Here is a 72,089-nt window from a genome sequence, read left to right as displayed (position 1 = left end):
CCGTTTGGCATCGGTCGACACTAGTCTTATCCGAGACTTGTTTTTCTGGTTTGATGGATTGTTGTGTGTTGTTTGTTTTGCTTGAACTTGAGGGTCTCATCTGCTTGTGTGTATAACCCAGTAGATGGGAGGATGGCCTCACTAAGTATTTATGATAATACTTACGCATCTCAATTGTTGTTTGTGGTGTGCAGGTAAAGGAAAAGTGTGATCGTGGAATCAAGGGCTATGAGGAGGAGGATGTTCTAGAGACTTGATTGATTGTGGTCTAGCTGTTGTTAGGTTGCTAGATTAAGTCAAAGGAACATTGTAGGATGTTAGTTGTTGGTTATCTCTTTATTTGATTGATGTTATTGGTTATTGGATTTGAATGTTGGAATTCTTTTGGTTTAATGGAATTTGTTTCATTTGATTATCCGCGGTTATTGATTGATGTTAGGATGTTAGTGGGTATGGGACCACTAGTAAATTAAGGTATTAAAAAAAAAAAAAATGGGAAGGGTTGTTTCATTTTGGTATCAGAGCCCTTACGGTTCTAGGCCTAGGTTTCATTGTGCTTTTGTTGTTGATGTTTAGGATTCCATGCTATAATTGAGTGTGTGATTGGCAATTGTGTGTGGCATGAAGTCCTAGAACATCCTCTTCGAGCCTGTGTTGTGATTCCACGGTAAGTTGTGTTTCTTGTGTATTAGAATTATTGTTTGCTTAGCCTTCTGTTCTTGGATGATACAGATGGTTAGGGGTGAGGATGCTGTTGGTCGCGGTCGTGGTCGTGGGCGTGGTCGTGGTCGGGGTCGGGGACGAGGTCAGGTTCCTGAGGCCAGTGTGAGTGTGACCCAGAGCATGGCCAGTGAGGAGGTGGCGGAGTCACAGGTTCATCCTAGTGTGTCTGGAGACCAGGCTGGTTTGGGTGACGGCAGGGCGGATGGGCCCGGTGTCGGTCACGGTGTTGCCCCGGGTGTGGGGGTTGCAGCGGGAGGTGCTCCAGGCAGGGAGGATGTCTTGATGGACTTGCTAGCTCAGGTAGCTCAGCCTTGCAGCGATTTCCAGCAGTTGTGCCGCCTGTGGTTGGTGGGCAGGATACGGTAGTGCCGCCCGTGGGTGGTGGGCAGGGTCCAGCGGTGCAGCCTGTGGCGGGTTTGCAGGCAGGTGTGCAGCCGGGGGCCGAGGTAGTGGATGCTCAGTATGTTCGGATGATGGAGCAGCTGCGGCATGTGGGAGCAGGGTATTTCTCAGGAAGTACCGATCCGAGTGTAGCGGATGAGTGGAGAGAGCGGATGGAGGATATTTTCCTTTCGCTTAGGTGTCCCGACCGGTACAGGGTGGATCTGGCAGTGTTTTACTTGTCAGGAGATGCTCGTGTGTGGTGGAGGTCGGTGACAGCACGGAGGGTGCAGAGGGGTATGCCTTGGGGAGATTTTGTGGGGGAGTTTAACTCCAAGTATTTTCCTCAGGAGGCTCTTGATCGTATGGAGGCACGGTTCTTGGGTCTGACTCAGGGGAACCGTACAGTGCGGGAGCTGGATGCAGAGTTCAGTCGGCTTGTAGGGTATGCAGGCAGGGCATGGGAGCCAGAGGCGGCTCAGGTGCGGAGGTTTTTGTTGGCTCTGCGGGATGATTTGAGGACTCGGTGTAGAGTGAGAGTTATGCTTCGAGAGCGGAGTTGGTTGAGGTTGCAGCTGGGATAGAGGATGACTTGAGGTCACAGGTGGTTGTGGTCGGTTCTTCAGTGCAGCCACAGCAGTCTCAGCCGTCTTCTGTTCCTAGCAAGGGCGGCAAGCCTGCGCAAGGGCAGAAGCGGAAGTTTGATGCTATGCAGAGGTCGAGGCACGGGGGTGCGAGATGCTTTGGGTGTGGTAGTAGGGACCACAAGGTGACTAGCTGTCCACAGAGAGGTGAGCAGCGGGCAGTGACAGAGCAGCGGGCGGTGACGGAGCCGCGGACCGATACTCGAGTGTGTTACTACTGCAGAGAGACGGGGCATATCAAGCCTCGTTGTCCCAAGTTGCAGCAGAGGGCAGTAGCAGTGTTGCAGGCTGGAGCTCAGCCAGGGGTGCAGCAGGGTGTGCAGCACGGTGTGCAGCCGGTGGGTTGGATTGAGCCGACGACTCAGGTGTACTCGACCCAGGAGCCCGGTGGCACTAGTGCAGGATCGATCACAGGTATAACTTCTGAGATTCGAACTTAGTCAATTCAATAGTTCAGATTATATTTGTTTTTGCTTGTGGTCAAGTGTTAGGTTCTCAACACATGAGATTTGTGTAGGGACCTTGTTGGTGGGCGGGTTTAAGTCCCATGTTATGTTTGATTCTGGAGCTTCTCATAGCTTCATTACTCCGGAGTGTGCCGTGAGTGCGGGGATCAGAGGGGATTCTGGAGAATGTTCAGGAGTTGTCAGAGTTGCTGGAGGCAAGTTTCTGAGGGTTATTGGACGAGCTGGAGGAGTTGATATTCAGATCGCAGGAGAGTCGTGGCCAGCGGATTTGCTTATCAGTCCAGTGGAGTTGTATGACGTCATTCTTGGTATGGATTGGTTGCATCGGTATAAGGTGCATTTGGATTGCTATCGGGGTAGAGTGGAGTTTGAGCGTCCAGGAGGGAAGTTGGTTTTTCAGGGTATTAGACCGACTTCGGGGAGTCTCGTGATCTCAGCCGTTCAGGCAGGGAAGATGATCGAGAAGGGCCGTGAGGCCTATCTGGTTACTATATCTATGCCAGAGTCAGTGGGGAAGTCTACGGTTAGCGGTATTCCGGTTGTGGAGGACTTTGAGGATGTGTTCCAGTCATTGCAGGGATTACCACCATCTCGGTCGGATCCTTTTACCATTGAGCTGGAACCGGGGACGATGCCGTTATCCAAGGCTCCTTACAGGATGGCTCCAGCAGAGATGGCAGAGCTGAAGAAGCAGCTGGAGGATTTGTTGGGCAAGGGTTTTATCCGTCCTAGTTGTTCACCGTGGGGAGCTCCGGTGTTGTTTGTTAAGAAGAAGGATGGGAGTTTTCGGTTGTGTATTGACTACCGGGGTTTGAACCGAGTTACTGTGAAGAACAAGTACCCTCTCCCGAGGATTGATGAGTTGTTGGATCAGTTGAGGGGTGCTACTTGGTTTTCCAAGATCGACTTGGCTTCAGGTTATCATCAGATCCCTATTCATGAGGCAGATGTGAGGAAGACAGCCTTCAGGACGAGATATGGGCACTATGAGTTTGTGGTGATGCCGTTTGGGTTGACAAACGCGCCAGCTGCGTTTATGAGATTGATTAACAGCGTGTTCCAGGAGTTTCTGGACGTGTCAGTCATCATTTTCATCGACGACATCCTGGTATATTCTAAGAGTCCTGAGGAGCATGCAGTACATCTGAGAGCAGTGTTGGAGAAGCTGCGGGAGCAGAAGTTGTTTGCTAAGCTGAGAAAGTGCAGTTTCTGGCAGCGTGAGATGGGGTTGTTGGGTCATATTGTTTCAGCTGAGGGAGTTTCAGTGGATCCAGAGAAGATTCAGTCCATCAGGGAGTGGCCGAGGCCGCAGAGTGCCACTGAGATTCGGAGTTTCCTGGGGTTAGCAGGTTACTACAGGAGGTTTGTTCGGGGTTTTGCGAGTATGGCTCAGCAGATGACTAAGCTTACAGGGAAGGATGTCCCGTTTGTGTGGTCACCAGAGTGTGAGGCAAGTTTTGGAAGTCTCAAGCAGATGTTGACTACCACGCCGGTGTTAGCATTGCCTGAGCAGGACGAGCCTTATGTTGTGTATACAGATGCTTCTAGAGTGGGGTTGGGTTGTGTACTTATGCAGCAGGGGAAGGTTATAGCTTATGCTTCGCGGCAGTTGCGGAAGCATGAAGCTAATTATCCTACTCATGATTTGGAGATGGCAGCAGTGATCTTTGCTCTTAAGATTTGGAGATCCTATCTGTATGGTGGGAAGGTACAGGTATTTACAGATCACAAGAGTCTGAAGTATATTTTTACTCAGCCTGAGCTGAATTTGAGGCAGAGGCGTTGGATGGAGTTAGTAGCGGATTATGATTTGGACATAGCTTACCATCCTGGTAAAGCTAATCTGGTTGCAGATGCCTTGAGTCGGAAGCGGGTGGCTTCGGCTCAGGAGCAGGATATGGAGGTGTTGGTAGGTGAGATTAGTGCATTGAGTTTGTGTGCTATCTCACAAGAACCTTTGGGTTTGGAGGCAGTTGATAGAGCAGATTTATTGAGCAGAGTGAGGTTAGCTCAGGAGAGTGATAAGGGGCTGGTGAATGCCTCTAAGGCTGCGGGTGCAGAGTATCAGGTTTCTGCTAATGGTACTATCCTTGTGCATGGTCGGATCTGTGTGCCCAAGGGTGAGGATTTGAGGCAGGAGATACTGAGAGAGGCTCATTCGAGCAAGTTCTCTATTCATCCAGGGGCGACCAAGATGTACCGTGATCTCAAGCGGTATTATCACTGGGTCGGGATGAAGAAGGACGTAGCTGACTGGGTGGCGAAGTGTGATACTTGCCAGCTGGTGAAGGCGGAGCATCAGGTTCCTGGTGGTTTGTTACAGAGTTTACCCATTCCAGAGTGGAAGTGGGATTTGATCACGATGGACTTCGTGGTAGGTTTACCTGTGTCGAGGACGTTTGATGCTATTTGGGTCATTGTGGACCGTTTGACTAAGTCTGCACATTTTCTGGCCATCAAGAAAACTGCTGGAGCAGCGGTTTTGGCCAAGAAGTATGTGAGGGAGATAGTCAGATTGCATGGTGTACCTGCTAGTATTGTGTCTGATAGAGATTCCAAGTTCACTTCGGTGTTCTGGAGGGCGTTTCAGGCAGAGATGGGCACGAAAGTGCATATGAGTACAGCCTACCATCCTCAGACAGACGGTCAGTCAGAGAGGACGATCCAGATTTTGGGGGATTTATTGAGGATGTGTGTGCTGGATTGGGGTGGTCATTGGGCAGATCACTTGAGTTTGGTGGAGTTTGCTTATAACAACAGCTACCAGGCTAGTATTGGGATGGCTCCTTATGAGGCCTTGTATGGGAGGCCGTGTCGTACACCATTATGTTGGACTCAGGTGGGGGAGAGGAGCATATTTGGTGCAGATTTTGTTCAGGAGACCTCGGAGAAGATTCGGGTTTTGAGGCTGAACATGAAGGAGGCTCAGGATCGGCAGAAGAGTTATGCTGATAAGAGGAGAAAGGATCTTGAGTTTCAGGTTGGTGATAGAGTGTACCTCAAGATGGCCATGTTGCGGGGTCCGAACAGGTCATTGACAGAGACTAAGTTGAGTCCGAGGTACATGGGACCGTTCAGAGTGGTTGAGCGGGTGGGACCAGTGGCATACCGGCTGGAGTTGCTTGAGGTTATGCGTGCGTTCCACAAGGTATTTCATGTGTCGATGCTGAGGAAGTGTCTTCACGAAGGTGATCAGTTGTTGGCTAAGATTCCTGAGGATCTTCAGCCTAACATGACTTTGGAGGCGAGACCAGTGAGGGTGCTCGAGAGGAGAGTCAAGGAACTTCGGAAGAAGAAGATTCCTTTGATGAGAGTCCTGTGGGACTGTGACGGAGTAGAGGAGCAGACTTGGGAGCCCGAGGCCAGGATGAAGGCAAGGTTTAAGAAGTGGTTCGAGAAGCAGACCGCGACTTGAGCTTGTCTAGCCGGGTCCGAGTTGTAGTCCGTGGCTGGAGCGGGTACGGAGTATTCCAGCCCATCTCTCTTGATATTTGGTCGCTTAGGGGTGATTGGTTGTGCGACTAAGTATCAAGATGAGGTGGTGCTCGGGATGCGGGTTGTTGGCTCCGGTTGTTGTATTTTTGGTTTTTCTGATGTAATTTCGTTGAGATTGTAACGATTATGACATTTTGAGATTAATAAGATGAGTATTTTTCTTTATGTTTGACTGTTGTTGTCATGGGAAAAGAGAAATAGCTCGGGTTTCTATTTTTGGAAAGTTTCCATAAATAGAAAGTTTCCACAAAAGGAAGGTTTCCATAAATAGGAAGTTTCTAAAATGGGAATGTTTTGTGGAAATGTGAGGTAGATCTAGCCGGAAGATACTCGTTAGCATCAGTATTTGTTTTGCTCTAGGCCGTGTGGGCCCAACTCACGTGATACCGATAGCTCGATGGACTTTGTGGCCAGAGAGTGGGAGTGGTATGTTGCTTCGGATGACGATCCGAGAGCGCGCTTGAGGGTGACGACCCAAGAGCGGGATATGTGAGGCTCCCTGGATACCGTAGTTGTGAGCCGAGGCTCGGCAGTGAGCCGGTATGTCTCGAGGGTTGCGACCCGAGAGCGGGGGGAGTGTGTGTGTGTGACTTCCTGGATGCTGTAGCTTAAGGCGGTTGGCCTGATAGCGAGCCGGCATGATTCGTTGGTTGCGACCACGGACGGGGGAAGCACTGAGTTGTGAGCAGATAGTGTTATGATGCGAGTATATTGGCTAGAGGGAGACCTCGAGGGTCAGTCGGAGGTGTGCGGGCTGTTGCGACAGTGGCACGGGAAACCTTGACTGATGGTGTTTAGTCCGGTCTGGGGACGTGCGGGCCGTGATGACGGTGGCACGGAGGTCCTTGGCAGATGGACGGTATTGCGAGATTCGGGGACGAATCCGTATTGGTGGGGGAGAATTGTAACATCCGCGAACCAGAATTTGGGATTTTGGAAGGAGTGTCGATCGACACCCTAGTGGCATCGATCGACACCACTAATTTCTGGGTTCGACCGGTTTGATTTAATTGCCGAATTGGTTCGGTTTGGTTCAATTAAAATCCCTAAGTCGAGTTATAAATGTCTTAGGACGAATTTTAGGGTTTCAGAGTCTCATTTTGTCGCCGTTGAGTGAAAAAAAAGAGAGAAAAGAGAGAAAAACGTTTTCTGAGATTTGTGGGCTTGTTCTTGGTGATTTTGGAGAGATCTGAGGCTGTAGGAGGGTTAGCTGTTGCTGGAATCGAAGGGGAAGCTTCTGGAGGTGTTGTTTTCCACGTTTCTCAATCCAAACTTCTTGTTCTTGAGGTGAGTGCTTGACCATGGTTGATCTAAGCATGAGATCTCTCTTGTTTGAGTGTTTTCCTTGCTGTTTGTGTTGTTTTGTTGCTTGGGTTCGTTGTTTGTGTGATTTCTAGTGAATTCCGAGATGGTTAGACTTGATTAGAGACGATTTTGGGTTGATTGGAGTCGGAGTTCGTCGCTGGGTTTCGCGCAGATCGTGTCTGCAGAGGAGGCATCGATCGACACTCAGGAGCATCGGTCGACACCAATTTGATGGGCATCGGTCGACACTGTTTGGCATCGGTCGACACCTTGTTGTAGCATCGATCGACACCGTTTGGCATCGGTCGACACTAGTCTTATCCGAGACTTGTTTTTCTGGTTTGATGGATTGTTGTGTGTTGTTTGTTTTGCTTGAACTTGAGGGTCTCATCTGCTTGTGTGTATAACCCAGTAGATGGGAGGATGGCCTCACTAAGTATTTATGATAATACTTACGCATCTCAATTGTTGTTTGTGGTGTGCAGGTAAAGGAAAAGTGTGATCGTGGAATCAAGGGCTATGAGGAGGAGGATGTTCTAGAGACTTGATTGATTGTGGTCTAGCTGTTGTTAGGTTGCTAGATTAAGTCAAAGGAACATTGTAGGATGTTAGTTGTTGGTTATCTCTTTATTTGATTGATGTTATTGGTTATTGGATTTGAATGTTGGAATTCTTTTGGTTTAATGGAATTTGTTTCATTTGATTATCCGCGGTTATTGATTGATGTTAGGATGTTAGTGGGTATGGGACCACTAGTAAATTAAGGTATTAAAAAAAAAAAAAAAACGGGAAGGGTTGTTTCAGGGCTAGTCAAAGTAATTCTTAAATGTATTTGCTATATACTCTTCCAATCTAATATAGAATTTCGTGGAACAATCTCTCTTCCAAATTAAAGTAAGAAGTCAAGAGAAACACTTACCTTCTGAATCAACACCGGTGATGAAAGAGGGATCGAAACTAGTCGCCTTTTTCTGATTTCCCCCTGACCTCTGTAATCTCTTCTTCCTTAAATGTTCCGTCGCTGACTTCTATTCTCGCTCCTCTTGTAGAACTTATCCCAGATCTAAACACCTTAATTCACACACTCGGGATGGAAAACAACCCTATCAGACATCCGAATGCGCCGTCGCAACTGAGGCCTCAGTAATCCGTCTATTAGCAAGAACGAAGTTTTTGCCTCTACTACTAAACAATTTTGAAAATAATTTTTTATTTTAAACTGTGCCCCGGCTGAGCTTTTCTTTAATATTTTTATTCAAATTATACAGTTCTTCAACATCATTGGTTCATTTACACTATATATCAGCCTTGATTTGTGAGGTTAACCCATCATTCACTATTCCTTGATGTTTTATAAAGTTTGACATTGAATTGGTTTGTTAAATGAACCAATATATTTTCCGCCAATATATAAGATCGACTATAGGGTAATAATTAAGTGGTGCATGCGATGTATCGTCTTCGCTTAACCGGCAGTTACACGTGTTAATTACCTAAATGCGATGTATCTGTATGGAATGCAGTCACGACGTTTCGAAAAGCCACAATATGGATAATCCATTTGTGTTTGTTCGCTGCTTATATAAGAAGACAAATACACACCCGGTGAAGTATGAATTCGTCTCTCAAAAACCAAAATATCACATCACAAATTAAACATAAGTGCAACAAAGTCATGGTGCATTTCGACAGGCTATCCGATCTCCAGACGTGGCGTTCTGATTGGAAGGTTTCTGTTAAAATCATCCGCAAGTGGAGAAAGAGAGAAGCGAACCTCGTCACCTTTGAAATGGTTGTTTCGGATGTATTCGTAAGTGACTCGTCTCATCATCATATTATATGCACTTAATATTAAATAATTCATCTACATCATGGTTAAACTTTTTCCTGCACCGTAGGGAGATAAGATGCAGGCAACAATCAGCGAGGACCTGTTGCCCCAGTTCTGTACGGGGATTGAGGAGGGTTTGTGGAAAACCTTCTCAAATTTCGTCATCACTGACGACACATCCGCTGTGAAGGTCGTGGCTTCCAACTACCGGATCAAATTCACTGCTGACACGGTTGTGGACAACATTCGTTGCTTGTCGACCAATCACTACATCGACTACGTCCCCTTCGACCAAATTTACGAACGGTGGTCTCCTTGGACCCAGAACTGCTGCTTAGGTAACGTTGCATTGTGTTGTTCCGTTTTTTAATATCATATCCAGTACCATAATTCTAATGACATGACACCATAGACACGATGGGGCAAGTTACTCACGTCGAACGAAGAATATTGGTGAACGATCCAACTGCTCCACGGTTTGCCGAGAGAGCCCGGTTTATACAGTTTTCATTGACGAATCTTGAGTGAGTCGATTTCGCAATTATTAGCTTTCACAAACTTTAAAGATATAACGGGCTATTAAGCAAACGTATTTAAAACAATTCAGTCACCTTTAAATATAAGAGTGCTGCATAAAACTAATTTTGGTTACCCTTTTTCCTTATTTTCCACACCGCAGGAGGGATGGAAGTGCTTAGTCAACCGGGTGTCTCTAAAGTGATATTTGAACCACCCTTCCCTGAGGTTAGAGTTTTCAAACTCCGGTTGGAGTACTTCGACCAGCGCGAGCGGACTGAAGATGATTCGTAGCCTATGTTTCCATTTGTCAATGTTGCTTACATTCCAAACTTCTAAACCACGTTGCTGAACTCTTTATATTATTTTCATTACCTACATCCCAACAATCTATCTTACGTGGATAGGAATAATTTGATGTAAAATGTTTGTGTGTATTACGCATGGTTAATTATATATTATTATTTTTATTTTTATTTGGTTAATTATATATTTTTATCTTTATATTATCTTCATTACGAATAATTCCGGTTGTGACTAAACCAAATATAACGTTTAAAAGTTGATGTTAAACAATTAAACCACAACCCAAAGTACTACTAATAAAACGACCAAACTACTTGAAAAAATAGGTCATTGTTGCTAGTATAACCAAAGTCGCAACAAACACATTGGTCAGTTTTAATTCCATAGTTAATCCATCACTCTTGTACGCAATCAATGCCTTCATCCTTTCCAACTCCATCTGATTTTCCTTGTGCATATTTAAGATGTTAGCAATCTCCTCTTTTTGTCCCTGAAGCGCTTCACGCATTTGATTCAAACTAGTTAACTTTAGAAGATCTTCCTTCACTGTGTTCAGTTCCTCAATCATAGCTTCATCCCACCATTTAAAAATGTGATAGTCCCCATCCTGCAATTTTTTTTTAATTTTTTAAACGAAAACCTCAAGTTATGCAAATAAATCTGATCTTCATTCAACCTCGGGGAAACTGTACGTCACTTACCTCTCTATTTCTACAAGTGTAGTGGAGCCTCCCTGGGTTTGTCCTTGTAAAAGAAGGTTGTAGGTTTGGCCATTCACCACAGTAACAAACAGCCGGGATCCCATACTCCGCGTCGTCATACTTGACTGAACTGGTGTTTGCCAAATCAGACATTAAGAACGAAACTGATAACGTAATTGAAGGAGGGAAAATAAAGAAAAGAGGAACGTTAAACTATTAACCGAATATCCAACTCTTTAAATCTAATCCAACATCTATGGCAGCGCCTCTCTCTATTTCCTCCAAATCAGTTCAATGAACCCTAATTTCCCTGAATCTTATAAGATATCGATTATATTCGGTTTGTTTTATAGAACATTCTGTTTTCTGTCGTTTTTTGTATTGTAAAACAAAATGAACTTTTCCAAGTTGTGTCGTTTTCCAATAGATAGAAACGGCGTCGTTAGCTTGATAGTCAGTGCCGGCCCTGACCTAAAGCCCGTAAAGCAAGGGCTTTAGGCTACATATTATATTAGCGATTTTAGGGGAATCAATATCAAAAACGGTGCGTTGGTACAGTGGTAGGATTGGCCTTTACTGTCCTTTAGTGTCACGAGTTCGAGCCCTTGTATAGTTTTTTTTGTAATTTTTTTTCTAATGTTTGTTAATGGGCAAAATTGGTTGGGCCGGCACTGTTGATAGTTTTGTGTGTTTGCCCGGTGAAACTAAGTACACGTCGTCTATACGATGGGTTCGAAGCTAGGGAATTGCCATTTTAGACTTTTTTCGGAATATAAGGAGCAAAACGACATCTATTAGACATTTTCGGAATAAAAGGAGCAAAACGACCAAAACGACAGATATTGGCATACACGTTAATTAACATCTTCATTACATAGTAGTTTAATTATCTAATGAAACATCCGTGGAACTGAAACGCAACACAGAAGGGAACCGACGATACACCTAAAGGATTTCACATATAGATTTGGCCACCCACCACACTCCGCAATTTACACAGATGATGTCATAATAACGTGTGGTTGTCGATAACCTGCCCCATTTCAAACAACTACTCATGGCACAGTCCGGGAAAGGGATCAACAAACTGGAGGGATATACAAAAGAATCTGCGTACGTGTTTTTACGCGCCGTCTTAAACATACACAACCGTTGGAACAGATCTTCCCCTATTGGAGTGGATAGTGATGTGCATCAAATTGGTGAAGAAAACGAACCGCCATCTGCTCGTCCCCATATAACATAGAGAAAATTCCACATGCAAGAGTGGACTCGGCTTCTTCGGGAACGTTTTTTTTTAGTAGTGCGATACCGCGCTGAATGTCTCGCTCCTCGGCAACGATCCGTAGCCCCTCGTTGTAGATTGCTATTATGTTCCCTGCGTCTAAGCATTTTTCGAAAATACGCCTGTGAATCCCTTCTTCCTGGCGTTCACCATTTAGCGTCCTTGTTGTTTGAAATGAAGAAGGATGTTCACAGATGTGGTAGATGCTGGCAACCTTCAGAACTTCGGGGGCAAGCACCGCTTCCACTCCTCGCCGACCAGCCTTTAATAATGGGGCAAGGAACCACAACCCATCAATTACGAGATGCTGGGCTATTTTTATCAAGATCTCGTCTGGCAGATCAGTCTTCTTACGCCTAGAAGTCACCATTTTTTTGGAGTTAAGAAAACTAATAGCAATATGTGCAGATACAAATAGACGGAAACTGCAGCCTGCCCACTAATAAAACCTACGATGTGAGAGGTGGTTGGGGAGTTTGGCGAAAATCCTGGGAATTTATACTAGTTTCTATATGACGTCGTTTTAAATTAGCCTATTGTTAACTACTTAATTACGAAGGAACCCATTTTAGGTTTATGAGCTCTCATGCACGCCTACTCAATTAGAATTACTAAAACAAATAAGTAGTGCGAACCACGTGTCAGTTTCGTGTTATCGGATTTCAAATTCATTATATTCGAATTCGTTAAATATCGGCTGTAACTCACCCATCAGCTAACCCTAAGCTTAGACTATGACATTTGTAGGTTCTCTGATGTGACAACTTCGAAGTGAGTCGTATTTCTTGTTGCTTAGATATGATAGTTTTCTCATCATTATGTTTATTTGATGTGTATCCAGTTACGTAATTATCATCACTTCCTCTCAACGAGATCAATCCAAAGGGTTGCTATTCAATTGTTTTGATTGTATGATTATTTAAGCTTCTGTACGTAGACGACTACCACAATATATTATTACTCCCAACGTACATCAACTATGGTGTGGGGAATAAATTATCCTTCTGATAAAACAATACAACATTAAAGATTCTACTTATTATTAGGAGATAGTACAAGCATTCGGTCATTTCTTTTACTTTATAAATAGAAACTTAGTTCATTTTATTTGGACATTAAAAAAAGAAATAAATTATTATTGTGAAATAGATTCTAATAATAACAATTTTAATATTCAAAATTCTACATATTATTTTCTATCTCAATTTCAATAATTATTAGAGTATAAAATAAAAAGGATTGAGTAAGTTTTAAAAATAAAACCATTGTACATAGTCTGACGAAATTAAACCAATATTTGAAATAGAAAACGACATTTGATTTCTATTTCTATTCATTTTTTCATTCCTCATTCCCGGGAGAGTCTGACGAACGTCTGCATTGTTTCTGTATGGGTTCCGGAGCTTTCTCCTTCCTGGGCAATTGTTTCAATTTTTTTCCCATCGTGTCCCATCATATTGTTAATGTGGTAATGTGCTGGAAACTCACTTCTATAAGTAAAAAAAAAATGTACATGTGAGACTGTGAACAGATATGAACACATACGCTTTCAAACCAAATATTAATATAATATTACCTTACATATGCTTGTGATGTCCAAGTCCTTCGAAATCTGCTCGAATGAAGATTCTAGAAGACGCTTCGGTGTGTACAAGACATGGTACGCCTACACACATTTACGTAATTGAGTTGCTAAACAAATTACATGTACTTGCCTCTATCATAATATCAATTTACCCTGACGTACCTTCATAACTCCCAACCTTAAAGAACCGGAAGACACAAAACACTGGTTCGGATTTGTGGAGAACATGACATCCCTTTGATTCCCAATCAGAGAGGAATTGATGGGCATAGAAGTCTGTGAGACGACATTTGACACTTTCATTCCTACATTAACGCACAGTTGCTATCAAAGTTAAATCTATGAAGTTCAAATATATATATATGTATATTACTATGTTTATAGCATAATAGGTCCTTAACCTGCCATCGTAACGTCTTCTTATGACGTCCACATTTACGATGCACCCACAAACATCTAGCGCGGGAAAATCAAAATTTCTAGATGTAACGTTTATTTTGTACTTTTGCAAATGATAAATTTAAAACCGACGTTCTAAACTGACCAAACGACCACTAAATGAATCTCAGCAACCATCGCAAGTTCATAATTTAACGGACATTAATATATACGTATTAAAGAAATTATAGATAAAACATACCGAAAGATAAGGGATGAGTAACTCTGCTACTAGTTATATCATTGATATCCTCAAAGCGGAAGTAATTTTTGTGATTCAAAGGTTGGATCACATCCATGGTTGACTCATGCGTAAACTTGATTTGGTATGGGTGATGAGTATTCCTCTCCTTGAGAGTTGGATTGATTAATTTAAACTCCTGAATATCGTACCAGGTACCGATTTCAGGGTTTGGCAGGATATTTGGGTATTCACCCTGTAGAAACGCCACTTCGATTGTGGAACCCTTCATAACTGATAAATTGTTATACATCAAAAACTGTTGGATTTAGCGAAATAAGAAAGACTTGTTTAACTAACCTCTTCATCCACAAGTAGGAGAACCCGTTTTACAAAGCATTGGCGAATCGACCAAGCGTTCAACACCTTGGCGTGGATACACCAACACCAATTCCTTCTCTCGCGGTCCAGTTCAGCAATACGATCGGTTCTGAAGCTATGGTGATCTCAGATTTTGGATCTCTCTTACTTTAAACCGTGTTAAGAAATACGAAGGTTGAGAGCAATTTAAATATTTACAGAGAACGACACCTCGAAACGACGCCGCCTTTCGACTTTCCATGATGTCCATTTAATAAGACCCCAAATGTACATACGTTCCCAATGTAGTATACGTACATATGTATAGTTTGTATATATACAACACTAACAAATAACCGGGAATCATAAATTAATAACGAGATCCCGACCAAAAGGAAAGAGGATATCGCTAAGCCGACACCTTAACCATTAAACTCCTAAATATTAACAAGCATCGATAGACGATAATTATGTTTCCCTCAATTCGAAACCCTGAACCATAATTGTGATAAACACTTCAAGAGATGGTTTAATCGGGCTTGTTTTAAATAATATTCGGTTATTAGCGGTTTCAGATTTACAAGCAGAATAAAGGTAGATCAAATATTTAGCTGTTCATGTCCAGATTAAGGGTGAAGAGCATAAAAAAAGGTAGACAATTTATGCATGTATTTCTCATGCATTAACCACAAAAAGACAAATAAACTAAAGTTAGAAATAATATCTATCTTGAATGGTAACTTATAAAGTGATAAGAGGACTTGATGCTTTTCACCCTTGATCTGCACTTGAACAGCCACATATTTGATTTATAAAGTGATAAGAGAACTTCATGCTTTTCCCCATTCAAGGCCTTACTCGTGTAAATTTATTTGTAAAATATGCTTGTATGGAAACGTGTCTTTTTCTAGAAACCGGATTTGAGTCGAATTATATACGAACTACACACAACTTGTCCACTTCAACGTCCGGAACAGCCAATAGCTATTGCATTAAAAGCGACAAGTACATGCAGGGATTTGACATCTTCTTTTGTGGAATGTCGTTCTTACTTAAATTTTGAAATGACTATTATCTCATCATAGTGTTTACTGAACACTTTTTAAGCAAGTAATAATTATAAACTTTGCCCAACGAGTACAATATACTTTTTATCCGAACGAAATATATTTTTCGTTACCGAGACGACGAGAGAACAACCTTTATCGTGTGGACCAGTATGATTTTGCGTAAGCATTACGTACTCCTTTTCCCAACTAAAACAGTATAACTTATACTTAATTATGCATTGTGCTAAAAGGACACGTAGAGTAATTATATTGTACAGTATATATACAAATTTCACCACCTAACTCCTCTGTTGTTGAAGCATATATAATAGCTCCAATAACAAAATCCCATAAAAAGAAAAAATGGCGAAAGCACACAATAAGCTCCCATATCTCCCTGATGATATTTTACTCCAAATCTTTAGGCTTCTCGCAGTAGATGGGCTGTCGCACATTGCTCCAATTTTAAATTCGGGTCGGCGAGGACTGAAGACGGTGCTCGACCCCTATGTTCAAAAGGATGCAAACATCTACAACATCTGTTGGCATCCGTTATTGATCCAATCGTCAGACGGCCCAAATGGTGGCACTCAACATAAAGGGATGCATAGACGTATATTCAAAAAATGCTTCAAAGCTGGAAACGAAGTTGCAATCTACTACGAGGGCCTCCAGATTGTTGCGGAGGAGAGAGACATCAAGCGAGGCATTTCTGTTCTATCTCGTAACGTTCCCGCAGACGCTGAGGCAACACTGGCATGTGGTATCTTTTCTATGTTATATGGAAGCGAACAGATGGCGGTTCATTTTCTTCACTTATTTGATGCACATCACTTTCCTCTCAAATCGCATGGGGTCAGATTTGTCGGCAAGTCTGTGTTTCCCCTGTTGTTTACATACCAGGTGGCACTTCAAAACACGTTCATAGATAAACTAGTCTATCCATCTACTCACCTGATCCCTAACCCGGACTGTGCCGCCATCTGTTGTATCTAATCCAGTTTATTCTCTATAAACTTTCGCGATTACGACATCTTGTGTACTAATTGCGGACTTTGGTGGTTGGCGAAATCTATATGTGAAATCCTTTAGTTCTATAATCTCCAATGGTTGCTCTTTGAAGTTTTTAGTTTTTTTTTGTAATGTACGGTTGTATACGTCTGGTACGTACATGTGAACTTATATGAGCGGTGGTACGTACATCGATAATTTGTAGTGTATGTTATTATGAGTATGTATAAGTAATACGAACGACGGAGAAGTTCATGGTTATCTCATATTATGGTTGTCATTTATTTGATTCCCGTTCGATAACAAATAATTTATATTAATTTGACATAGTCGGCACAAACTATGTATTTGTGGTAATTGCAGCGTGTATGGTAATTAAATAAAACAGAACGATATGAACGGGACTAGTCCATGTGTACGTACACGTCCCACACAATAGAACTAGTTTGGCACCGTGTACAACTATGTATTTATGTACGATGCCCTGTTTCGGTGTACGTACACAAATACATAGTTATGGCAAGGTGGTAGATGCCATACGTCTGTGTACGATGGCGGATAACACTAAATAGAATACATTCGTTGATTATAAAATAAACTCCGGCATACACCGGATAACAGTTCGAGGTTCCAAAAAGAAAAAAACAACCATCAAGTACATAATATTTCAACATTAACCTAGTTGAAAACATCATCACTAAGGTTAAGCCGCAAAAAAAAACATGAAAAGAGGATGTTAAAAGAACGAGCGCAACTCCTGTGCATACCAGTAGAAAAAATAGGACTTACACCCGGTGAGGTAGCTACTGCAAGTACACCTACGGTGGTGGAGGAGAGAAGGCGACGATCTCACTTGAAAAAGGGGACCACGGAGATGGAGGTTCGCAACATGGAATATAACCAGGCCAGCGACTTCAACGGCGGTGTTCATGTGAGGGACCATGAACCAGAAAATATTGCCAAATGCGTCGGCCTCCATCACTTGGCCGGTAAACGTTGCGAACAGCACATAAGCGAAGTTCGCATACGGATCCATTGGTGCAAAAAAACGTAGCGACGCCATACCTTCACCAACGGTCGGGGAGTTTGAAGCTAGCCTGACGCCCTCAAGATAGTTCGCTACAATGTAGCCCCTCTAGAGGAGAAGCTCAAAGTAGGGCCTGAACTTAGACTCCATAGTGATGAACTGTGGCCACGTGATGAATGGACGAAGCTGAACAGTTTGGAGGTCGACAGTGTTCAGCGCGTCGACCAAGGCGGGGATAGGAGTGACAGATACGGGGATAAAATTGACAAAGAGGCTTGTAGGGTTTGGCAGCTTGATGGCCAGGAATATCTCGTTTGGAGGGGTGTTCATTGTTTTTTTTTGTTTTTTTTTGGAGACGATATGGGCTGTGGATGGTATTTGCTATGTGTAGGGAATAAAACATCTTCTTACGTACACATCTCTATATATAGTGAGAACAGTGGTAATTTTTTTTTAACTATAACAGGTAATTAACTCGATGGTATTTAACAGTAAAATGTAATGATTGTATAGGAATATATTTATATAAAAATGTAATGATTTAAGTCTGTTTATTAGCCACGCTAAAAGTATTCAACAAGCTCTGTTGGTTCTTTGTTACTCGTGTACGTATATAAGTAAAATTACATAACTGATACATATACAACCCTGCAAGTCATATCGATTTAAATTGACTTATATGGACGTCAAATCAATTGGCCATTGCATTAAATTGGCAACATGTCATTGCATTAAATACGACTACTAATAAATACAAACACATTGTTAATTTCCCTATATTATATATTAAATATAGTGGTTTCAATTTTAAGTATAAAAGGGTACAATTCAATACAAGCTACACGGGCATGTAACTGTTGATGTAGGTCTTAGCCATATATCGTACAGAATAAGATATTCGAGGAACTATTAGTTTTCATGGAACTAAACATTTTACTATGTTTAGCTTGTGGAGAATAGGAGAGCAACCTAAAGTGTATTGAAAATCTACCATATTGCTTCAAACCTATGCTTTGCATGTGTTATCAACTTCGTTACATATATTTGTGTACGAAAATTAAATCAGTTGTCCAGTTATCACATCTGACAAAGTTCGTGGTTAGCTTTATTATCTTGCCTTATTCTGCAAAGGTGCATCGCTGACAAAATACTTCGTTTAATATTAAGATTAGAAAGGATAGGAGATAAGGTGTACACGGAAACAAGGAAATGCAAAAATGTTTCGTTATAACTACCAAAGCATTTGACTAATTCGGCGAGTGCGCCACCAGATTGTGCATTTCCGGCAACGATGCTCGTAAGGGCCCACCATAGTGTCCACGTCTTCCTTCGTCATTGAGAGCGCACATTTTATTGCGCACGAAGGAGTTGTTATTTCCTATTCATCAGGGTAGTCAAAAAACACACCATAAGTTGTATTGTGTGATGCTCCATAGTGAATAAGCTCAGTGATGAGTTCTTCACACATATCTCCAATCTCTTCGGAGTCAAGTGGGTAGTGTTTTATAGAAAACAGCTGAAGCAAATGACCCGCCTGGACTCCGGACCCTTTACAGATGCACAACATGGCAGACGCAAGAGTAGCGTCGGCATGTGTTGGTACGCTACTCAGGAGTAAATTTACGGCCCCTTCAATGTCCCCATCTTTTGTTGCAAGACGAAGGCCTTCATAATATATGGCCGTTGGATTATCCGCATCAAGGCACCTTTCAAAAAACTTCCTGTGTCAACCACCAAACATGATATCATCGGGGTCACTGCACATGTTAAAGATGTTTGCCTCTTTCAAGACGTCGGTACGGTAAACTATAGTTTTGCCTCTATTTCCCGAACGTAGGAGTGACTGCATGTACCACCAGTTATTTGCTGCCATTAGTTTAGCTATTCGCGCCAACAGATCGTCAGGAAGATTTGGGTTGGTCATATTTGTAATGAAAGTAGTATGTGCACATAGGAATGCAAACGATTTATAATACGAACATGTTGATATGGTAGGGGAATTATTTGGTATGGATATAAATGATACTTGATATAACTGTGTGACAAGATGGCGAGGTGACATCAAACCACTAATTATTAAGATTTTTCAACATCCACTAACAAAATAGATGGAGTGTCGTTTTGGGAATCTTAATTGGCCGTTAATATTTTAGGCCTCTTTACATCATAACCATATATGATCCCCCATTTCCTATTAGTATACACGTGTCATAACCATATTACGGATTTGAAGTCTACTATAATCTACTATCTCAATCTCGATTATTCACTACCCGCTCAGCTTAACGTAGTGGCAGACATGACACCAGTTGACAACTGTGATGTGACAACTGATACCCGCAAAAGTCGTTTATACGAAGACGTAGAAGAGTTGTTTACAATTAAGTAGAGGGATGTGACTTATATCTCATCAATGTGTCTTGATGAGTACGTTTAATATGATGTGTTTGTAATCATTACTAAGTTATGAAATCTGGTCACAATTGTACTAAACGACCACAATGTGAACTAAATATGTTTCTGGTTAGCATTCTATATATATAATAATTAAAAAACCTGTAACTCCCACCTACAACTCTCCCTTTATTATTGTATGTAGGTGTTGAACACCAACCACAAGTTGCAACACATACGAAACATTGTTTTAGAAAAAGCAAGTGAAAATACCGCATACAACTGGAAAAATGCCTGATATACCCGATGAAATATTAATTAAAATCCTCGGCTTTCTTGCAGTTGATGGTCTGGAGTACCTTGCTCCAATACTGAAGGCAGGTCATCGAGGTGTAGAAACGGCGCTCTCTCCCGAAGTTTTAAAGGTTGCTAACATCTTCAGCTTATGCTGGCATCCGACGATGTTCCAAACACCACATCACCCAAATGGTAGAGTCCAAAATGAAGGGATCCATAGGCGTATCTTCGAAAAATGCCTAGATGCTGGCAACAAACAGGCAATTTTTTTCGAAGGTTTCCGGGTTATTGCCGAGGTGGAAGAAATTAAGCAAGGTATCGCACTTCTAACTCGTTACGTTCCTGCGGAACCTATATCGACACTCTCTTGTGGGTGTTTTTCTATGTTAGTTGGGAACTGTAAGATGGCTAGAGATTTTCTTGAACTGTTTCATTCACATCACTACCCACTTTAATCGAAACGAACAAGGTTTCTGGCCAAGGGGGTGTTCCGGTTGCTGTGTAGATATCAGACGGCGCTAGTAGACACATACAGGGACACATTCGTCTATCCTATTGCTCCCTTGATCCCTTCTCCGGAATGTGGTCGATTGTGTTTATTGGAGCATGGTTTCTACACTCTCAACTATCAAGATTATGACATTGTCTGCACAAATTGCGGCCTCTGGTGGTTGGCGAAAGCTATGTCCGAGATCCTGTAGTTATTTTTTCTCATAATATGTTTCGCCCTAAACGTAATATGTAACGAATATCCTGTTATCAACGCAGTTCTAATATCTTCTAGAATCCTTGTACGGCCTATAAATCTGTTTAGAATGTCTCCCTGTTGTACTACATTTTGGTTCATGTAACACCTAATGTTGTATCCTTAATAAGAACGCGGAATCTATCGCTACTTAATATGTTGTTAACGAAAGCTAAGAGGTTGGGTGCCTAAATGTGACCATCGGAGATGAATTATGAATATAAAACTATATAAGTCGTACCTTCCCATTGCAAAACCACTTAAATATAATACTAAGACGTACACAACCTGAAAGATGTTAGTGTAATAACAACGTTTATAATTTCAGTGTACGTTCAAGAGTATGTATGTTTAGTGTACGTACAATAGTTTATACTTTAAGGCCTTGTACGTATTACAGTTTGCAAATTGCATGTACGTAGAATGGGAAGGAATAGTTCGGGCATTATCTCCCTTTATGCAAATTTTTTTTTTGGAGCAAAACCCCCTTTATGCAAATTAAATATAAATAAATCCGCTGACGCAGATTTTTCTATTTCGTATTAGTATGTACGTGGCGCGACCATAATAACGGATGTCAAATGCGTTATACACTACTTAGACAATTATTTCTCTTAAATTCCGCTAGGCTCTACTTAGGGTAGACATGACAGCAGTAGGTTGGACGAGGTGACAACTCCTACCTCCAAAGTCGTGTTACCATAAACGTGATGTGATTTATATCTCAGCGAGTTTTAATTAAACAGTAGTAAGTGACGTATGTCTCGGCACATTACAACAATAAACGGGTAGGGTGTTAGCTAAATAAGTATCTCGTTAGCGTTCTATAAATTATAATTACCAGTCCCACTGAGTGCAACCTGAACTTTGAGTTCTTCAAACACCCTTCTGTACAAGTAGCAGTTCCTACTGAAAAATAACAGCAAGATGGCATCTGCGTCTCAAAAAATGCCTCATCTACCAGATGAGATGTTGATTATCATCTTCGGGTTTCTCGCAGTTGATGGTTTGAACTACCTAGCTCCAATGGTCAAGGCAGGACCTCGAGGAGTCAAAACAGCGCTTAGGCCTCAAGTTCTCAAGGATGCTAACATCTCCAGCATTATTTGCCATCCTTCTTGGTTCCAAAAATTACATCATCGAAATCGTAGAATAAAAGAGGAAGGGATGCACCGTCGTATCTTCGAAAAATTCCTTGATGCTGGGAACAAAAAGGCAATCTATTACAAAGGTCTCCGGGTTGTTGACGAGGAAAGCGACATTGAGGGAGGTATTGCACTTCTAACTCGTAACGTCCCCGCAGAAGATGATGCCACACTAGCATGTGGGTTTTTTTCTATGTTACATGGGAACCTCGACATGGCGGGTCATTATCTTTACCTGTTTTTTGCATACCACTACCAACTAAATACAACTCAAACAAGGATTTTGGGCAGGGAGTTGTTCATGTTGCTGGGTAGATATCAGACGGCGCGAGAAAACACGTACAAGGATACATTCGTCTATCCGATTGCCCTTTGATTCCTTCTCCGGAATGTGCTAAATTGTGTTTATTGGAGCATGGTTTGTACTCTCTCAAGTATCGAGACTATGACATGGTGTGCAACAATTGCGGCCTTTGGTGGTTGGCGAAATCTATACCCGAGATCCTTTAGTTATATTATCTCTTTAGATGTTTCGCCCTAAACGTTTCATCTAAATGTCTTCTGTTATAAACACCGTACTAATATCTACGTCATAGGGTGTACGCGCACTGAATCCGGCCTTTTGTTTCCATGGTTTTCTCTTCTAGTTATTTTTAAGCATGTACCACTTGATGTTGTATCCTTTCCTTTTTTACTGTTCTATCTTGCAAAACAACTATACACAATTGATATATCTGCCTATTGTGTATGTACAACAAAGGGTGTTTGGGTACATGGGTGCTTACGTTTTGTACGAGTAATGTATTGTTTTGTTACAACTGTGCATTCGGTTGGTGAAGTCGGATGTGTACACATCCCTATGATACATAGGTATCGAGCCTCAATTTTAGTAAGCCCATTCGGTAAGGATTTTTTGTTTATTTTCTTAATAATAAGGCCTCAATTTAAGAGTTGGAGTTGAGGCCCCATTTAAAAATTAAAAAATTACATCGGACTTACTGAGAAAAACAATTTAAAAGAAAACAATACAATTTCTTTTCGTATTGGGCCTCCAATGTTGCTGGACCGGCAATGAAATTTTGGGTTGTTTCAACCAAATTGTGACTAGGATAACTCTACGTTTCAACCATTGAATCAATTTTGTCGAAGTGGGTGGGCGCCATAACGTAATTAAGAAAGTATTGGGGGGAAAAAGCATACATCAACAAGAAAATAAAGTAAAACCACATACAAAACGTAAATTAGTTGTCTGTATGTACACTACGAATTAAAGTAAATTTGAAATATAAACCCAAAGAAAAACAAAGAAAGCGAAGAGTCGCGCTTATTAGAGAAGGAGAGAGGGGGAGTCGGTAGAAAGACGCAACTACCAGTGGCGACGTTTTGTTTTATTTAAATAGCATCACCCTGTCTCCTTTCCAAACCCAGGGTAGAGACGAGTAACAGGAAATTATCAAAAAAAACCATGGAGTTTAGAGTTGATGCCATAGCTGACCTTAGACCAGGAAAAACAAATTGGATTATCCAAGCGAATGTCTTGAATTCGTGGTATGTTACTGAGTTCTTTCAAAAGCGGGTTCTGCTCCTTGCTGATACACGAGTTAGTCCACTTTGCTTTGTAAAATATTTGCACGAAGTTGTTACCAGGGACCTACAAGAAAATGAGGAAGTATATCTATGATGGTGATTGGTATGAAATTAGGAATTTCAAGGTCATCCAGCCAACACTTAGGGAGAGAATACACATCATCCTTTCCAAATCAAATTTACTGATGAGTCGACGATGGGCCTGCTCTCACCGGTGAATCAAAAACACTACTTCCGTTTCGAGGATTTGGGTGATATATCTCGAGGGAGAATTACCCATCCCATATCATTCGGTACGCTTATCTTCAATTTTCAATTACACAAATCGTTTGAAACAACGGTAAAAAACGTTTGCTAAATGATATATTAGTGCACATTACTAGTTTTTAGTCCTGATACTAAATAAATAAGTTAGTAGCCAATTTCATATCAAAATACATAGGTCGTAACGTTTAAAGTATGTGTCTATCCAAATCAGATGTCTGTGGGTGTGTAGTTGGAGTGGAAGATAGAAGATTGCTCGAGGGGGCAAATGCGGCCAATGAAGTTGTCCTCACCCTACTGAATGGGAGGTAAAGGAGATTTGTGCTACATTTTCAATACATTGGCATTTAAAGTTTTTTCCTATTCCCGTTCTATATTAACATGAGAAAACAGTAGGAATGAAACCCTCAAGTGTCGTGCCCTAGATGACTATGCTGCTCGCTTCATAAATGCTTGGGAAGCACTCGGGTGTCATCTTACTTTTACATTCGAACCCGTCTTTTGTATTTTGCGGTTCTGGAAGGTTGGAAGCTACGAAGGTACGTTCGATTTGATAGATCAGATAAGGAAACTAGCCTTGTGAAACCATATACATCTAATTTTATAAATGTTCTGTAGGTGCTCCTTGCCTCGTCAACACAACCGCCTCTTCGCAAATCTATATAAAACCATATTTCGAGGGAATGGAACATCACAAGGCGATGTAAGCTGTTTGTTTTCCTACTAAATTATCTAATTGTATTTCTTGCTACTGTCAAATACGTTAATACACTTTCTATATTTACCGCAGATCTGAATTCGCTGGACGTTACTATATAGAACATATAATGGAGCACGTAGGGGAGAATGCAGTACCTTGAGAATAAAGGAACTAGATGGACGAAAGGGAGAGCTCAGGGAGTTTAGCATATTGAAAGAACCGCCACAGATCTATGCAATTTATTAACTTTTTTTTCCTGGTGTGTGTGTACTTTTGAGTGAACCCATTGTTACGCTGATTCTGGATAATATATGGTTATGTTTTGTCAACAAAATATAAAATTTAGTGTACACAACAATAGTTATCTACGATAAGTGTACATGTAAACACTATCCTTCCCTCGCATTATGTCCTCTCTAATGAACCATATAAAATACACAAACAGATATATTTCGCTTTTCTAAGCTTCTTATTCAAGCAAGAAACCGTTTGCTTGAAATTTCTAAAAAGCCCACACGAGTAATAGGCCCAACTAGGGCAGCCGGAGACAATTTCTCCAACAATTATAGTTAAACAACAATGTGGGCTTATAAATTAAAAAGGTCCATCATTACAAAAAGTATGTTGGCACTTAGGAAAAAAGAGTATTATGCTCACGCCAAGAAAAGATAACACGTCTATTGTCGCCCATGCACTACGTATTAGCTGGACATGTTGTATGGTTGTGGCCAACCTGTTGACACTGAGAACAAACATGCTGTTTGCGGGGTCGCTTCGTCTCCAATGCAACCTCGACAAAAGACTTCATCCTCGTCATCTTCAGCCTTCCTGGAGGATTCCTAACAAAAGGCGGTTTACATCTGGACGGTGTAATATCAATAGGAACGATGTAGGATGTATCTATCGGCATTATCGCCTCCGCATACCCACTGCAGAGGCTGTCTCTGCGGAAGTATGGATGGTGCTGGTTTATAACTGATACGTTGGCCGTATATGCGGCTGCGATAGCATGTACGCATGGCATCCTCTCTAGATCAAAACGCCTACATGAACACCTCTTATACCTCAGATTGACAACATGCGTTGAGGTACCACCACTTACTTCAAATCGATCTTCATCAATTTCTTTAACCTTTAGACGCCTTGAATGTTCAATACGTGCCTATGAGTAAATGAAAGCGTAAGTTCATATAACCAAAACAACACAACATATCCACTAACATTTTCCAAGCCTTTCGTTAACTTATATATCGATGGATATGTTAATGAATGTCACACCTGTAACAGGTTCTCCACTCCTTTGATGAGTAAAGTTGGCATTGTGGCAGCTCGTTTTCTCCTTGTAGCAAACCAACGTGTCAACATATTCCGAACAGCTTCTAATAACTCTACAATGGGATAGGCTCTCGTAGGATTCAGTACTTTGTTTAGCGATTCTGCAATGTTGCTCGTGGTGAAGTTGTACCTATCACCAGGAAAGTGCGCCCTGCTCCACTTGGTTACATCTGCATGCACCAAGTAAGCATGCAGTTGCGGATTCGCTTCTTGAATTTGCTGGAAGATTTCTTCGAAATCAACTACACGGTACGCTGCAACTGTTTTTTTTACCAGCCAGAATGTTTGGCTCCCACTAAATCTTAGGATAATATTCTTGTGAAGATGATAAGTGCAGATTCCTCGACTTGCCAAGGGCTACACTTTAGCGATAGCTTTACCAATAGATTTATGCCGGTCAGATATCAGTGCAAGCTCTTCATCATCAGGAATTACACTACTTAATTGAGTAAAGAACCATTCCCACGACACGTCGTTCTCTGTATCAACAACCGCATACGCCAGAGGGAAAATATTAAAATTCCCATCTTGTGTTGTCGCTATCAGAAGAGTCCCTTTGAATTCACCTTTCAAAAAGGTTCCATCTACAACTACAACTTTACGCATATACCTGAAACCCTTAATGCATCCAGCAATCGCAATGAAAACATACTTGAATCTGTCTTCTGCATCAACGACTAGTCTAGTAAGGGTCCCCGGATTAGAGGACCTCAGCCTGTATAAATATGCAGGTAATTCAGCGTATCCACTTTCAGGTGTACCCCTAACATACTCCCGCACCTTTATAAGTGTACGATGTGCCTTCCAGTAGCCAAGCTATTATATGAAAATGGTCAGTAAAAGACATCAGCACTAAACAATATCAACTAGATCGAATTATATATATGTGTAGTGCAGGCCATAGAATCAACTAATTTCTGACAAACCCAACAAACTTAAGCTACGATCTGTTTGTACACCCTATAGACCATCACATACACAGAGCCAACCATAAAACAAACATATTAAAGTATTCCAGTAGCCAACCTGTACACCATATCGTAGGTTGAGCCCATCCCCAACAAGATTTGGCACAACAGAACCTCCCACACCACCAACATAATCCTTGTATAATTGAGCTAGGATTGGTGGTTTAGCATTACGGTTATGGCCATATCGTTCCGTAACAGAGCAAGTATGTTCACGACAATATCTGCGAATATGAAACACCGGCGAATCACCCATGGTTGAAGCCCGTATTCTCCATTTACAACCTTTTACCCAACACTCAACGATTAACAAAATGGGCATTGAATATGGAACATTGTAATCATATTTATCTAATACACTCAGCACCCTCAACCTTGCCACCAATGTTTCTTTGCTATCAAACTTATCCCCCACAGCAATATCACCACCTCCGTTTTCTAATTTGCGAACCTCCTTCTCAATTGCATCAGCTGTAGAGTTAGTCTTGCGGGTACGGTTATTTGATTATGTGTTACACACATTTTCCTCTATACAAGACCCACCCCCAGGTCCGTCGTCCAATGATTCCTCTGCTTCATCCGGGGCGAAGTTGGAGTACAGCAGATAGTCTTCATCCCCTGAACTTGCACCATCGCTGTCGTCACAGTAATCAAATCTATTGTTGTCCTCGTCATCTGCTTCATCTTCATCTACATCATTTCCTACATTATCTTCACCGTCTTCCTTCTGACTCTCGTACTCATCATCTTTCTGTCCCATTTCCTCTGCCATGCCTACGAAATCATCTACAACGATTTCTGGGGTCTTGGGTGTTGGTTCTGGGGTTTTCGGTTTAACTTCCTCGAACAAGGTTTCACCAGATTTAGCTTGGATCTCAACGCATAGCCGGATGAGTTCACTCCTATGCTGTTTGAGAAAGTTTTGAAACTGCCGACCATTCAAAACAATCACCGGTGGCATATAACATCCGCTTTTTTTATATCTATCTAACATATAGCTCAACTTTATGGCGGAAGTTCTTTCACAGAAACCAAAGTCATCGTACACCATAGCAGTAAAGTCTTCAAACTTTGTTTCTTTATCGGCAACTATAATCCTGCACCCTTTGCTAGTATCAACATCAAACAACCATCGCTTTTTGTCTACCCTCCACCTCCCACACGCCAAAACGATATCTTGCTCTTCCATGGATGAACCGAGAGGAAAGATTAACGAAACTGAGTAGGAAAAAGACATTTGCTCCGGCCGACAAACAGAACATGATTGATGAATCTGCTACAAACTTTATTACATGAACACCATAGATCGGAAGAACAGGAAAGGTGTTTAGATCTTCTTCCAATAAGTCTATCGCAACGCTCGACTGTCTTTGCCAGCTCAAACAAATTTGTGTTATTCTGGTAAGACTTTACAGCTGTCAATCTTGCTTACTAAATCTACCACGGACAAGAAGCCTACCACAACACTACGAAAACTATTTAAAAAAACAAACAAAGTATACCAAAAATATCTGTAAGGAGAGAAGGCTGTCGCATAAATCTGTCGCAACAGGCCATTAGTCTACCATAAATATCTTCCCACCCTTTTACGTTTGCCGCTACACGCGCTAAAAACAAAAGTCTATCATCAAAGGGAAATTCCTCTACCAACTTAATCTAACGAATCGATTTCATATACGTCGACCGATAAGTGTACCAACACTACAACTAAGTGTACCATCTACGTCGACGGCAAAGTGTACCAGCACTACAACTAAGTGTACCAAAAATATCTGACGTACACCTTTAATCAGTCCACATGTATAAATCTACCATCAAAGGATCGGTAGACTTAGTCCCAACTTCCAATGTTTTTTTTTTACTAATGGCATTAGTCGTAATTACGTTTTTTCCCAACACTGGTTTCAGGGGTATTAAGGGTACAGAGTTTATTCTAGTAATTACCAACAATTGTGTGTTACTTTTGTAAAAAAGAAGCTTTTATGTAATATTCTAGTAACTCACCCTAAATTAATAATCATGTAACTTTACTCATATATATATATACACTGATATAATAATGTATGTTTCTCCTAAAGCGCATTTATATAGAACAGTTGTAATGTTGTATTTTCAAACTATAACTATATCTCTAAAATATTCTATAACATGTCATAAAAATAGTTAAATTTTTTAAGTTTTCAATTTTTAGATATTCATCATTTACAATTTGATAATTTGACAGACTATTAAAATAGGACAATTGATATTATTATTCATAAAATTGAATTTATGTATGTCATGTGTATAAGTCAATTTGTCTATAGTATTTGTAATTAATTGTAAATAATGTTTTCTAAATATTACAAGTTCAATTCCTAAACAATAAAATTTACAACATCCGGAAATCTAATCTTATTTTGCTAAAATATTCTCAATTTATAATTTTAAAAATTTTTAAAATAAAAAATATATCTATAAATTAATAATTATTAATTTACACTATAAAATAATAATAATTATTTTATAGAAAAATTAATATCACTATAAATTAATAAAATGTCTTCGTCTCAACATTATTAATTTATAGAGGTTTTATTGTATATATATGTTTCTAATCATTCACATCAATTTACCATAATTTAATAATATCTCCACTTCCTAACCCAAATATAAATTAATTTATTAATATTTTTCCTATATTTTTAAGTTTTCAATATATTTTTTTCCATATTTTGCATACTTATTCAAATCAATATAATGTGGAGAATACAATTCATATATGACACAGATGATTTGATTTTTTATGCATCAAAAATATGGAGAACAAAATTAAGATGTTACAAACCAATAAATTTATTTCCAAAACATTAAACTGTTATAAATAAATTTTAATGGCATATGAATTATGATATGTATGAAAAAATAATTATAAAATAAAGAAACGGTTATAAATACTTTTTTTAAAGTTACATAAGAAATAAAGATTACATGAACGATATACTTTGACCAGTTTAAACAAAAATATTGTCATTCAAAATATTAAAAGTTACTAGATTAGGACCCGTGCTAGAGCACGAGTTAAAATGTTTTTATTTATATTATAATTTTTGAATAAAATATAATTTATATAATTGTTTTTGAAAGTTTTTTTGGATAAAATATTATGCAATAAAATTATATGCTAGATATGATAGCTTGAAAAAATATCTATTTTGTAAGTTTTATATTGTTAATTTTGTAATTTTATGTATGAGATATGATTATGTTTGTTGTTTGTTTTAATTTTAATTTTTGAACATGTTTGGTGAAAGTGTTTTAATATGACCTGTATTTAAGTAATATTTTATTTTTAACTGGATCCCGGAAATCATGATTAAGTGTGATAAATTGCCAAGATTTTATTCCTTTTTATGCCTAGCAGTATATATTTTGTAACAATACATGGAATACTAAAGATTTTATTTTGGAAATTGTATAAATTATTGAAATATTTTCTTTTAGAGGATCCTTTGGGATATTAGTGTATATTGACCAGTTAATTTATAACCAATTTATAAAAATTATATAGTATACAAAAAAAGTTGTGTACTTTCGTTTTATTATATAGGGGATGCTAATAATATTTTTGTTACTGAACATTCAACTGTATGAAAAGCTTTACAACATTAGTTTAACTTTTTATAATAGTTTTCCTTTAGATTTTCCCCCTTATTTTTAATAAAAAAAAATCACCAATATATCTTATTTAAAGTTGATTTTAAATCTATAAGATATCATGAACACAAAAATAAGGATTACTAAATAATATCTAATACTGATTAAAACATTGAAAACACTAACAAACATCTACATGTAAAATTGAAACCTAAGTTTCTAGCTAAAACTAAACCATTTAGAATTCTAATTATCGAATGACAGCAACAACAAATTTTTTCTTTTTATATAATAATGATTTCTTTATATTCCTATTGGGATTTGTTCCACATGTTACTTATCTTTTATGAATAATAAGATATAGTTAAATATAAAAAATCAACCAAGAAATACAAATGAATTAAGCAAAGCAACGACTTAAAAAGAATAAATTTTTACAGAAAAAGGGAGAGTATTGTACGTTTGTATTGAAGCACATTCATATGGTACTGGTTTATGTATGTTTTAATAAAAATAGAGAATTATTTTATATCATATTTTTTCAATTGATATTGAAAATTCGTTAAAAATACTTTCTCAGTTTCACACAGAGTGTCATTTTAAATAATTTTTTTTTGTTTCACAAAAAATATCATTTTACATTTCCAATGAGTGTTTAACGCTAAACTTTTTTTTTAATCCTTAAATCCAAAACTATTTTCATTGGATTTAAGTCATTAACCATTTATTAAATATGGACAAACATATATAATTCATATTTTTCTTAGTTTATGTGAAATGTGTCAAAATGACACTCTTTGGCTACTTTCATTTATATCATCTTTTACACAATTACAATTTGTTAAATGGATTTGTATATTTTTTTCTAAGTTTTGGTTTTCTATTTTATATTTAGAGTATAGTTTTACGGGGATAGAGTTTAGTATTTAAAGTTTAGAAATTAATCATTTCGTAAATTAGGAAAATGTATTATTGAAAATGGAGAACAAAAAAAGATATTTTTTACAAAAATGTATGAAAAGGTATTTTTGTAAATAATCCAATGGTATTTCTATGTACATTTATAATCAATCAAAGTATGTGAAAGTGTAAGAACTATAGATATGAATGATGAAATAAGAATTTCTCAAAAACTTCATTTTGATTGATAGAAAATCTGTTTACAAGTTTGTTATAGAAATATCATTGGATTAATAGAACTAGGTTTATGCCATACAACAAGCAAACTTCCTATTCTAATCTTAATAGGATTTGTATAATTTCCTTTTTCTAGGTGTAATAGGAAATTATACTTTTTTTTCACGTTTACATTCTCATTGTAAACGTGAGGCTTTCTAATCTTCTAGATGCTTCTAGTGCCTGCTAAATCTCTAGCCCCTGGCTCCTTCTTTATTAATGGCTGACATAAATATCTTTGTACTCTGTTTTTGTATCGGTGCTCTGTCCTTCTGAAGTAGTTCATCCTCTTGTTTAAATGTTGCATTTTTAGTATGCACAAACTTAATTATGTTATTACTGTTTTCAACTAAGTCATTTATTAATAGCAATTAAATAATTCATATATTAAGATTATTTTAAAAAGTTTTTGTATAGTGGTCGGTAACAACTTTAAAAAATACAGTTACGAATTCCTTTAGTCGGGCAACTCTCGGGTCATCAATTGGAAAAAGTAATAAAAACACATGGTGGTCGGTAACGAAACAATAAATATACAAGTGATAGAAAAACCAGAACCAATAATATTAAATAAGAGCACATGGTGGTGGGCTTGCTTAAAGTAGATACTAGGATATATTCCGTGTTTAAATCACATATCAACAATTTTTTAAAAATTTATAATAATAAAAATTATTGTTTTATTTTTTTAAAAAAAATATTTTGTTTGAGATAATATTTATTTTTAATTGTTATGTATTAGTCTATTTGAATACTAATTATTTCAGAATATTAGAGTATTTTATTTTTGACGTATTATTACAGTTTTATATTGTTTATTTGTTGTATTTGCATCATTATTTTGTGAAATATAAAATAGTAATTTTAATATTATAATTGTGAGCAAATAAAAATTATTAATTTATCATCTATATAAATTTAGTTTTACCAACCCACCAATGTGGAAAATAAAACACACATTTTCATACATTGAGTAATATATCTTCGTTTTAAAAAATTCAAATCACAACATATACAGAAAAATATGCATTTTATTAATTATTAATATTATATGAAAATTCCAAACAATTTGTAAATAAAATAAAAGGAAATTACCTAGAATATTACATAAAAGTAGGTTTATTACTAGACTAATACATTGAGATTTCCAACTTACTCAAATAACACATAAAAGTTTGCAAATTACTTTTATACCTGAATTGTGTGTTTTATTACGGTTTATGCCATTTATAATTAAATTTGGTCAAAAAAAACTTGAGATTTTATGTTCTTGCTCTTGTTTTCCTGTTTTTGTTTTTATTTCTTTTTGAATTGATGTTTGTTTGATTTTTGTCAAATCCTCCTTTACTCTGATTCTGCAAGAAAAGAATGGACTGCTGGATAAATTCCTTTACGATGCAAGAAAAGAAGCTTCACTTCTCCACCAAATAAAGTTTCAATCTTTTTGGTTCACAACTAGTTATTAATCATTAAGTAATTTGGGTAATGTAGCATCCGTTTTTAGATCAGGAGAGAAAAAACTAAAAACGACAGAGAGCTTCAAGTTGGAGTTAGCTTAGCCACTTCTTTTTTTTTGTGCTCGGAAGAAAGAACAGTCGCCGGCAAAAAAGTCTCAACCTTTTCCCTCTCCGCTTGTTCACTGGTCACCGGCATTTCTCTCTCTCCGACTTGATTTCCTTATCGCCTGATTTTCAACGGCGATGGGAGACGAGAAGCCGGTGGTTGTGATGGCCAATCGAGAAAGAGATCGAGAGCTTGTTCCCGTCGCTGATTCTGGCGACAAAGACGATGGTCCTTCTTCGAAGCCTTCTTCTTCTTCTGCTTCCTCTTCCTCTTCCTCTTCTTCTTCGCATCAATCCAGCCACGAGGTCTAGTTTCATCTCCTGATCTAGAATCTTGTTCTTTGTTTTCTCGTTTCAAGATTTATGCTAAATTAACAGTTGAATTCGATTTATACTAAGCTCTTAGTTCCTTTCAAGATTTAGTCTTCACAGATTTGGGCGATTCTGTTTCCCCTTGGTTCAGAATCTTGGAACTTGTTTTACCCTAGATTCATTCTATCACTAGAACACTTTCCTGGAACTTGTGTGAACTAGCCAAACTTTGATCTTTATTATGCAGAAGCTTGTAAAAATTTGACCTTTCCGGATTGAGTCAAGTATGAATTTGCATTCCTAGTGTTTTTGTTAGGATCTGCCAATTCTTGAGTCTTGTGATGTTTATGGTCATTCATGTTTTCAAGCAGATATAATACATATAGAGCATTGTGGTCTGATGCTTTGGCTATTTTCTGCAGACCTTAAGCTTGTTCATTAGGGGTTGGGCGTCCAAGAAGTTCATGACAGGCTGGTAAGCAAGAGTTGAAATTTGTGAATTATATCAAACGTAGATTGACCAAACGTAGATTTGACGAAAGCTTGTGACTTTACCAAACGTAGATTGACCCCTTTTGCTATTTTAGGTTCTTCTGTACAGATCAGGACTAGTCATTGCTGCTGCATCTTTTGTAGCTGTTCTACTGCTGCATTTTTACCAGGAGACTCTTGGTTAAGTGAAATAATCAAACAAAACCATGATTTGTTTTACTTCGTTGGTGCTAGTGGTTTAGGGCTATCTCTGTTTCTTATTCATATTTATGTTACGGAGATTAAGAGGACTCTTTAAGCTTTATGGGCACTTGGTTTTGTTGGTTCCTTGGCCACTTACGCAGCCCTTGCTAGACCAGCCGGTGATAACTTGGTTCAGTATGTCGTTGATCATCCTACTGCTGTTTGGTTTGTTGGTCCCCTTTTCGCTGCTCTTACAGGCCTTGTTTTCAAAAAAGGTTTAAAATCTTGCTTCTCCATTTGAAGATAAAATGTTTTTTCTTGATACCTGTCTGTAAGCATACCGATGTTCTTGATTTGCATTTCTGTCTGCAGGACTCTGCTACGGAAAACTAGAAGCTGCCTTCTTACATTCATCATACCTGATGTTCATATATTTTGCCTTGTTTTCCCTTAGTTTATTCACATCTTTTGCATATTTTTCTATCCATTTAGGCCATTATTGTGTAGCTTTAGCACTAATCATGCATTAGGGTTTAGTTGCATTTCATTTGCATCTTTTCATGCATAAACAGGTGATTTTGGAGCTCAAGGAGCATGGAAGCAATGGAGAAGAGATGTGAAGCAATCTTGAGGAGGAAACAAGGGAGTTAAGGCTGAAGAACCAAGGTCTAGAGTCCAACTCGACCAGACACTCGACCGTGTGCTGAGGAGGACTCGACCAAGTGGAGATTGCACGTGAGAAGCCAGCTCGACCCCTAGCTCGACCGAGCACAGGTCGAGTTGACCGAGCCGTTGACCACTTTGACTTTTTCTATTTTTAGGGCTTCCACTTCCCCACTATATAAGACCTTGTACCTGCAGCCACCAAAGCGTCCAGACTTTTAGATATTCCCAAAAACCTAGTTTTTACCTTTTTTAGCATTATTCCTTTTGCATTTTATTAGATTTTGTACTTCTTTAAGAAAACTCTTAGATTCTTCAATATTGTTGGTTCAATAACTTTCTTAATATTGAGAATTTGAGTTTCATCCTTTGATTAATATTAAAGATCTCAGTTTTATCTTTCTAATAATGCAAGTTTCAATATTTTCTGGGTTTTTGATTTATTTCATCATGTCTTGTTGTGAGTAGTCTTCTTAGGATCTTGAGGATGGGTTAGGAAGGATTCATCTTGTGGTTTATGTGATTTGGTCAAGCTTGATTGTTGTAGATCTCTTCTAGGCTAGATGTTCTTAAGGCTGATCTTGAACTGAGAGGTTAGGATCTGATCTCAAGCTCCTTAGCATCACACCAATGTTTAAGGAGCATAGATAAGGCTAGATCTAGAGCTTACCATTAGGCTTGCTAAGAGATTAGAGGTCTTGTTTGGTTTGAGATGTATTGCTTAATGCCTGCTTGTGTAGATTCTTTACTGTGTGAGAACAAGTCTAGAATTGCATAGGTTTGATTGTTTCTTGACCATGAGAGTGGGAGAAACTTGTCTTAGATTTATATGTCTAGAGGTTAGCTCAAAGTTTGCTTGAGTTTTGTTGACCAAGTTAGATGACCACAATGATTAGTTCTTCCCATGAATCCATCCTCAGGAACCTTCTTTGTTTATTGATTTCTAAGTCTTAATCTTGTAGCTTGCTTGTTGTTTGATTGGTTTTAGTGTTGCTCTGTTTTTGTTGTGTTGCTCTGTTTTCTGGATTGAACTAGCTCGACCTCCCACTCGACCTACACTCGGTCGAGTGCTTGCTCGAGTTCATCCCCAGAACTCTGGTTTATGATTTGTGCTTGTCTTGTTTCATTCTTGTTTCATTCCAGTTGCATACATTTAGTTTTCAGTTCATTAATTGTCTTGCATTAGTTCATTAGTAGTAGTTTCTATTTCTGTTCTTGCTTCATTACAGTTTCAATCATTCAGTTTCATTTGCATTTAGTTCTTGGCTCTTGTAGTTTACTTTCTGCATCTTTACATTTCCATCTTAGGATTGTTAGTGACAAACAATCATTACATTTGCCTTAACTTAGATTCATATGCACATCTTATCTGTTCACAAACACTCATTTAGGATTGATACCTCTTGTACTGCAATAGCATAAAGGGGAATTGAAACACCCATCCATCATTCCATTCATATATCATCTTTGCATACATCCACCATCATTCACCAAACACATAAGAAAAACTTGTTTCAATTTGGCGCCGTTGCCCATTTGAGTGTGTTTTTGTGACATTTAGGATCCATATTAGTCTAAGATTAAGTTCGTTTATACACTTGAATCTTCTGTTTCTGGGTTGAAGTTCCATTTCAGGTACCACTCGACCATCAACTCGACCACCACTCGACCGAGTAGTGATCGAGCACCTGCTCGAGCCAGACGCCGGATCTCTATAACCATCAGTTTCCAGTCGACTTGATCACCAACAAGAGCCTGTGCTCAGTCGCATGCCTGGGAAAAATCGTTTGTGTTAGTTGATGCACACAAGGTCTAAAGGAAAGGACCATCTTCTCAAGCACATTGACAACACCCACAAGGTGACAAAGGGTTTGGGAACTAAGCAAAGGAGAGTTGTTCAGGAACAACAAGAGGTTATAGTAGCAATGGATCATCAGGATCAGGTTCAGAGACCAAGGAACATTGGTGCTGGAGATGCACCTAACACTCACAACCAAAGGGCTGGAATTGTGCCTCCAACTGTTGCCAACAACAACTTTGAGATCAAGAGTGGCTTAATCTCCATGATTCAAGCCAACAAATTTCATGGATTGCCAATGGAGGACCCACTTGATCACCTTGATGAGTTTGATAGAATATGCAGCCTTACAAGGATCAATGGTGTAAGTGAGGATGGTTTTAAGCTGAGGTTGTTCCCTTTCTCACTTGGGGACAAGGCTCATTTATGGGAAAAGACTCTCCCCACTGGTGCAATCACTACTTGGGATGCATGCAAGAAGGCTTTCTTAGCCAAATTCTTCTCCAATGCTAGGACAGCAAGGCTGAGGAATGACATCTCTGGATTTACTCAAAGGAGTAATGAGACCTTTTGTGAGGCATGGGAGAGATTCAAAGGATATCAGACTCAATGTCCTCATCATGGTTTCAGCAATGAGTCACTATTGAGTACCTTGTATAGAGGAGTGCTTCCAAAGATAAGGATGTTGCTTGACACAGCTTCTAATGGCAACTTCCTCAACAAGAATGTGGAAGAAGGCTGGGAATTAGTTGAGAATCTTGCTCAATCAGATGACAACTATAATGAGGACTATGATAGGACCATAAGGAGCTCCTCCACTGATCAAGAGGACAAGTATAAGAAGGACTTGAAGATGGTCAATGAGAAGCTTGACAAGATCCTTCTTAGCCAGTCCAAGTCTATTCATTTCATTGGTGAAGAAGAAGCACAAGTTCAAGAGGGGGAGACTGAGTTTGCTGAGTTGTGCTACATGCAGAATCAAGGAGGATTCAAAGGCTACAACCAAGGAGGTTTCAAGAACAACAACCTATCTTATAGGAGTACCAATGTGGCTAATCCTCAAGACCAAGTCTATCCACCTCAACATCCTCAACAGCAACAAACCTACATCCCCAAACAACAACACCAAGTGTTCCAGCCTCAGTTGTGTCCCCCACCAGAGTTTCAGACTAACCAAGGCCAAGGACAAGACTTAAGAGCTATGATGCAACAATTGTTGATTGGGCAATCACAAGGAAAGATTGAGGAAGCCAAGCAGTTTGCTGAGTTGAACCAAAGGTTAACATCACAGTACAATGATCTGAATATGAAGTTTGAGGGTCTTAATTCAAGAGTGAAGTATATGGAGGGTAACATAGCATCTACTTCAGCTCCAAAACCCAACCAACTCCCTGGAAAAGCTGTTCAAAATCCAAGGGAGTTCTCAGCCAAAGCCATTCAATTTCAAGAGGAAGACGTCACTGAGGACAGTGAAGTCCAAGTTTGGGGGAATTCATTAGTTACTGGAGCCCCAAGTGACATCTGTGCAAAGCAACAGGAACTCGCAGGAGAACTCGACCAGGAGCTCGAGCAGCCACTCGACCGAGTGCATGCTCGAGTGGTCGATCGAGCTGAGGACTCCGAAGCTGTCAAGCCTGCTAAGTACATTCCTCCTGCTTACAAGCCCCCACTGCCATTCCCTGGACGTTTCAAAGCACAGAGGATCAAGGAGTTAAGGGAAATCATTGAGAAAAAGGAGATGTTGGCTAAGCAACATGAGGAAGAAAGGGTTTTGAGGGAAGAAGCTTTGGTTGAGAAAAAGGAAGAAGTGATGGCTATTCAAGAGATCATCATTGCCTACCAAGAAGAGGAGAGAGGACCTGCTTTGGAACAGTATAAACCATACCCTCTCTATAGAGATTTTTTGCTTGATTTATCAGTAAAGAAGGCTCAAGCTCAAGATGAGAAGGATCTTGAGAACCTTGGAGGAGTGATCATCCCACTTAAGCTTAAGGACCCAGGGCCATTCTACTTGCCTTGCACAATCAGTTACCTCCACTACAATCAATGCCTTTGTGATTTGGGAGCTTCAACAAGTGTGATGCCATACTCCTTAGCTCAAAAGCTTGGGAGAACTGATTTCAAATCCACTAAACTCCATGTGTGCCTAGCTGATGGGACAAATAGAGAGGTAGTTGGAAGGTTGGAGAATGTCCCACTCAAGATAGGGAAGGCAAGGGTTCACACTGATTTTGTGGTCATAGAGATGGACAAGGAGCCTGAAGATCCAATCTTGTTAGGGAGACCATTTTTAGCCACTGTTGGAGCAGTAATAGATGTTAGGGAAAGTCTTGTGACCTTGAACATTGCTGAGGATACAGTCATGAAGTTCAACATCTATAACCCAACCAACCTGCCTACCATTGATGATCAACCCTTCACTATCAAGGAGAAAGTTGATCATGAGGTTTTTAAGGATGAAGGAGACCCTAAGGCTGAGCTCCCACTTCAAGAGGATTCTGTTGAGGAGCTTAAGAGGTCAGTTCAAGAGCTGTCTAGTATGGTTGAGGATCTCAAAGTCAAACTGAACAAGAGGTCTTTGAGGAAAGCAAGACCTAGACTCAAATTTAAGAAGAAATATGGTCTGAGTGCTAAGGGTGATGTGATCAAGGATCAACTTCACAGTGACCAAGAGGTTCCAGGGAGGATTTCATCACCTCCTTGGTATCTAAACCAAGGTTAAGAAGGAAACCAAAGTCAAGCTTAGTGACTTTAAACAAGCTCACTAGGGAGGAAGTCCCTAAGGTATCTTTTGTAAATATGGTTTAAATTCTTAGTAGTTTTGATGTGTTTTCTTTTATGTATTTTGTTGGACAGGCTTTAGGTGAGAATGTAGTTGGTTAAGGAGAGATGTGGACTTGGAGAAGAAGACTCGCAGGCCCACTCGACCAGTCCACGAGAGGTACTCGGCCGAGCTGGGTATGAATTAAAGCCCATTTCATCTTCAAACCGTTAGGACGATCGAGTGGAGGGAAGAACAAGGAGAAAAATTTTGAAATTTCAAAATTGGTCAAGGAGCTCGACCACGTGTTGGTCGAGTGTGGGGTCGAGCTACAGTCAAAAGCAAGTCAAAGATTCCCAATTCAAATTTGAATGGTATGGACGCTCCACCCTTGTCTCCTTGTCCCCTTGGCTTCTTTATATAGCCCTTGCACGATCTTGAACCTCTCACATTCTCTCATTTGCTCAAAACACTTAAATTCAAGCTTTGAAATCTCTCTCAAAGTTCATCTCTTGCTCAAGCTTTGTTCTTTCAAGTTTTTGGGTCACTAACCTATTAACTTTGAGCTTTGAGTTTATTCTCTTCAGTTTCTTTTGAAAATGTCTTCCAAGATCACCAAGAAGTCTCACCGAACCGCTGCAAGCTCCATGGAACGTCGTGATGCTGACCTTGAATCAAGAGGTGAAGCTGGGAGAGTCACTCGACGGACCACTCGATCGACCACTCGACCGAGTGCCAGGTCGAGCAGTCGGTCGAGCCAGATGCCGCATCCAAGGAGAGACTCTGTTGAGGAAGATCCTGAAAGGACTGAGAGTGAGGAGGAAAGAGAGCCTACTCTCAATGAGTTTATGAGGAGACACAATGCCAAAGGGAAGAGGCCAGCTGTTGAAGTTGAGCAAGAAGAGATTGAAAGTGAAAGTGAGGAGGAGAGTGAAGAAGAAGAATTGATGGATGATGGAGAAGCTGAGTCTTGTGGGCTGTCAAAGAGGCAGATTTATAATGCATTCATGAGGATGGAGTTCTTGGGAACTAGGTATCCTCACAAGGAGACCATGGAGAAGCTTGCCATTGATGAGGATGTGGAATACCTCTTTGAGAAGAGCAATCTCACCAAGTTCATGGGGCTGTGCATGGAAGGCTACAAGGAGGAAAGCTGTGAGTTCCTAGCTACTGTCAAGCTGCATACATATGCAAGAAAGACTGCTGAACATGGAGCTGGTCACATCTCTTTCACTATCAAAGGGAAGAAGCATGAGATTTCAATGAAAGAGGTAGCAAATGTGTTTGGTTTTGAGTTTGGGAGCAATAGGAGTTTGATGGTTCCAAGAGATGAGTTTTATGCTGTGTGGGAAACCATTGGTGATGTGACCCGTCGACGCGGCTATGGATCGATGGAGGAGTGTGTCTTCGGTCAAGTCAGAATCGGTGGGACTTTCCTCGGCCAAGCATCAAGGATTCGAATCCAGAGAGGATTCAAACGACAGAAACGAGAGTTGAGGAGGTTCCAACGAACGGTTTGTGAAAACGGTCGGGAAGCCTTCTCGGAACGTACGGACGCGGCTGAGCGGATACGGCTAATGGCAGGACTCGGTGGGAAACGGAGGTGGAAACGACGCGAGATGGTACTGGGAAGTCTCGAGGACTGATGGTAAAGAACTCGAGGCTGGCGAAGTGAAATCGATGATAGACTCGAGAGCTGGCGGAAGAGAACTCGAGGTTGGGACGGTGGGACGAAAGAGATGGGCGATGGAATAGAGGTGGTTTGATGCGACGACACAAGAAGGTTGGCTCTCCTCTTGATACGGTCAACTAAGAGATTACAAACCCGGTTTGTGAATCTCTTAGGGTTTCTCAAGAGCCAAGTCCCGGACTTAGGCTAAGGAGAGAGGTGAGACAAGAACAAAGAATCTCTCTTTGTGAAAATTTCTATTTCTTTCAAGTCTGATTTTTACAATGAGGGTTGATGCCTTTATATAGTGAGGCTTACATAAGGAGACTCTAAAACCCTAGAGACGTGGCCATGATCTAAACCATACACATGGCCAAAAAGCAAAAGCAAAGATAAAGCAAAGCAAAGACCAATCTAACGGTCATAGAGGGATCTAGAAGAAATTCAAAAGAAAAGAAGGGAAGGGGATAGGGTGGCCACGTCATTGGCTGAACGTGGATAGGATCTTCACTTCCTTGGCTCCTAAGCATGTCAATAAGTGTTTCCAAGTCATGAGCCAAGTGGGATCAAAGTGGAGATGCACTAGAGTTTGCTGCCTCGTTAAAACCTCTTTGGTAAACCCATTGGGACAAACCCAAAGTAGGAAAAAGAGTACAGCTCCTTCTAATGGCTTAGGGATGTCTTCACACTGGCGTGATGGTGAAGACACTCAATTCAAGCTTCCCAAAGCTGGTCGCGGCTCAATGTGCCTAAGTGGTGATGCTATCCTTGGGCCTTTTGTGTGTAGGTTGAAGCTCGGCCTTGAAATACTCAAGAGGTGAAATGTTTTGCTCCTCCAAGTTGATTCTTCGTTTGGTCGCTTAGCTGGAGCTCCCTTGGTCGCGTTGAGGCTCCTGGGAGGGTCGCCGGTGCCTTGGCCGCGTTCGAGATAGGCGTTCTGTCCGTGTCCGATGCTTCTCGGTCATGCGTCTCGGAGCCGTCCGGGACGTCTCGGGCGTCTTGGTCAAGGGGTCGAACCCGTGATCACATCATTCCCTCCCTCTTCTAGAAGTTTTGACCTCAAAACTTTGCTTTTCACCTGATTCAACATAAGTAGGCCCAAATCAGTAGCATCACAAGTTCATTCGCGGCTTAATACCGGGATCAAAGGAAAATAGTAGAGCCTTAAGGGTAAAGGATAGGACTCCCCTGATAAGGCTAGCGGTGAACGGTGTTTTGATCCCTTCGTAGGCCGCGGTAGGTTGTAGACGCTCTCCAGGATGCCACACATAGTTTTGGTCCGCACCAAAGTTGATCAAATGCATCGCCATATGACCTTGTGCGGTAAAGGTCTTGGCGCTAAAAATGGAGAGAGATAGCTCGGTCTTGGCGACTCCCAGCTGGAGCGTACTACTCGAAGTAGTCAAAAATATCACTGGATGGACTGACCTCTCAGTGGCCATCTTTGGTGGTTCAGCTTGCTTGGAACTCTCCATTATCAAGCAATCGTCGGTTATGGCGTTAAACACACGGCCTGACTCCTCTTTGGCCTCGCCCAGAGACTTGTCACACTTCCCGAAAGAGGACTCTTGCTCCACGCCTTGCTCCGAAGGTGGTGGTTGAGCGTCAAGTCGGCCTTGGTCTGTGTGATGTTCGATGCTCGTTCTTGGCGCTTCCGGTTTTGGCTTATCCTTGGCCCGAACTCCTCCTTTGGCCGGTCCCTTGCACAGTGTGGGCAGCTCACGGTGCTGAACTGGTGGCACATAGCTCCTTGGACTAGGTATGGTCGCGGCGCCGACTACTTCCTGGAATGGTTCCTTGTATCGTGCTGGCGGCTCGCGGAACGGCACTAGGAGCGCATAAGTCCTTGAACTCTCGGCAGGGGCCGAGTTACGGCTTGTTCGCGGGGCCGGCATTGGAACTGGTGCACGGTATTGAGCGGAACGCGCATACGTCCTGCTTGGCTGCTCAACATGGGCCGAATGATGCCTTCATCGCGGAGCCGGTGTAGGAAGTGGTTCATAGTGCTGGCCCCGTGGAGTCTGTTTTTGCGTGGGAGCACTTGGAGACTAGGTAGGGATGCCTAGGTCACGGCCTCGGTGATCACGCGGCCTTCTCTCGGCCCGTTGACGAGTTATTGCCGACTCAATCCGGTCAAGCCTGTCATTGAGACCTCGAAGCGTGTGTTGGAGGGAGATCAGAGCGTCCGCTGTGCTGGGTGGTTTGGGGATAGGCTCCTTTCCTCTTAGGGATCGGTGCCTCGGTTTCTTGGTGTACACAACCCAGTCATCACTATCAGAGTCTTCGTAGAGGTTCTCCCTTGGCTCTTCAATGCGAGTGGCTCGTGACAAGGATGGCCAATAACAGTCTGGTGATCCACGTTCGAGCTCTCCTTGATCTAACTCCTCGCCATAGGCCTCTTCGGGCCAATATTCGTCGTCGGTGGCCTTTTGCCCCGGTTCCAGGCCAAGTTCTTCATCACACCACGATTCCACTTCGGATTCGCTTTCAACAAACTCCATGCTAGATCAGTGTAGGACCAAGCATTGCAAGTTGTTCGCGTCTTGGGAATGGCTTTAGAACGAGGTGCGGACGATGGTACGGACGGCTGTCGGAAGTCGTCGGTGTTACGGTCAGATTGGTTTGACGGCTAACGATGGCACGGCAGAGAGACGAACGACCAACAGTAGTTGGGTGAAGACTTGCTGACGCGGCTACACGACCAAAGGTTGATCCTTGGTTGTTGACGCGTCTTGGTCCGTACGTGATGTTGATGTGCTGGCTGAGCAAGTGGTGTACCTCGTCAAAACAAAAGAATATTCATGAGTATCTTTAAGTTCAAATGGACCACAAGGAGATATTTATCTCACCAAAGCAATGATTGAGGACAGCTCACGAAAATTCAAACCTAAGACCAAACAAAAGCAAAAGAGAAAGCAAAAAGAAAAAGAAAAAAGCACAAAAAGACAAGAAATGCTTTATGACAAAAAGAAAACACAAATCCTAGAACAAAACTCTAGCAAAATCGACCTAGATGCAAACAAGATGAACAATGATGCAACAAAGATGAACAATGATGCAAGCTAACAACCTAGATAAAAGATGAACAATGCCACAAATGCACAATTTAAACCAAAGGACGAAAAGGAACAAGCTAAACAAGATGATGCAAATGAATGGAATATTATGCAAGACAAACAAAGTTATCTACTAAAGCCAAAAGCAAAAGTAAAAAGCAAGTTACTAAAAGCCAAGAAGATAACTCTCCCATGGACCACAAGGTTCAAGGGAAGCTATCCACGTCCACATTTTTTTTTTTGTGGTCTTGACCAAAAGCACTTTAGAGGTGGCTAAACTCTCACCACACAAAAGAAACTAATCCTAAACCACACAAGAAATTCAACACGGCTTTGACCATTTTGAAATTTCAAAACGCTTGGTTGAGGTTTAAAGAGTAAAAAGCAAGTGGTATGGACCAAATGACTTTCACCCTTCAAATTTACCAAACGACAAAGTAAAAAAAACACAAAAAGCAACAAAAGAAACAAAGCACATGAATCTAACACCCTATAACAACAAAACAAAAAGCAAAACAGCCTTTAAAATATCTAGACAAACAAACTAAGAACACACAAGAACAAAACAAGAACAGCAAGAACAAACTAGAGCGAACAAGAACAAGCTAGAAACGAAAAGGAAAACTAACAACCTAGAACACAAACGAACTAACAACCTAAAGATTCAAGCTTTATACAAAAGAGAAGAATTTTAGATCGACACAACCTTGTAGGAGCGTTTGAAGCTCTGATACCAACTGATGTGACCCGCGGACGCGGCTATGGATCGATGGAGGAGTGTGTCTTCGGTAAAGTCAGAATCGGTGGGACTTTCCTCGGCCAAGCATCAAGGGTTCGAATCCAGAGAGGATTCAAACGACAGAAACGAGAGTTGAGGAGGTTCCAATGAACGGTTTGTGAAAACGGTCGGGAAGCCTTCTCGGAACGTACGGACGCGGCTGAGCGGATACGGCTAATGGCAGGACTCGGTGGGAAATGGAGGTGGAAACGATGCGAGATGGTACTGGGAAGTCTCGAGGACTGATGGTAAAGAACACGAGGCTGGCGAAGTGAAATCGATGATAGACTCGAGAGCTGGCGGAAGAGAACTCGAGGTTGGGATGGTGGGACGGAAGAGATGGGCGAGGGAATAGAGGTGGTTTGATGCGACGACACAAGAGGGTTGGCTCTCCTCTTGATACGGTCAACTAAGAGATTACAAACCCGGTTTGTGAATCTCTTAGGGTTTCTCAAGAGCCAAGTCCCGGACTTAGGCTAAGGAGAGAGGTGAGACAAGAACAAAGAATCTCTCTTTGTGAAAATTTCTATTTCTTTCAAGTCTGATTTTTACAATGAGGGTTGATGCCTTTATATAGTGAGGCTTACATAAGGAGACTCTAAAACCCTAGAGACGTGGCCATGATCTAAACCATACACATGGCCAAAAAGCAAAAGCAAAGATAAAGCAAAGCAAAGACCAATCTAACGGTCATAGAGGGATCTAGAAGAAATTCAAAAGAAAAGAAGGGAAGGGGATAGGGTGGCCACGTCATTGGCTGAACGTGGATAGGATCTTCACTTCCTTGGCTCCTAAGCATGTCAATAAGTGTTTCCAAGTCATGAGCCAAGTGGGATCAAAGTGGAGATGCACTAGAGTTTGCTGCCTCGTTAAAACCTCTTTGGTAAACCCATTGGGACAAACCCAAAGTAGGAAAAAGAGTACAGCTCCTTCTAATGGCTTAGGGATGTCTTCACACTGGCGTGATGGTGAAGACACTCAATTCAAGCTTCCCAAAGCTGGTCGCGGCTCAATGTGCCTAAGTGGTGATGCTATCCTCGGGCCTTTTGTGTGTAGGTTGAAGCTCGGCCTTGAAATACTCAAGAGGTGAAATGTTTTGCTCCTCCAAGTTGATTCTTCGTTTGGTCGCTTAGCTGGAGCTCCCTTGGTCGCGTTGAGGCTCCTGGGAGGGTCGCCGGTGCCTTGGCCGCGTTCGAGATAGGCGTTCTGTCCGTGTCCGATGCTTCTCGGTCATGCGTCTCGGAGCCGTCCGGGACGTCTCGGGCGTCTTGGTCAAGGGGTCGAACCCGTGATCACATCAATTGGAGATAACAAGTACTACTCATCCTCCAACTCCAAGAGCTCTAGGATAAGAAGCCCAGTCCTAAGGTACTTCCACAAAGCTCTTGCAAATACATTCTTTGCAAGGAAGGAAACTGGGAACATCAATGAGGGGGGGCTAAAGATGATTGACTTGGCTCTTAATGGAGTGATCTTTCAAGCAAGGAATGGTACCATCATCCTTGGGAGCACAGTGGAGACTGACCTAGGAATGGTGCTCATTGACCACATGACCCAATTGAGAAGTTGGGTAGGGAAGTTGGAGACCAAAAGGTCAAGAGGAGCACTTACCATTGGAGGCATCATCACTCCAATCCTACAAGCTGCTAGAGTTCAACTTAGAGGAGAAAGTGTCTCACCAAGGTGGATTGACTCAAGCTACCTCACTTCTACTCTCATCCTAGCCAAGGAGAAGCATCAAGGGAACCACATATTCAACTTTGAGCTTCCAACACTTGGGAAAAAGCAAGTCATATTGCCTAACCAAGAGCTCACCACCATTCAAGAAGGAGCCAACATTGATTTTTGGCCAGCTGAGGAGCATTGGTTTGATGGAGTGATACAACATAGAGTTGAGGAAGCTGGGAATGCACAAGTAGCTGATGGAGAGGAGCAGTTCTACTTTGAAGATTATGAACCCAACCCAAGAGATAGTAGAGGAGTGAGGGAGAATGCCAAGAGGTTAACTCTTTTGCAAAAATGGGGTAAGTGGCATGGAAAGAGATTTGATAAGCTGAAGAAGAAGGTGACCAACATGGCTAAGTCTATCAAAGGCTTGAAGAAGGAGATTGCTGAGCTGAAGAGTGGAAACTCATCTCCTAGCCAACATTCAAGCCCTTTGAGGAGAAGTAGCTCAACTAGAGCACTTTCAAGGGTTATGAATCCTGTGGAACCAGCTAGGGCTTCAATGTATGAGCCAAATATGAGGAAGAGGAGCTCAAGTACCCGCAAACATCAGTTTTCGAGGCACTCGACCGGGTCACTCAAGCACCCACTCGACCGAGCACCTCCGATGCACTCGGCCGAGCACCTTCCCAGATCACCCTATGGCTTTCCACCTCCAGCTGCTTATCCAAGTTATCCATTAAACCCTCCCATCCCACCTCAATACTACATGGATCCAGCTCTCTACCAGCAGTTCTGCCAGCAGCAAGCCCATCATTTGGAGACTCGCAGTCCAGCTCGACCCACCCACTCGGACACGTACTCGACCGAGTCAAGGTCGATTGGCATTGTCGAGCTGCCCCAAAGTCCTTCTCCAAGCCACCAGCCTGACCCCAACTACTCCTATGATAGCATGCAGATGGATGTGGACAACTTCTTCCACAATCCCTAAGGTACCACTATCACCTTACCATTGTTTATACCATTGCATTTCATATTGTGTTTTGTGTTGTGTTTAAATCTTGAATCCTCTCACAACTTTTTCACACAAGGGACTGTGTGATTTAAGTTTGGGGGAGGGTTTGAGATAGCATTTGATGTTGTGTTTTGTGTTCTTATTTCAAATTTTTATCATCATCATGTTAGCACTTGCATTAGCATCTAAGGCATAGAAAAACCATAAAAATTTGAAATAAGAACACAAAACACAACATCAAATGCTATCTCAAACCCTCCCCCAAACTTAAATCACACAGTCCCTTGTGTGAAAAAGTTGTGAGAGGATTCAAGATTTAAACACAACACAAAACACAATATGAAATGCAATGGTATAAACAATGGTAAGGTGATAGTGGTACCTTAGGGATTGTGGAAGAAGTTGTCCACATCCATCTGCATGCTATCATAGGAGTAGTTGGGGTCAGGCTGGTGGCTTGGAGAAGGACTTTGGGGCAGCTCGACAATGCCAATCGACCTTGACTCGGTCGAGTACGTGTCCGAGTGGGTGGGTCGAGCTGGACTGCGAGTCTCCAAATGATGGGCTTGCTGCTGGCAGAACTGCTGGTAGAGAGCCCATCATTTGGAGCCACTATCACCTTACCATTGTTTATACCATTGCATTTCATATTGTGTTTTGTGTTGTGTTTAAATCTTGAATCCTCTCACAACTTTTTCACACAAGGGACTGTGTGATTTAAGTTTGGGGGAGGGTTTGAGATAGCATTTGATGTTGTGTTTTGTGTTCTTATTTCAAATTTTTATCATCATCATGTTAGCACTTGCATTACCATCTAAGGCATAGAAAAACCATAAAAATTTGAAAAATTTTGAAAAAAAATCTTCATAAAAAAAGAGTGTTCATGTAGTTTGCATTGCATATTAGGATCTTGTTTAGCATGTTTCATGTAAAATTGTATAATATTTGCATTAGGGATCTATGATGAGTATTTCCTTGTTAGCTAGCCTATTCACTAGACTAGGATCAATGCCCAAGTTATTAGTACTTTGATGCTAGTTGAGTAGTAGGACGCATAAGATTGAACCAAGCTTGAATTCTTGCATTGCATTTGATCTAAATTGAAGCATGTTGTGATTTGAAACCATTTCCTATTTTTAAGAACCTAATATTGACTTTTAATTATCAATATATGCATTGCTTTAAACTCATGGATGCCATATACATACTTGGATCATCTTTCTTCTTTTTACCACTCTTGTTGATCCAAGTAGCTGATTAAATCATTTAGATCAGTTCCCCTACCCCTAAACCATACCTTCTTTCAAGCCTTGTTTGTTCTTGAGTGTGTGAGGCCTATTTTTGGGATTGAGCTTGGTAGAAAGTGTTAGGTTTGAACTGACAAGAGTAAGACCTTGTGTAGTTCTAGTTTGCATTTTTCAAACTAGATAGGACTAGGTGGTTCACTTGTTGGGTTTGGGACTTGGCTGTTTTGAAAAGAAAAGAAAGAAAAGAGAAAGAAAAAGGGTAGAGTCTTTAAGAGGAGATTGTGTTTAAGCAAAGTCTAGTGAAAGGATGGGAAGTAAAGTGTTGATTAAGATGGTTCTAGTTAAGAAAAAGAAAAGAAAGAAAAGAAAAGTTTAGCAAAATGCTTATATGTCTTAAGAATAAGAAGAAAAGAGAACCATAGCAATAAGAAAGAATCCCCCATTCCACTGGAAAGATCAAATAAGAAACATCTCCTAAGACTTGAAAACCAAAAGAGAAAAGGGTTAAAGAGAAAAGAAGAAGCAAAGGGTAGCACTAGGATCATATGGGTTTAGATTGCTAGGATAAACATTTTGAATACCTTTGGGTAGACAAGGTTTTATTCTTGTATGAGTTTAGGTGTTCTTACCTTTAGCATTCTTCTAAAGCTCAATCCATTTTCATGAGAGAACCTTGATATTGATAAGCCCCACTCTAAAAAGAGACCATCATTGTCTCAAAACCCTTTATTACCAAGCCAAATGAGTTTAAGCATTGCATAGAGTTGATTCATGTTCTTGTTTAATGAATGTTAAAGGAAATGGTTGATTTGAATGCATGTGGATGTCTTAGGCTCAAATCAATAAAGGTTGTGATATGCTTGTCTAAGGTCTTTAAATTCCAGCTCATTCAACTTGCATCATAGTATTAGTAACTTGGACATTGATTCTAGATGGTCTATTTGCAAGCTTTAGGAGCTGAGATCCCACTTTCAAACCTCACTTACCTTCTTATGTCGTTGATTATTTGCTTGAGGGCAAGCAAAGACTAAGTTTGGGGGTGTTGATGTTCATATATTTTGCCTTGTTTTCCCTTAGTTTATTCACATCTTTTGTATCTTTTTCTATCCATTTAGGCCATTATTGTGTAGCTTTAGCACTAATCATGCATTAGGGTTTAGTTGCATTGCATTTGCATCTTTTCATGCATAAACAGGTGATTTTGGAGCTCAAGGAGCATGGAAGCAATGGAGAAGAGATGTGAAGCAATCTTGAGGAGGAAACAAGGGAGTTAAGGCTGAAGAACCAAGGTCCAGAGTCCAACTCGACCGCACACTCGACCAGACACTCGACCGTGTGCTGAGGAGGACTCGACCGAGTGGAGATTGCACGTGAGAAGCCAGCTCGACCCCTAGCTCGACCGAGCACAGGTCGAGTTGACCGAGCCGTTGACCGCTTTGACTTTTTCTATTTTTAGGGCTTCCACTTCCCCACTATATAAGACCTTGTACCTGCAGCCACCAAAGCGTCCAGACTTTTAGATATTCCCAAAAACCTAGTTTTTACCTTTTTTAGCATTATTCCTTTTGCATTTTATTAGATTTTGTACTTCTTTAAGAAAACTCTTAGATTCTTCAATATTGTTGGTTCAATAACTTTCTTAATATTGAGAATTTGAGTTTCATCCTTTGATTAATATTAAAGATCTCAGTTTTATCTTTCTAATAATGCAAGTTTCAATATTTTCTGGGTTTTTGATTTATTTCATCATGTCTTGTTGTGAGTAGTCTTCTTAGGATCTTGAGGATGGGTTAGGAAGGATTCATCTTGTGGTTTATGTGATTTGGTCAAGCTTGATTGTTGTAGATCTCTTCTAGGCTAGATGTTCTTAAGGCTGATCTTGAACTGAGAGGTTAGGATCTGATCTCAAGCTCCTTAGCATCACACCAATGTTTAAGGAGCATAGATAAGGCTAGATCTAGAGCTTACCATTAGGCTTGCTAAGAGATTAGAGGTCTTGTTTGGTTTGAGATGTATTGCTTAATGTCTGCTTGTGTAGATTCTTTACTGTCTGAGAACAAGTCTAGAATTGCATAGGTTTGATTGTTTCTTGACCATGAGAGTGGGAGAAACTTGTCTTAGATTTATATGTCTAGAGGTTAGCTCAAAGTTTGCTTGAGTTTTGTTGACCAAGTTAGATGACCACAATGATTAGTTCTTCCCATGAATCCATCCTCAGGAACCTTCTTTGTTTATTGATTTCTAAGTCTTAATCTTGTAGCTTGCTTGTTGTTTGATTGGTTTTAGTGTTGCTCTGTTTTTGTTGTGTTGCTCTGTTTTCTGGATTGAACTAGCTCGACCTCCCACTCGACCTACACTCGGTCGAGTGCTTGCTCGAGTTCATCCCCAGAACTCTGGTTTATGATTTGTGCTTGTCTTGTTTCATTCTTGTTTCATTCCAGTTGCATACATTTAGTTTTCAGTTCATTAATTGTCTTGCATTAGTTCATTAGTAGTAGTTTCTATTTCTGTTCTTGCTTCATTACAGTTTCAATCATTCAGTTTCATTTGCATTTAGTTCTTGGCTCTTGTAGTTTACTTTCTGCATCTTTACATTTCCATCTTAGGATTGTTAGTGACAAACAATCATTACATTTGCCTTAACTTAGATTCATATGCACATCTTATCTGTTCACAAACACTCATTTAGGATTGATACCTCTTGTACTGCAATAGCATAAAGGGGAATTGAAACACCCATCCATCATTCCATTCATATATCATCTTTGCATACATCCACCATCATTCACCAAACACATAAGAAAAACTTGTTTCAATACCTTCAGTTCTTCTTGGTCATTTGGTAAAGTAGCTTCTTTTATTAAGATATCCTGAGATCAAATAAGAACGTATCAGAAGGCTAGTTTAGCTAATAAACTGCTGCATCATTTCTCTAAAGACAAAGCTTCACATTTGCTAAAATTGAGGATCTCGGTATTTGTTTGATTGGTATGACTTAAACTGGTATATTGAATTTGCAGAGTGGTCTGATGAATGATGAGGCAAAACTGGTGTTGCTAGGAAGTTATACAGGAAAGGAAAAGTCACAAGAGTTTGGTAGCAAAGTTACACCTATTGTCTCTAAAGTTCTCTTCTTTGAGCAAGTCCGTCTCCTTCAAAAGTCTCCGGAATGGTAAAAAAAAGCTTCTTTCTTTTCTACTGCATGATTATGAATGACATCTATATTTTCAGCAGCATAGCTCATGTCCGTCTTCTTGTTGTTCTTTAGGTATATATATCAGCTTCTGAGGATATGCTTGAAGATGATGTAGCTTCAAACAAAGCAATAGGACCCTTTGGTTTGAACATGTTGAGAACTTGATCAGTTTAGGACATGACTTTGTCTTTTGTTTATGGTTTGGTTTGATGGTTACATCTTCTCTTCTAGAGTTCATGATTGTCATGTGTTCATTTTGTATGATTTGGATCTTTTATGGGAAAGCAATGGTATTTTATGATTTTTTTTTGTTGGCTTTAGATTTTTACAAATCTCTCAAGACTTGTGTTATGTATGAACTGCTAGTTGGTTTATGAAATGATGTATTTCTTTAAGAATGAAGTAATAATAGTAGAGATGTTTGAGAAAAGAAGTGTAGCTTAATGAAGTAATAGATGAGAAATAATATCTACTTAGAAGCTATAAGTAGTAGAAGATGGAGCTTTTGCAGACGATAAAAGAGTTGCAACAGAGACATAGGGACTGAGATTTGTTTGGTTGTAATTAATAGAATTTTAGGGTGAATGTGAGGTCTTATGTATAACTAGATCACTTAGGTAGAAAATTTCAGTATAACTTGAAATACTTGGTGCAACTGTAGTAGAATTATTAAAATAAATTTCAATATGGATCATGTGAAAACGAATAAAAAATAGATTTTGGCGGTGGAATATTCATTTAAAATCATCACACTGTGGTAAAATGAACCAAAGGCAACATGCTATTAATAAAAAATTATTTGGTATACACATAATTATACATAGTTATCCAGTTGTACTCTCATATCCATAGTTGAACTTTTGCATTTTTTTCGTATTTCCAGTTGGACTATAATATAAATTATTAATTAGCAGTTGGCCACAAGATTTACCACTATTAATTAGCATATACAAGGTTTTCATAACACAATGTTCATAAAAACTTGGGTTTCACCTCTTTTGCTTCATTTGAGGTGATCACTTACTAAGTCTTCCTTATACTATAAAGAGTGTTTTATGTGAAAACGATAGTATATATTAGAAAGTGATAAATTCTTGTATTGTTGATTAAACATGGTTTTTTAGTAGTTCAATATTTTTTAGAAATTCTTATAAACCTTAATTATCATTTTCATATTTTAAATATAAATACAAATCTAAATATATATTTTGTTGTACCTAGTTGAACTAAGTAATATATACAATTCGACAAATACTATTTATGTTATCTAAATATTACCCTCTATAGTTAAAATGTAATTTTGTGTGGTTATTATTCATTACCTCTCGAAAGTATAATAAATAAATAAACAATTACGAATTACATAGGTTGTTCTAGTAACATCTCTTACTTTTTCTAGTAACATCTCTTACTTGTTCCATTTCTGGTGAACAACAACGAAAATATTAGCTAGGGTTGTAGAAGAAGATATGTTGAAGATGACTACAAAATTACAATAATATTGTTCATTAAAACGGATTTATGGACCTACACTAATCAAAAGAACGTTATGTACGTACACTAATCTCAAGAACATTATGTATGTATAAGTTCATATGTACGTACACGTTTATATGTACGTACACGTTCGATTTTAGGTTTAATGAATCCAAAATTACCATAATATCCTCGTCTTCTACCTCTAACATACGACTGAAAACCCTAATTTTCCCTGCCTCACTTTATTTTTTCACGACTTATGTCTATTTTTTTGGTTTCACTTGTAGGGTTTTTACTCAACTATTATAGATTTTCGTCTCAACATCTGATTTCTAAATTAAAAACCTATAAAAAGTGAGTTATATAGATTTCCGAAACGATATCTTGCTCTTCCATGGATGAACCCTGAGGAAAGATTTCTGAAACTGAGTAGGAAAAAGACGTTTGCTCCGGCCGACAAACAGAACACGATTGATGAATCTGCTACAAACTTTATTACATGAACACCATTAATCGGAAGAACAACAAACCTGTTTAGATCTTCCTCCAATAAGTCTATCGCAACGCTAGACTGTCTTTGCCAGCTCAAACAAATTTGTGTTATTCTGGTAAGACTTTACAGCTGTCAATCTTGCTTACTAAATCTACCACGGACAAGAAGCCTACCACAACACTACGAAAACTATTTCAAAAAACAAACAAAGTATACCAAAAATATCTGTAACGAGAGAAGGCTGTCACATAAATCTGTCGCAACAGCCCATTAGTCTACCATAAATATCTTCCCACCCTTTTACGTTTGTCGCTACACGCGCTAAAAACATAAGTCTATCATCAAAGGGAAATTCCTCACCCAACTTAATCTAACGAATCGATTTCATATACGTCGACCGATAAGTGTACCAACACTACAACTAAGTGTACCATCTACGTCCACGGTTAAGTGTACCAGCACTACAACTAAGTGTACCAAAAATATCTGATGTACACCTTTAATCAGTCCACCTGTATAAATCTACCATCAATGGCTCGGTAGACTTAGTCCCAATTTCCAATGTTTTTTTTTTCGAAGGCATTAGCCGTAATTACGTTTTTTTGCCAAAACTAATTTCAGGGGTAGTATAGGTACAGAGTTTATTCTAGTAATTACAAACAATTGTGTGTTACTTTTGTAATAAGGAAGCTTTTATGCAATATTCTAGTAACTCTCCCTAAAATAAAATAAAGATGATAGGAGAATCATAATTTAAAATCTTAACAAAATCTTCGAATTTAGTTATTAAAAATAATTGTATTGTATACTTGGATATAAAATCTTAGTTTTTAAAATTATGATTGGTTTATATATTTTTTAAAAAAAATAATTAGTAATTTCGTCTATAATTTATTAGAGAGAGAAAATATTTTTCTAGATTTTAAAGATTTTTTAGTATTTAATATGTGAGTATTTTTATTTTTAATTAATTATATTTATTTAAATTAGTTAATTAAATTTAATTAATTTTTTCTAATGGCAATTGAATGTAATTTTTTACACATTTAAAGGTTAGTTTCATATTTTTACTTCTCAATTAATATAGTAGGATTTTTATATTTTGAGGATTGCACCATATTTTATAAAATAACACAGAGAAAATGTTGAACAGTTAGGGCATTTTTTAAGGATGATTGTACTCCTACTTATCATGAATTCATCACTAAATGTTTTATTTTGTTTGTAAGTTTAAATAAATTAACAATATTGATATATTTGAACTTCTTTTGTTTCTTTATATATGCCGGTATTTCGGTTTTCCATATATGGAAAGCAAAAACTAGAGTTAAATATATTAATATTGATAATTAAGTTTACAGTGTATTAAGTAAACTGGATTTTAATTTTATTTTAAACTAGGTTAGTATCCGTCTCTAGAATATTTTTTATTTGTTTTCATTTTATAAACCTTTTTGTTTTGCATTTTAATAAATAATCTGCATTATGTTATTTGGAATCAAATTTCATAATTAATAAAGTTTTGATTGTGTTCAATGGTAATTTTTTGTTTTCGTTCTTGTTTGTTGCATTAATATTTTTAGACAAACACCATTTTTATTTTTATTTTGTATAATGAATGTGGGAGTTCGCAAAAAAATATTTTTGTAACTAAAAAAGAAAAAAAGATATAAAGACCATGGAGTACCGATAGAAACAACAAACCGAGCCGGTAGATAATTTGATTACAAAATCGAGTTGTTTTGTTAAACTAAGAAGCTTCTTTTTCTCAATACTCTCAAATATCTTTCAAAATGATAGAAAGCTTTGTTTTTTTGACATTTTTTTTTCTGATTAACATGGTGGATCTTATGACAGTATGTGTGTTTAGTTTTGTGCTATGTTGCGAGATATTTTTTGGATAATTTTTTTATTTAGTAGAAATATAATATATAATAAATCATATTTGTTTAAAATCATTATTACATCAAACAAATGTGTGCCTAGCATTTTTGAAGAAGCTGTTTGGCATCAAGTGGCATTTTGATATCAAACCAATGTGTGCCTAGCAATTTTTAAGAGGTTGTTTGCCATCAAGTGGCATTTTGAGGGAACACATGTCTTATATGATGTAGAGCAATTATTTGTCTAAACCAAAGTTTGTTAAGCGAAATATTATATACCAAAATCATCATATATAAACTAAGATTATGATGACTACAATATATTTTATGTGAACCGAACCAAATATTTCAAAAGAAAAAAAAACAAATCAATTCAAATCTAACTACTTAATTCAGTTCAGAACAGACTAAACCGACCAAAACATATGATAGGGCATATACCTCTAACTGACACCCGCTGGTCTCAATTCGCGACAGAGAAAACGTGTCTCATGAAACTGCCAATAACTCATCGAGTTTAAATCCAAATCCATTTCTGTAAAAAGGAGAATCACGATGAAAAACTTGTGAATAACTCTACCGAGTTTCATTGCCTTTGAAAACAATTTCTTATGTCGAAACCGTTTCCTCTCTCTCTCTCTCTCTCTCTCTCTCTCTCCCCTTCTCTCTGATCAGAAAAATGTCGACCACAACACACAAAAGAGAGGAGAAGAGGCATAGACTTAAGGAGAAAAGTTAGAGTTTTTGGTTTACTTTGATTAAACCAAGATTTAATTAAACCAAAATTAATCCAAAACCACTCCTTTGGTTTACTCAGTACATCACAAATTATAATCCCCAAACACGGATGTTACAGGTTGAGCTTTGTTTGTTGCCTGGTTTGTTTGTGTTATTTTGTTATGTCTTGATAGGAGATCTCAATTGCTTGTGAGTAATGCCTAGTAGATGGAAGGATTACCTCACTGAGTATTTGTGCTCATGCGTCTTAATTGTTGTTTATGATGCAGGTAAAGGCAAATTATGATCATAAAATCAAGGCAATAAAGAGGAAGACGTTCTAGTGGCTCAATTGGTTGTTGTTTGGCTACTGTTAGGTTGCTAGAGTTAAGTCTTTAGAATGTTTCCTAGAATTAATGGTTCTTTGGTTTATGTTATTATTCTGGAATTGAAGGATTAGTCTTGGATTATTGTTGTTGGTTATTTAGTCTATTGGATTATTGTTGGTTAATTGCTGGTTGATGTTGTTGTTATTTCCGCTATTGTATTGATTAGGGTTAGATTGTTAGTGAGTATGAGATTACTAGTTTATTTATTATATTAAAAAGAAAAAAGGGTCGGGTCGTTTCATGCACAAAACTTTGAAAACATCACATTGATTTTTTTTCTTATCTCTTTAACAGAGATATTTATTCACTATCTGTTTTAAACACAACTACAAAAAAATATTTAAAAGAATATTAAAATAACAATATTTAATATAAAAAAATTCAAAAAAATTGAAATAAAAATAATTTATGCTGTCAGGCTTTGAACCCAGAAATCAAATATCAATCAGATAGTTGGTTAAAACATTGCGTTACAACAAATTTTGTGTTAGACTCATATATATGTTGTTGAAGAAAATATTTTGGACTTAGGATCGTGTGTTGTATAATCAAACTGCTAACATTTTATATGATTTATAATTTACATTCTTGTAAATAATCTAAGAAATATTTACTTTCGAAATTTTTACGGTGTCAAGTTTTACATATTCACTACATTCTTCTCGGTAAGAAACTACAGTATCATCCTACTCTCTAGTGGAAACAATGTAACATCCACGAACCAAATTGGATGGTTAAGGGATGTGTGTCCATCGACACAAGAGGTGTGCCGGTCGACACCAGCATCTGCGGTTTGGCTGATTTTGGTTTTAAGTCGTCGATTTGATGCAGTTTACTTAGGAATACCCTAAAGGTTGGGTATAAAAGGGGAAACTCAACGTCTTTGGGAGTTTTTAGCCTCTTTTGTCGTTTCCAGAGAGTTTAAAAAGGAGAAAAGTTCCTTTCGAGTGTTCTTGAGTTTTCTTATCTGTTCTTGTGAGATCTTTCTTATGGAATGGACATCTGAGGCTGGGAACGTGGTAGAAGCTTTATAGGAGGGCCATGGATGAGGCAGGAGATCCTGAGGGAGGCTCATGCCAGCATGTTTTCTATTTCATCCAGGACCGACTAAGATATACCGAGATCTCAAGAGATACTATCACTGGGTCAGATGAAGAAGGATGTAGCTAGTTGGGTCGCGAGGTGCGATGTGTGTCAGCTAGTGAAGGCTGAGCATCAGGTTACAGGCGGGTTGCTGAAGAGTTTGCCCATTCCAAAGTGGAAGTGGGATATGATCACGATGGACTTCGTAGTAGGATTGCCAGTGTCTCGCACCTTTGATGCTATTTGGGTCATTGTGGGCTGGTTGACTAAGTGAGCACATTTTCTGGCCGTTAAGAAGACTGATGGAGCATCAGTCTTGGCTAAGAAATATGTGAAGGAGATAGTTAGGTTGCATGGGGTGCCAGCGAGTATTGTGTCTTATAGGGATTCTAAATTCACTTTGGTGTTCTGGAAGGCATTTCAGGCAGAGATGGGCACTAAGGTGCATATGAGTACAGCTTATCATCCCCATACCGATGGACAGTCAGAGAGGACGATCCAGACGCTGGAGGGTTTACTGAGGATGTGTGTGTTGGATTGGGGTGGCCATTGGGCAGATCACCTGAACCTAGTAGAGTTTGCTTACAAGAACAGTTATCAGGCGAGTATTAAGATGGCTCCTTATGAGGCTTTGTATAGGATACCATGCTGTACACTATTATGCTGGACTCAGGTGGGGGAGAGGAGCATGTTTCAGGTGGATTTTGTTCAGGAGATCTCAGAGAAGATTTGGGTGCTCAAGCTGAACATGAAGGAAGCTAACGATCGGCAGAGGAGTTATGCTGATAGGAGGAGGAGAGATCTTGAGTTTCATGTAGGAGACAGAGTGTACCTCAAGATGGCTATGTTGCGGGGCCCGAACAGGTCATTGACAGAGACTAAGTTGAGTCTGAGGTTTATGGGTCCGTTGAGAGTGGTTGAGCGAGTGGGACCGGGGGCATATAGGCTGGAGTTGCCTGAGGTTATGCGTGCATTCCACGAGGTTTTCCATATTTCTATGTTGCAAAAGTGTTTCCGTGAGGATGATCAGTTATTGGCTAAGATTCCTGAAGATCTTCAGCCTAACATGACTTTGGAGGCGAGATCAGTGAGGGTTCTGGGGAGGAGGATCAAGGAACTTCAGAAGAAGAAGATTCCTTTGATGAGAGTCATTTGGGACTGTGATTGTGTTGCGGAGCAGACTTGGGAGCCTGAGGCAAGGATGAAGGCAAGGTTTAAGAAGTGGTATAAGAAGCAAGCCGCGACTTGAGCTTGTCTAGCTTGGTCCCATCTGTAATCCATGGCTGGAGCGGGAATGGAGTATTCCATCCCATCTCTCTTGTTTTACTTGGTCGCTTAGGGGTGGTTGGTTGCACGACTAAGTAACAAGATGAGGTGGTGTTCGGGGTTCAAAATTTCCGTTAGGCGGTGGTTTGAGGGAAAATTTCCTGAAATAGATGGTTCTAAAAGTGGAAAGTTTCCAAAAGTGGAAAGAGCTAAAAATGGAAAGTTTTATGTGAATTAGAATTTGTCAATTTTAGTGGCGGACTTTTGAGTCATTGTGCCCGTGTGTGGCAGTCTTTTGAGTCATTGTGTGGCCTTTGTGGTGGGATGTTTAGCCAGTTGTGTGGCCTTTGTGGCGGGCTGTTAGCCAGATGTGTGGCCTTTGTGGCGGGCTGTTTAGCCAGATGTGTGGCCTTTGTGGCGGGATATTTAGCCAATATTGCCTGTTTAGGCGGTCCTTCGGGACAAGTGGTCTTTGTGACAGTCCTTCAGGACGAGTGGCCTGGGGTGGCGGTCCTGTTTAGGATATTTGTTTGGCCTTGGTGGCGGTCCTGTTTAGGACATTTGTTTGGCCTTGGTGGCGGTCCTCTTTAGGACATTTGTTTGCCCTTGGTGGCGGTCCTGTTTAGGACATTTGTTTGGCCTTTATGGCGGCCCTTGTGGCATCGAGATGATCCTTGTGTGGTCATGAGGTATTCCAATGAGGGGATATATGGTTGGTAGGACATTGTGATATTTTACGCGAGCCACGAAAAGGAAACCTAGATAGGGATAGGACTCAGACATGTTCAGGATTGTTTGCTCACGACTCTTGGGGGACTTTGGTTCTCCTTGTACTTCCATAATCTGAGACTTTGTGGCTTGGGAGTATGGTTGGTATATTGACTTCGGATGACAATCCGGGGGCGCGTTGTAGGGTAGCAACCCGAGAGACGAATATTGGACTTCCTTTTATATATGGCATGCGGGCTTAGGCCCGATGAGGAGCCAACATTATGGCATGCAGACTTAGGTCTGATGAGGAGCCAATAAAAACTCAAGGTTGAGACATATGAGTAAAGGAAAGTCCAAAAGTCAAGAGCAAATAATGCCTGGAGCGTGAGTCTATCGCCTAGAGGTGACCTTCTGTAGATCGGTCGGAGGAGTGCGGGCCGTGGAGACGGTAGCACGGAAGTCCTTGGCTGATGATTGTTGAGATTCGAGGATGAATCTAGGTTGGTGGGGTAGAATTGTAACATCCGCGAACCGAAATCTCGGTTTAGAGATTGCATCGGTCAATGCACTATGAGCATCGGTCAATGCAAGGTTGTTTTTCTGCTGTTTGACTTAAGCTAAACACTGTGTTTTGGGTTAGGAAAACCCTTAACTCGTGTTTTGTCTCATTAGTCGTGTTTAGCCGCTTTTGAGAGAAAACAAAAGAGAGAAAAAGTTCCCTAAGTGTTCTTGAGTGTTCTTGGTGATTTCTGGTGATTGGAGGCGTTTTCTGTAGAGATCTGTAGCTGAGATCGTTGTAGGAGCTTCCTAGGAGCGTGTTCTTGCTTGTGTAAGGTTCATAAACTTCTTGGCAAAGGTAAGTGCATGACCATGGCTTATCTAAGCTGGAGATCTCTCTGATTTGCTTGTTATGTGTAGTTAAGCTTGTTAGATGGTTATTTGGAACGTTAGGAAGCTTTCTTGTGGCTTAGAATCGAGTTTTATGGTTGTAGGAACGAAGATCCGGCGAGAAGCTTCGGGGAAAAACGATGCTCAGCATGTGCATCGGTCGATGCACTTTGTGCGTCGGACGATGAAAATGCGAGGACGGTGCGTAATACTTAGGGTTTTCGTTCTATGTCGAGCATGCATCGGTCGATGCAGTGGGAGTGTCCGTCGATGCAAGTGTAGCTTGTATCGGTCGATGCAATCATGCGTCGGTCGATGCAACCCCTTTTGGTGTCGGTCGATGCTTGCTTGGTGTCGGTGGATGCAGAGTCGTGGTTTGTTATTGTTGGTTGTTGTTTGTTGGTTGATGGTTAGAGATGTCTCTATTGCTTGTGTGTATAGCCCAGTAGATGGGAGGATTGCCTTACTGAGTGTTTATAAAATACTCATGCATTGCAATTTGTGTTTGTGGTGCAGGTAAAGGTAAAGTGTGATCGTGGAATCAAGGCAATGAAGAGGAGGATATTCTAGTGGCTCGTTTGGGTGTCTGGCTTCTGTTAGGTTGCTAGAGTTGAGTTCTAGAATGTTGTTTAGGATTGTTGGTTCTCTGGTTTATGTTGATTGGATCGTTAGTTTATGAATGGAATTATTACTGGTTATTATTTTATTAGTATTGTTAGTTCCGCTGCTTGGTGTGTTTGTGGTTAGGTGGCTAGTGGGTATGGGACCACTAGCTGTAGTGTATTTATTTATTATTATTATATCTATTATTAATTATTATTTAAAAAAATAAAGGGTCGGGTCGTTTCAGTTTGGGAAAGGAGAGCTGACTTGGAGCTTCGAGAAAATCGATGCTCGGCATCTGTGTCGATCGACACAAGGGGTTTGTCGGTCGACAAAAATGCGAGGATGGCACGAAAAACCTAACGAATGTCAATCAACGCCATGTGGAGGTATCAGTCAACGCGAACTAGGGTTTTCGAGAAATGTCGAGCATGTGTCGTGGCGACACCAGGATGCCGGTCGACACAAGGTGGCTGCGTCGATCGACACCAGGTGGCTGCATCGATCGATACAAGGAGTGTGTCGGTCGACACAACCTTTGCCAGGTGTCAGTGTCGATCGACACTAGGAGGGTGTCGGTTGACACCATCCTTAAGCATCAGTTGAGCTTTGTTTGTGGCTGGTTTGTTTGTGTTATTTTGTTATGTGTTGATTGGAGATCTCAATTTCATGTATGTATAGCCCAGTAGAATGGAGGATTGCCTCACTGAATATTTTTTATAATACTCATGCATCTCAATTGTTGTTTATATGTAAATGCAAAGTATGATCGTAGAATGTCATAGTGGCTCAATTGGGTGTTGTCTGGTTGCTAGAATTGAGTCTTGAGAATGTTACCTAGGATTTATGGTTCTTTAGTTTATGTTATTCTTTTGGAATTGACGGACTAGTCTTGGATTATTGTTGTTGGTTATTTAATCAATTAGATCATTGATGGTTAATTGCTGGTTGATGTTGTTGATTATTTCCGCTATTGTATTGATTGGGGTTAGATTGTTAGTAAGTATGGGATCACTAGTTTAATTATTATATTAATAAGAAAAAGGGGTCGGGTCCAAACTTTGAACACATCATTTTCTTCTACGTACAAATTTTTTTTCTTCTTATATCTCTAGTTGAGATATTTATTCACTATCTGTTTACAACACAACTACAAAAAAATATTAAAAGGAATATTAAAATAACAGTATTTAATATTAAAAGAAAGTATTTTTGAAAAAAATTTGAAATAAAATTAATTTCTGCTGCCGGAATTTGAAACCAGAAATCAAATATCAATCAGATAGTTGGTTTAACCATTGCACTATAGCAGATCTCGTGTTAAACTTGTATATATATTGTAGAATAAATTATTTTGGACTTGGGATCTTGTGTTGTATAATCAATTTATATGATTTATATTTTCAGTTCTTGAAAATAACTAAAGAAATATTTACTTTAAAAATTTTATGGTTTCAAGTTTTACATATACACTACATTCTTCTCGGTGTGAAACTACTGTATCATCCTACTCCGTAATGGGAACAATGTTACATTTGTCAATGAGGTCTTGCACAAAACTTTGAACACATCACCATGATTATTATCTTCTATGTACAAGCTATTTTTTTCTTATATCTCTAATAGAGATATTTATTCACTATCTATTTAAAACAAAACTACAAAAGGATATGAAAAACAATATTAAAATAACAATATTTAATATCAAAAGAAAGAATTCTGGAAAACAATCTGAAATGAAAATAACTTCCACTGTCGGGCTTTGAACAAGGAAATCAAATATCAATTAGATAGTAGGTTGAACCATTGCGCTACAGCAGATCTTGTGTTAGTCTTGTATATATGGTGTATAAGAAAAGCTTTTGGACTTGAGATCTTGTGTTGTATAATCAAACTGCTAACATTTTAACTGATTTATATTTTCCATACTTGTATATAACCTATGAAATATTTTATTTAGAATATTTTACGGTTTCAAATTTTACATATTCACTACATTTTTCTCGGTGAGAAACTACAGTATCATTGTACTATTATGACAACCCGTCCCGCGGACCCCACTAGCCCACCGCTAACCGCCCCAACGGACCCCAAGCTGGCCCTGCAGGGCATCGATCCTAACCCCTCACTGGGCAAATGGAACTAATCATCCAAATCCACAGTAGGTTATTGGTGTACCAGGCGTTCCTCGAACCCTGGTCCCAACCCTTTAACAACCTTCCCACAGGACAAGCTGTCACCAATTGAGCTGCAGATCTACTGTGGATTTGGATGATTAGTTCCATTTGCCCAGTGAGGGGTTAGGATCGATGCCCTGCAGGGCCAGCTTGGGGTCCGTTGGGGCGGCTAGCAGTGGGCTAGTGGGGTCCGCGGGATGGGTTGTCATATAAAAAAATCGATCGACCCATCACTGTGGAAATCTACATCCACCAGTAGGTTATTGGTGCGCCAGGCGTTCCTCGAACCCTGGTCCCCACCCTTTAACAACCTTCCCACAGGACAAGTTGCCACCAATTGAGCTGCAAAAATGAAACGACCGACCCTTTTTTTTTAATAATAAATAATAAATATAATATAATAAAATAAACTACAGCTAGTGGTCCCATACCCACTAGCCACTTAACCACAAACACATTCAACAGCGGAATAACATAATCAATATCCAATAATAAACCAATAATAACCAATAACAAACCAATATTATAGCAAAGGCAATATCCCAATACCAAACAACAAGAAACAAGGAACCAGCAACCTAGCAATGTTTCTAATGACCCAACTCTAGCAACCTAGCAATGCCAGACAACACCCAATCGAGTCCCTAGAACATCCTCCTCTTCATTGCCTTGATTCCACGATCACACTTTGCCTTTACCTGCACCACAAACACAAATTGAGATGCATGAGTATTTGATAAACACTCAGTGAGGCAATCCTCCCATCTACTGAGCTATACACACAAGCAATAAGATCTCTACATGCCACAAACAACAATCAATAAAACAAACCAGGCATTATACAAAGCACACAGCAATCCGTCGTAGCTGAAAGAAGGGTGTCGACCGACACCATACTGTGTTGACCGACACCCTGCCCGACACTCCCGGAAACCCTAGTTTGTGTCGACCGACACCTCCACATGGCATCGATCGACACTCGCCAAAGTCTCAAGCCGTCCTCGCGTTGGTGTCGACCGACACCCCAACTGGTGTCGACGGACACCGTTGCCAAGCAGCAATTTCCTTCGATCAAAAACTCCGAATCTCGCCTCCAATCTTCTCCAATCCGCTCCTTGCACTCCCAGAGGCCAAACCCAGCCAAAACAGCGACGAAATACCATAGAGAACTCAAAGAAACAACCACATAAGCACCAAATCACATAAAATCTAGAGAACTTAGCTTAGATAAGCCATGGTCATGCACTCACCTCTTTCAAGAAGATTCTGACCAACAAGAACGAATTCCCTCACTCCTAGCAAGCTTCTAACACCTTCCCAGCCTTAGATCTCCCAGGAACAGCAAGGAATCTCACCAATCTCTCTCAGAAGCTCAAGAACTACTCTCTCTTTTCTTTTTCTTTGAAAACGGCGGAAAACACAAAACCACACGATCCTAGGCCGTATTCTTCCTCTAAAAACTCGATTTTAGGGATTCCCTAAACCAACCACGCAAACCGGACAATTAAAATTGAACCGACCAAACCGGCCACAACTGGTGTTGATCGATGCCTCACGAGAAGGTCACGGTACATCTTAGTCGCTCCTGGATGATTGGATAACTTGCTCGCATGAGCCTCTCTCAGAATCTCCTGTCTCAACTCCTCATCCTTGGGCACACAAACCCGGCCGTGCACCAAGATAGTACCATTATCTGAGACATGATACTCTGAATCCACATCCTTAGAGGCATTCACCAGCCCCAAATCCTTCTCCTGAGCCAACCGCACCCTACTCAGAAGATCTGCTCTATCTACTGCTTCCAAACCCAACGGTTCCTGTGAAACAGCACATAAGCTCAAAGCACTGATCTCCCCTACCAGAGACTCCATCTCATGCTCCTGAGCCGAAGCTACCCTCTTCCGACTCAGAGCATCAGCAACCGTGTTAGCCTTACCAGGATGATAGGCTATCTCTAAATCATAATCCGCCACAGGCTCCATCCACCGCCTCTGTCTCAAATTCAGCTCAGGCTGAGTGAATATATACTTTAGGCTCTTATGATCTGTAAACACCTGTACCTTTGCACCATAAAGATAAGATCTCCAAATCTTCAGGGCAAAAACTACAGCACCCATCTCCAAATCATGAGTAGGATAGTTACCTTCATGCACCCGCAACTGCCGCGAAGCATAGGCAATCACCTTCCCATGCTGCATCAGAACACACCCCAAACCAATTCTAGATGCATCTGTATAAACCACATAGGGTTCTCCCTGCTCAGGCAAAGCCAACACTGGCGCAGTAGTCAACATCTCCTTCAGGCTTGCAAAGCCTTCCTCACACTCTTCTGACCAGACAAAAGGAACATCCTTCCTTGTCAACTTAGTCATAGGACGTGCTCTGCTTGCAAACCCCTGCACAAATCTCCTGTAATAGCCTGCCAATCCAAGAAAACTCCTGATCTCTGTGGCATTCTGCGGTCTAGGCCAATCCTTGATAGCCTGAATCTTCTCTGGATCTACTGAAACCCCCTCAGCAGAAACAATATGACCCAGAAAGCCCATCTCACGCTGCCAAAAACTGCACTTGCTCAACTTAGCAAACAACTTCTGCTCCCGCAGCTTCTCCATAACTGCCCTCAAATGCACTGCATGCTCTTCAGGACTCTTAGAATAAACCAGAATATCGTCGATGAAAATGATGACAGATACATCCAGAAACTCCTGAAACACACTGTTCATCAATCTCATAAACGCTGCTGGTGCGTTAGTCAACCCAAAAGGCATCACCACAAACTCATAGTGCCCATACCTCGTCCTGAAAGCAGTCTTCCTCACATCTGCCTCATCTATCGGTATCTGATGATAACCCGATGCCAGATCTACCTTGGAGAACCAAGTAGCACCCCTCAACTGATCTAACAACTCATCGATCCTAGGAAGAGGGTACTTGTTCTTCACAGTGACCCGGTTCAAACCCCGATAATCAATACACAATCTGAATATCAATTCCTCTAACCCGTCCAATAACTCTCAGGAACTTGCCTCCCGCAACTCTAACAACTCCTGTACGCTCTCCAGGATCCCCGCTGATCCCCGCACACTCTGCACACTATGGAGTAATGAAGCTATGCGAAGCTCCAGAATCAAACATAATGTGGGACTTAAACCCGCCCACCAACAAGGTCCCTACACAAACCTCATGTGTTGAGAACCTAACACTTAATCACAGGAAACATATACAGTCTGAACCTACTAAAATTCACAAAGTTAAAGTACCAGAAAATATACCTGTGATCGCCCCGGCACTGGTTCCAACAGTCTCAGCTGTCGTGTAAACTCGTGGCGCCTGCTCAATCCGTGCCACCTACTGACCTCCAGGCTGCACCTGCTGCAACGCTGCCACTGCTGCCGGCTGCAACTTGGGACAAAAAGGCCTGATGTGCCCTGTCTCCCTACAGTGATAACATACCCGAGGTCCTGCCGTCGGAACACTCCTCTTGGGACAACTAGCAACCCTGTGATCCCTGCTCCCACAACCGAAGCAACCCGCACCAGTCGGCTTCTGCGTAGCCTCCCACTTCCTCTTGGTTCCCTGAGCATGCCTACCGCCCCTGCTAGAACCACCCTGCTGCTGAGCCTTACTAGGCTGAACTGCTGGAGCTACCGCCACTGACTGTGCCCGGATATCCTCCTCAATCTCTGCTGCAGTCTCAACCAGCTCTGCACGCGTAGCATAACTCCTCCCTCTACAATGAACTCTCAAGTCATCACGTAGAGCCCTCAAGAACCTCCTGATCTGAGCCTCCTCAGGCTCCATAGCCCGACCTCCATAACAAAGAAGTCGACTGAACTCCAAGTCCAGCTCCCGCACTGACCGTGTCCCCTGAGACAACCGAAGGAACTGCACCTCCAAACGATCCAATGCCTCTCTAGGAAAATACTTCCGGTTGAACCCCAAAACGAAGTCAGCCCAAGTCATCTCCCGCTGCACCCTCCTAGCAGCCATAGATCTCCACCACAACTCAGCATCACCACTAAAAAAGTAGACCCCTATGTCCACCCAAAACTCCTTAGGATATCTCAGAGTATGGAAGTTACGTTCCACTCTCGTCCTCCACGCATCCGCAGCAGTAGGATCTACACCTCCCGAAAACTGCTCAGTACGCAACCGACCCATATCTGTCAACATGCTGAGATAACGAGCATGTACCCCCGCATCCGCAGCCACTGGCTGCCGCTCCTCCGCCACCACTGGTGGCACTACCTGAGCCTGAGCCGGTACCACTGGTGGTAACCGCTCTAACACCTGTGCTAGCAAAGCCGCAACGTCAACACCAGGGACTCCACCCGCTGGGACCCCCACACCCGGGACCCTAGCATCACCGGCCACTGGAGCATCAACACCGCCCCCTCCTGCCACACTCACGGAATCCCCCGGAACACCCTGCGACTCGCCAACACCCTCAGCTGTCACACTCTGGTCCTCGGTCTCACTAATCACTGGGGCTCTACCCCTACCACGACCACGTCCGCGACCACGTCCGCGTCCACGACCTCAACCAGCCACAGCATCCTCTCTAACCATCTGCACTACCATGAACAGAAGGCTAAGCAAACAATTTCTATTATAACACAAAAACATAAACTCACCGTGGAATCACACACTCGGCTCGAAAAGGATGTTCTAGGACTCCATGCCACACACAATTGACTAACTCACATAATCAATCAAGCATGCAAATCCCAAACATCTACAACAGAAACCTAGTGAACCCAAACCTAGAACCGTAAAGGCTCTGATACCAAAATGAAACGACCGACCCTTTTTTTTTTTTTAATAATAAATAATAAATATAATATAATAAAATAAACTACAGCTAGTGGTCCCATACCCACTAGCCACCTAACCACAAACACATTCAACAGCGGAATAACATAATCAATATCCAATAATAAACCAATAATAACCAATAACAAACCAATATTATAGCAAAGGCAATATCCCAATACCAAACAACAAGAAACAAGGAACCAGCAACCTAGCAATGTTTCTAATGACCCAACTCTAGCAACCTAGCCATGCCAGACAACACCCAATCGAGTCCCTAGAACATCCTCCTCTTCATTGCCTTGATTCCACGATCATACTTTGCCTTTACCTGCACCACAAACACAAATTGAGATGCATGAGTATTTGATAAACACTCAGTGAGGCAATCCTCCCATCTACTGGGCTATACACACAAGCAATAAGATCTCTACATGCCACAAACAACAATCAATAAAACAAACCAGGCATTATACAAAGCACACAGCAATCCGTCGTAGCTGAAAGAAGGGTGTCGACCGACACCAGATGGTGTCGATCGACACTGACAATCTGGTGTCGACCGACACCCTGCCCGACACTCCCGAAAACCCTAGTTTATGTCGACCGACACCTCCACATGGCATCGATCGACACTCGCCAAAGTCTCGAGCCGTCCTCGCGTTGGTGTCGACCGACACCCCAACTGGTGTCGACCGACACCGTTGCCAAGCAGCGATTTCCTTCGATCAAAAACTCCGAATCTCGCTTCCAATCTTCTCCAATCCGCTCCTTGCACTCCCAGAGGCCAAACCCAGCCAAAACAGCGACGAAATACCATAGAGAACTCAAAGAAACAACCACATAAGCACCAAATCACATAAAATCTAGAGATCTTAGCTTAGATAAGCCATGGTCATACACTCACCTCTTTCAAGAAGATTCTGACCAACAAGAACGAATTCCCTCACTCCTAGCAAGCTTCTAACACCTTCCCAGCCTTAGATCTCCCAGCAACAGCAAGGAATCTCACCAATCTCTCTCAGAAGCTCAAGAACTACTCTCTCTTTTCTTTTTCTCTGAAAACGGCGGAAAACACAAAACCACACGACCCTAGGTCGTTTTCTTCCTCTAAAAACTCGATTTTAGGGATTCCCTAAACCAACCACGCAAACCGGACAATTACAATTGAACCGACCAAACCGGCCACAACTGGTGTCGATCGATGCCTCACGAGAAGGTGTCGATCGACACCCTTACCAAAATACCAAAAATTGGTTTGCGGGTGTTACAACTATATAGTAGAAAAAATGTTACATTCGTCAATGAGGTCTCGCACAAAACTTTGAACACATCACAATGATCATTTTCTCCTACGTACAAACTCTTTATCTTATCTTACTAATAGAGATATTTATTCACTATCTGTTAAAACACAACTACAGAAGAATATTGAAAAGAAAAATAAATAACAATATTTAATATTAAAAAAAAGAATTTGAGAAAGAATTTATGTGACAACCCATCCCGTGGACCCCACTAGCCCACCGCTAGCTGTCCAACAGACCGTCCGTGGATACTGCTAGCCCACTGCTAGCCGTCCCAATGGACCCCAAGGTGACCCTGCAGGGAATCGATCCTAACCCATCATTGTGGATATCCAAATCCACCAGTAGGTTATTGGTGCGTTAGGCGTTTCTCGAACCATGGTTCCCACCCTTTAACAACCTTTCCCACAGGACAAGCAGGGTCCATGGACGGTCCGCTGGGAAGCAAGCGGTGGGCTGATGAGGTCCACGGGACGGGTTGTCACGATTTTAAATGAATATAATTTCCGCTGCCGGGCTTTGAACCTAGAAAACAAATATCAATTAAATAGTTTGTTTAAACATTGCGCTACAGTAGATCTTCTGTTAAATATGTATAAATGGTGTAAAAGAAAAGCTTTTGGACTTGGGATCTTGTGTTGTATAGTCAAACTTCTAACATTTTATCTGATTTACACTTTTCATTCTTGTAAACAACATAAGAAATATTTACTCTGGAAAATTTTATAGTTTTATGTTTTACATATCCACTACATTCTTCTCGGTGAGAAACTAAAGTATTGTCCTACTCTATAGTTGAAACAATGTTACATTCGTCAATGAGGTCTGCCACAAAATTTTGAACACATCACAATGATTATTTTCTCCTACGTTCAAATTTTTTATCTTATCTCTCTAGTAGAGATATTTATTCACTATCTGTTTAAAACACAACTTCAAAAGAATATTGAAAAGAAAAATAAATAAAAATATTTTAAAAGAAAGAATTTTAGAAAAGAATTCAAAATAAAAATAATTTCTGCTGTCGGGCTTTGAACCTGCAAATCAAATATCAATTAGATAGTTGGTTTAACCATTGCGCTACAGCAGATCTTGTGATTGACTTGTATATAAGGTGTAGAAAAAAATATTTTGGACTTGGGATCTTGTGTTGTATAGTCAAAATGCTAACATTTTATCTGTTTATATTTTTCATACTTATATATAACCAAATAAATATTTAATTTAGAAAATTTTACGGTTCAAGTTTTACATATTCAATACATTTTTCTCGGTAAGAAACTACAGTATCATCCTACTATGTAGGAGAAACAATGGTACATTCTTCAATAAGGTCTCACACAAAATTTTGATTGTTTTCTCTTACGTACAAACTTTTTTGATCTTATCTCTCTAATAGAGATATTTATTCACTATCTGTTTAAGACACAACTTCAAAAGAATATTGAAAAGAAAAATAAATAAAAATATTTGATATTAAAAAAAAAAGAATTTTAGAAAAAATTCAAAATAAAAATAATTTCTGCTGCCGGGCTTTGAACCCGGAAATCAAATATCAATTAGATAGTTGGTTTAACCATTGCGCTACAGCAGATCTTGAGATAGACTTGTATATAAGGTGTAGGAAAAAAGATTTTGGACTTCAGATCTTGTGTTGTATAGTTAAAATGCTAACATTTTATCTGATTTATTTTTTCCGTACTTGTATATAACCAAATATATATTTAATTTAAAAAATTTTACGGTTTCAAGTTTTACATATTCACTACATTTTTCTCAGTGAGAAACTACAGTATCATCCTACTATGTAGTAGAAACAATGTTACATTCGTCAATGAGGTCTCGCACAAAACTTTGAACACATCACAATAATTATTTTCTCCTACGTACAGACTTTTTATTTTATCTCTCTAATAGAGATATTTATTCACTATCTGTTTAAAGCACAACTACAAAAGAATATTGCAAAGGAAAATAAACAAAAATATTTAATATTGGAAGAAAGAATTTTAGAAAAGAATTCAAAATAAAAATAATTTCTACTGTCGGGCTTTGAACCCGGAAATCAAATATCAATTAGATAGTTAGTTTAACCATTGCGCTACAGCAGATCTTGTGTTAGACTTGTATATAAGGTGTAGAAGAAAAGATTTTGCACTTGGGATCTTGTGTTGTATAGTCAAAATGCTAACATTTTATCTGATTTATATTTTCCATACTTGTATATAACCAAATAAATATTTAATTTAGAAAATTTTACTGTTTCAAGTTTTACATATTCAGAACATTTTTCTCGGTGAGTGATAGACAGGTTTTCACCCAGGGTATCAAT

The 72,089-nt window shown here is 40.2% G+C and overlaps 2 protein-coding genes, 1 long non-coding RNA gene and 1 other non-coding gene across 5 annotated transcripts; 2 read left to right on the top strand and 2 right to left on the bottom strand.

The window, feature by feature from the left end:
- Positions 1-25,131: 25,131 nt before the first annotated feature.
- Positions 25,132-26,996, bottom strand: LOC147944263 (uncharacterized). The gene is made up of 4 exons (XM_087512520.1): positions 26,799-26,996; positions 26,153-26,588; positions 25,716-26,032; positions 25,132-25,599 (listed from the first exon to the last, which is right to left on the bottom strand). The coding sequence occupies exons 1-4, from the start codon at positions 26,994-26,996 to the stop codon at positions 25,132-25,134; spliced, it is 1,419 nt and encodes a 472-aa protein (XP_087368646.1).
- Positions 26,997-32,772: 5,776 nt separating this feature from the next.
- LOC104758091 (protein CONTINUOUS VASCULAR RING 1-like) lies at positions 32,773-35,163 on the top strand. 2 transcript variants are annotated; one of them, XR_015557457.1, is made up of 4 exons: positions 32,773-33,420; positions 33,849-33,901; positions 34,014-34,376; positions 34,474-35,163. XR_015557457.1 is itself a non-coding variant. In XM_087450678.1 (3 exons), the coding sequence occupies exons 1-3, from the start codon at positions 33,253-33,255 to the stop codon at positions 34,675-34,677; spliced, it is 225 nt and encodes a 74-aa protein (XP_087306804.1). In that variant the 5' UTR covers positions 32,884-33,252; the 3' UTR covers positions 34,678-35,163. The 2 variants fall into 2 exon arrangements, 1 of the variants encoding a protein (XP_087306804.1); XM_087450678.1 differs by lacking the exon at positions 34,014-34,376 and having other exon boundaries at positions 32,884-33,420; positions 34,674-35,163.
- A 1,919-nt stretch (positions 35,164-37,082) lies between these two features.
- LOC147944262 (small nucleolar RNA R71) lies at positions 37,083-37,189 on the bottom strand. Its single transcript, XR_015558618.1, has one exon. It is a non-coding gene; the product is annotated as a small nucleolar RNA R71 (small nucleolar RNA).
- A 14,378-nt stretch (positions 37,190-51,567) lies between these two features.
- Positions 51,568-52,255, top strand: LOC147944261 (uncharacterized). The gene is made up of 3 exons (XR_015557456.1): positions 51,568-51,595; positions 51,774-51,925; positions 52,022-52,255. It is a non-coding gene; the product is annotated as an uncharacterized LOC147944261 (long non-coding RNA).
- Positions 52,256-72,089: the final 19,834 nt, after the last annotated feature.

The sequence above is a fragment of the Camelina sativa genome, chromosome 5 (assembly GCF_030686135.1).
Source record: "Camelina sativa cultivar CO46 ecotype springtype chromosome 5, ASM3068613v1".
NCBI lineage: Eukaryota > Viridiplantae > Streptophyta > Magnoliopsida > Brassicales > Brassicaceae > Camelina > Camelina sativa.
This window is presented reverse-complemented; position numbering and strand designations above follow the sequence as displayed.

Bases quoted from the DNA above. Each gene is read 5' to 3' on its own strand.
- LOC104758091 (XM_087450678.1), top strand. From the start codon at position 33,253: ATGGGAGACGAGAAGCCGGTGGTTGTGATGGCCAATCGAGAAAGAGAT. The intron at 33,421-33,848 runs GTCTAGTTTCAT...TATTTTCTGCAG, and splicing joins CGCATCAATCCAGCCACGAG to ACCTTAAGCTTGTTCATTAG.
- LOC147944263 (XM_087512520.1), bottom strand. From the start codon at position 26,996: ATGGGTGATTCGCCGGTGTTTCATATTCGCAGATATTGTCGTGAACAT. The intron at 26,033-26,152 runs GTAAAGCTATCG...TAAAAAAAACAG, and splicing joins TGACCGGCATAAATCTATTG to TTGCAGCGTACCGTGTAGTT. The intron at 25,600-25,715 runs GTGTGACATTCA...ATTTACTCATAG, and splicing joins GAGTGGAGAACCTGTTACAG to GCACGTATTGAACATTCAAG.